Source organism: Ascaphus truei, chromosome 8 (genome assembly GCF_040206685.1).
Source record: "Ascaphus truei isolate aAscTru1 chromosome 8, aAscTru1.hap1, whole genome shotgun sequence".
Lineage (NCBI taxonomy): Eukaryota > Metazoa > Chordata > Amphibia > Anura > Ascaphidae > Ascaphus > Ascaphus truei.
The window spans coordinates 44450207-44505201 of record NC_134490.1 but is presented as its reverse complement, the minus strand read 5'-3'; the positions used below and the strand labels follow the sequence as shown (position 1 = coordinate 44505201).

General features: G+C 44.3%; 1 protein-coding gene across 1 annotated transcript; it reads right to left on the bottom strand.

Moving 5' to 3' along the window:
• Window positions 1-12495: 12495 nt before the first annotated feature.
• On the bottom strand, window positions 12496-45238 carry LOC142500933 (putative DBH-like monooxygenase protein 2). Its single transcript, XM_075610205.1, has 13 exons — window positions 44897-45238; window positions 44370-44516; window positions 43666-43821; window positions 42895-42978; window positions 36884-37051; window positions 36585-36687; window positions 28562-28728; window positions 27136-27227; window positions 22576-22672; window positions 21556-21615; window positions 20263-20396; window positions 14927-15041; window positions 12496-14529 (listed from the first exon to the last, which is right to left on the bottom strand). Exons 1-13 carry the CDS (start codon window positions 45170-45172, stop codon window positions 14446-14448), a joined length of 1683 nt encoding a protein of 560 aa, XP_075466320.1. The 5' UTR covers window positions 45173-45238; the 3' UTR covers window positions 12496-14445.
• Between the last annotated feature and the right edge of the window lie 9757 nt (window positions 45239-54995).

Sequence of the window (54995 nt, the reverse complement as noted above, 5' to 3'; positions counted from 1 at the left end):
CTGGCAATCAATGGCACATGTGCTGCTTCTCATTGCAGCTTCTGCCCTGTGCTACATCATTGGAGGAATACTCACACACCCTCCTCCTGTGATTGGATCTCCGCCCTTTATATCCTGGGCGTTGGCACTGAAACAGTGCCGAGCATAATCTCCTACCTGGGACGTTACTGTCTCTGCCACAAACCGCCCCAGGCCTCTCTCCTAGCGTTCTTACCTTCCAAGTTCCTGAGTATCCAGAGGCCTGTTCTTTCTCCTGTGCTGAAGCGTGTTGCCAGCACCGGTACCTGCTGCATTCCCTCCTAGCAGTGGCTACCCTTCCTTTCCTGCGGCCTGCTGCTATCCCCTTGCAGTGGCCTGCCTTGGACTTCTGCACTGAAGCGTTGGTTCTCCCCGACGCTGCCCTGCGGTGAACTTCGGCCAGCCTGCTGTCTCCTCCTGCTGAGATCGGCATCATGGGCCGAGGCCGCTCCTCGTGCAGAAGCCATTCCCGCGCTCACGCTCCTAAGCTGAAGCGGGGAACTCCTGTCTGCTTGTTGCCGATTCCTTGCTACGACTACGACCACCCGGATGTCTTCTATCCTGACCCTGCTTTGGCCATCGATTGTCCTGTCTTCTCCTACCCCGACTTTGGCTTCAATAACGACGATGCTGCCATCTCCAATCCTGACCCTGCGATGTACGACTATGAACAGCGCACTCCGGATCAGTCTGCGCGGACTAAGGTCGGTGATAATGTAACCCCACCTCAGCCCCGCGGTCCGGTCCCGGTTTGTGGCGAGCATCAGCGTAACAAAAAGGCAGTATCGCACCTTAGTGAATAACCCCAAAGGGAAACACAGCAAGATCCTGGGGCAAAAACTAAATGCAGCAAAAAAACCTCTACATTTCTATTGACAGCACAATTTCCCCCAAACCTACAGCACTGTATCATTGTTTCATAACTGATTGTGCCACATGGAAGACACTACACTTGCACACGTTTTTAACATTGTGCAGATTACTACTATTATTATCCCAAGTCATGTTAATTTGTGTCATATTTCCTCTCCGAATTGCAAGATGGTGATCACAGAGCAAACAAGCTGGTTATGTTGACACAAATAAACAAAAAATGCAAAATGCTCCTATATGTATAGTATAAATACAGTATTGTACCACATATTAATAGCTATAGTTATACATGGAAATAGCAGCATATCGAATACAAACAGAATATTGCAGCTTATTTTCTTGTGGAGCGATGGATGAGGCCATGTAGATTCATCAATACTACAAAATGAAAAGATACCAGAGAAAGGATTCCCTAAATATTTGTACAAATTGTTAGGGTGAGTGTAGCTGTGTTTCATTCCTTTGTGTACTTTAAAAAATAAATTAAAAAAACATAGCATAGAATATGAGTGCACATTCATTAATGTAATAAACAACTTTTAATTAGTCCTCTGTATATTTCTGATGTCTATTATGTCAAGCAAATTATTATTATTAAAATAGTGAATTAAAAAGTAATGATGTATTTAATTATAATTTTAGATAACCTTTAAATTCTCCTGACTGGCTTGCTCAATGATGCTTAAAGGCTTCTGTAACAGGAGAGTTATCCCTGTTCAGGTAATGTGCCTCTAATCCAGCAGTGTGGTGGTTAACTGCTGGTAGTCAATTAACAAACACCACCTGCCTGATTAGATGGCTTAGAAAAGCCTGTCTTTTGAGAGAGGAAGAGAGACTCCTTAGCTCACACCTGAGCTTAACTTGGAGACAGAGCAGAGATTGTCCTTGGCTCTCACCACTTGTCTTGAGCCCTGCCAGAAGAAACAGCAGAGCTACTTTCAAGACACAGGGGAAACTTCTAAACCTGAACGCTGACACACCCTGAGGAAAAGGGAGCTGAACCAGGGACAGAGAAGACTTTCCCTCCAAACCACAAGGAACAGATAAGACTTTCATTTATGAGACTTCTTATATCTGCTTATTTCATGCTATATGTTTGGGGCGGGGAGACATGCTTATCTAAGGGAGTTGTGAACTGCATATCATTTCACTAGAAATACTCCCAAGTGAATAGAAGCTTTGTTTACCCCTTGTTTGGATGGTTTCCTGATGTTAAGGAAACAGGTGCAATAAAAGGCTTATTTAATTTCACTATAATCAGTCTCCCTTGCATACCTCTGTGAGCGTCCGCCTACAGCTTCCATGACTCAAAAAGCGTTTGTTCAAAGCCTTTTTAACCTCTACATTTCTAAGGCTATAAATCAGGGGGTTTAACATGGGGATAAGAATGCTATAAGAGACAGAGGCCTCCCTGTCCTGATGAAGAGCAAATCTGCTAGACGGATGGAAATACATGAAGAGAACTGTCCCATGGAACAGAGTGACCGCTGTTATGTGAGAGACAAAGGTGAAGGTTTTTTGTCCCCCTTCACCAGAACAAATCCTTATAATGGCAAATATAATGTAGGAGACAAGAATTATAATAAGGCAGCTCATTGTGGAAAAGCCTCTCCAAAGGAAAATCACAGCAACGATCACTAATATTTCAGAGCAGGACAGTTTGAAGAGTGGGGGGATGTCACGGAAGATATGATTAATAATGTTGGACCTGCAAAAAGTGGGCCATGGCAGATTTAGGACCTCGGTACTTAACCCACTCCCTCACTTCAGGTGGGCACAGGGTTAAAAATTGCTCATGGACTATGAGATTCAGGAACCCTTCAATGTTTTCAATTTTCAGTCCCCCAACCCACTGCTTGCACAAAGATGTCAGGTGTCCCTCCAGCTCAGTAAAGATGGCGGTAGAATCGCGCTGCAAGGCTGTGAACTTCTGCCGGTAGATTATAGGGGTAATATTAAAATGGTGCAGCAATGCAGCTTTGATCTCATAATTAGAGATGGGCGAACTAGTCCAAATCTTCTTCCTTGAATTTCCTGTGGTTTTTTTAAAGCCCAAATACGCTCCCCCCCACTAAAATCTGTCCGCGGATTGGGCACTAAAAAATGTGTGCGGATGAATCCAAATCTGCCATTGGATACAATGTGTTAAACACACATTCCCAGCTAGCTCAAACTCCCACACCCACCACATGATGAATATATATTTATGTCAACCAGAGAGCTACTGAGCGTGGCAATGGTATACAACAAGAGACAGGGAGTGCCCAATGCTACATCCAATTGACAAAACATATATGATGAAAAGTATAAAGTAAAATACTTCAATAATAATAATATTAAATACTTGGTTATTTAGTTAACACTTTGGCCAAAGGCGTCATAAGCCTGCATACCAACGTCAAGGTATAACCAAATTAATGCAGGTCTTACACTACACTGAACCCCCACTAAAATCTGTCTGCGGATTGGGCACTAAAAAATGTGTGCGGATGAATCCAAATCTGCCATTGGATACAATGTGGACAAATTTTAAAGAATCCTCTCCGCAAATTCCACAATCCGTGGCCAAATTGTTTAAAATTCATCCACTGATTAATCCGTGGGGAGGGAGAGAAAGAGAGATCCCTGCGGATTAATCCATGTCTGGACATTTAACAATCTGGCAGCAGATTTTTGGATTGCTCTCTAAAATAAAATAAAAAATCCAAAATTGATTTTTGAGACTGATCCGTGGAAATCCGTGGACCAAAGGAACCGGCTGATCCAAATCCCCCCCCCCAAAAAAAAATTGCCCATCTATATTTATAATCCTGGTCGAGGTGGGCGGAAAGTTCAGAAAAGACATTCAGGGCTCTTTTGCTCAATCTGGGTATAAGATACTGTACGTTGCCACTGATAACCAAGCGAACTGATGTTACCAGCAGGTTTTGTCAAATCCACTCAGGAAAGTGTCCACGTTGCCATCTTTCTCCAGGTTAGGGAAATGCTCTACACAGGGTCTGGAAGGACTGGACTCTTCTGCTTGGTGCTGGCGATTCCTTGTGGAGCTTGCAAAGTTCCAGTTGGTGCCCTAGTTAATCAGCGGGTCTTCCTCTCTCAGCTTTACGTTCTGCAGCATCTCACAGCCTGTGTCTCCTATTGCTAAAACCACATTGCATAAGCTACGCGTCCTATGTGCTTGAGAGAAGTTTCCATGTGCACATCCAGGGCGCTGGGTGGGTTACAATTGCTGGAGTCCTTTGAATATAACAGTCCTGGGTCCCTTGACCTGTGGGCAATTTCCGCCCTCTCCTCCCTACAGGACAGGCTTAGCTCAGCTCCTCTGTATTTGTTCCCACAGTAGGAATATTTCGTTCCTCACATTGAGCTCTCAGAGTTTCCCATGACTGGTGTGTGGATACAGTCATCAGATTCACTAGACTTGCGTATACATAAAAAGATAGAGAAAGAAAACCAAGAGAACGGAAGGAGATCGAAACCGTTTGCTGGTATGTTTTATAAACATATACTGTACTGAGCCGTGATCTCTCGCAAGGCTCAATAGGTAAGTCACTGTTAGCATTTAGTTTGTTCCGCAGGCATAAACAAAACACTAAGACACGGATAAATGAAACTTCCGTAAACTGTAGTTAATATCGAACCCAGGGAAAAAACAAGTACGCGCATTATTACCGCAATGTGTACTATATTTGGGGTAAATCGCAATGCAGGAATTAACTTGCCCATTAATAAATAAATACTGCATAACGATCACATTTCTATCATAGGCTTCTATAGTAACTATTATTACAAATAATAAATATAAAAAAATTAAAACAACATTTACCCAACAGATGTAATGACCTAAATAATGATAGTACTATACTCTGCCAATACTATGTAAACATAAAATATTATGTGCAAATAAATAAACAATTTAAAAATTAATAAAAATATAAAAAAAACAGTCCCATGTCACAGTCCTCCGGAGTCTTGGCAGCCTGGACACAGGAATCACCAATTCCTTAAAAGATATTTATAGATACAAAAAAGAGAACAGGCTCACTCCTAGTGTATTAAAGTTTAACAATTGAATGGGACTGGACAAATAAAAAGTGCTCACTCACAAGCGACGCAAGAAATCAGGCAGTTTTTGAGACAATCTCAAGCTCCGTCTCGGCAAACAACCCCAATCGGCTGCTGCTGTGCTATCCGGCACTCCCTGCTGACCGCAACCGCATGTGGAATGTGTAAACCGTATCACCTCCAAATCGGCTGCTTTGGCAACAATACTCCACCACAATGTTTCCTGTCCCACGTTGGTACACGCTGGTACTTGCGGCTTCTTGCCTCCGCTTAAACAGCTCTCTGCTCACGTTTAGTAGAGTGGCACTTACACATGAATGGCACCCTACGCGTTTCATCTAAAAATCAGGGAAAAGATTAGGAGTGCTCCTGTTCTCTTTTTTTATTTCTATCTATCTATCTATCTATCTATCTATCTACACACACATTACCTAACCCTGTTTCCCATCTTAGTGCTGCCATGCAATGCTTTACTAAAGACTATGGTAACCAAGGGGATAACCCATGCCGTGACCCCGCTGAGAGGCCTAACCACACTCCCGGGGCAACAATCCCCATCACCCACCCCCACTACCACCGGCCTCCCTACCCCTGCCCCCACTAGACTAATGCCACAAATCTCTATTTAGTTAATAGTGGTTTTGGGCATTAATCATAAAAAAATATTCACATGTACCCAGTAATTTAAAAAACAATCCATTTACAATATAAAAATGCATGAATAATTCCTTTCATTACCTTAGTGGCTAGCTGGCACGGTAATGAAGTGGTTAATTCAACCTACTTCCCCCCCTGGGTTGGCATAACCACCCTCCCTGGGGCAACTACTCCCCCTTTAGACTAATGCCCAATATCCTATGCGCCAAATGTGACTAATAGTGCTGTAGGGTATTAAAAAAAAGACATGTTAAAAAAAAAAATTATAACATGAAAAAACATTTGGTACATAAATTCATTTATTATCACTGTGGATAACTAGGCAAAAGAAAAATCCCCACATCATCTTCTGAGATCACAGACACGTCAATAAGTACTGATTCGCTTACTATTAACCTTTCTCAATATTCACTGAATAGTGATGAAATGTCTGACCCTCATATGTCTCTATGACACACTTTAATAATTTTGGTTTGGAAGTTGACTTATTTAAGTTCTAACGTGTTCTTAATCTTAAATCATTCTTTTCCAGCAGAGCTATGGAGGTGGTACAACCGCTTCAAGACCCAGTCACTGATAATTCGGCCTCTACTCAAGGTATCAAAATGTGTAAGTTGAAATCGACATTCATACACCAATACAAAAATCAATCTGTCAGCACGTACATACGTACATACGGCTAGTTAAGGCGGATATTACACGTTATGCTAAGAAAAAACATAGAATTACGTATAATATGTCAGTCAAAGAGAAAATGCCCTGGACACATTATCTAATACAGCTCAACCCCGTTATACGTTTACCTTTCTATCCTCCAGCTGCCGGCACCACCATGCGCGGCGCCGCGCGAATGATGTCAGCTGTGTTTTTTAAAATATTAATGCAATGCTTTATTGCTAACGGGGACATGGAGACACACAAGGAGACAGAGACACAGGAGGAGATGGAGGCACAAACAAGAACTGAGGTACACACAAGGAGATGGAGGCACACAAGGAGTGGAGGTACACACAAGGAGACGGAGGCACACACAAGGAGACGGAGGCACACATATGGAACAGAGGTACACACAAGGAGACGGATGCACACATAAGGAACAGAGGTACACACATGGAGACGGAGGCAGACACAAGGAGACGGAGGCAGACACAAGGTGACGGAGGCACACCAAGAAACGGAGGTACACACAAAGAGACGGAGGTACACACAAGGAGAGGGAGGTGCACACAAGGAGACAGAGGCGCACACAAGGAACGGAGGTACACACAAGGAGACGGAGGCACACACAAGAAGACGGAGGCACACACAAGGAGACGGAAGCACACACAAGAGACGGAGGCACACACAAGGAACGGAGGTACACACAAGGAGACGGAGGCACACACAAGGAGACGGAGGCACACACAAGGAGACGGAGGCACACACAAGGAGACGGAGGCACACACAAGGAGACGGAGGCACACAAGGAACGGAGGTACACACAAGGAGACGGAGGCACACACAAGGAGACGGAGGCACACACAAAAGACGGAGGCACACACAAGGAACGGAAGTACACACAAGAGACGAAGGCACACACAAGAGACGGAGGCACACACAAGGAGACGGAGGTACACACAAGGAGACGGAGGCACACACAAAAGACGGAGGTACATACAAGGAGACGGAGGCACACACAAGAAGACGGAGGCACACACAAGAAGACGGAGGCACACACAAGGAGACGGAGGCACACACAAGGAGACGGAGGCACACACAAGGAGACGGAGGCACACACAAGAGACGGAGGCACACACAAGGAACGGAGGTACACACAAGGAGATGGAGGTACACACAAGGAGATGGAGGCACACACAAGGAGACGGAGGCACACACAAAAGTCGGAGGCACACACAAGGAGACGGAACACATACAAGGAGACGGAGGCACACACAAGGACACACACACACCAGGTGTGATAACCCAGTTTACAAAGGACACCACCACATACAGTATAATGATGCCCCATGTCATGTGAAAATTATGTGAACCAGAGAGACATTCACCTCGCATGTCTAGGAAGTGGGCTATTCACAACCAGTCATGCCGCCCCTTCCATAGTATAGACAGCCGGTTCCTTTGACCCGAGCGTTCCTGGCCCTTTTTAGCAATGCAGTGCTGGAGTGGTAGCTGACACTAGTGGATATCTCCTGAGGCCCACAACTTAGTTTAACTCGCTAAGTATTGAGGATATTCAAGTAGGAGGATGATAGTAGAGATCACAGCAAATAGGAGACGGAGACACAAACATGAGACGAAGACACAAGGAGACACATGCACACACCCACTCCCCCCGATCGCAGCGGCCATTTTTTTTGTGATCCCAGTTATAACACAGTCGCATTATGTGCACCCCAAGCACCGCGTTATAATAGGGTTCAGCTGTAATAACAACATTATCATTAAGCGTGCTGACAAAAGGGGTGCCCTGGTCATACAGGATTATATCAAATACAAAACTGAGGCTGTTAGACAACTCAGTGATACGGATAGTTATATCAAACTAGATAGCGACCCCTCCATTAACTACACTAAAGAAATAAAATAAATTATTCTTTTAGGATTAAATAACCGTTGGATAACGGAAGCAGAATCTGAATGCCTTACCATTGATCACCCTAAATGCCCGGATTCTATACACTCCCTAAAATCCACATGAACCTACACAACCCTCTAGGATGCCCATTATAGCAGCTATTAACTCATTGAACTAACCGCTCACCATGTTTGTTGATACGTACTTACAACCTATAGCACAGAAAGCCAGATCATATGTCAAAGACACATTTGATTTTATAGAAAAATTCAAATTTATACCACGCGATGGTACTGACCATATACTGGGGAGCCTAGATGTCTCTAGTCTATATACTATTATTCCCCATGATGAATGATTAGATATAGTTAGGACAGCACTCTTGGCCCATTATAGAGACCCCGTCCCCATCGAATATATAATGATCCTTCTACATTTCATATTGTATAAGAATTATTTTAAATTCGTGAAAGAAAGAATATTTCTTGCAGATCAAAGGGACTGCCATGGGCAGTAACATGGCCCCAGCATATGCCAACATTTACATGGCGCACTATGAGGAAGAGTAAATTTATAAATCTGGATACTCGTCTGGATTTCCATCACTGCAAGTGGAGGCTCCAAAACTTCTAACTTACCGTACCAGCTTGCGGAGGAGTAACACGGAGAATCACTGCCATTTGGACTCAGATAAGCATTTTTAGATACTCCTACAGGTGCAATCTTCATTGTTTTTTTAAAAATAACATTTAGTGATTTATGTTATTAAAGTTTGGCCAATTTTTCATGCTATTGTTCTCCCATGCGCTTCTATCACACTATATATGTGCATGCATATAGATACATATACATACATACATACATACAGTACATACGTGTATACATATCGATACATAAACATATACAGGCATACCCCGCATTAACATATGCAATGGGACCGGAGCATGTATGTAAAGCGAAAATGTACTTAAAGTGAAGCACTACCTTTTTCCCACTTATCGATGCAGGTACTGTACTGCAATCGTCATATACGTGCAGAACTGATGTAAATAACGCATTTGTAACAGGATCTATTGTCTCCCCGCTTGCGCACAGCTTCGGTACAGGTAGGGAGCCGGTATTGCTGTTCAGGACGTGCTGACGGGCGCATGCGCAAGCTGCCATTTGCCTATTGGGTGACATGTCCTTACTCTCGAGTGTACTTAAAGTGAGTGTCCTTAAACCGGGGAATGCCTGTATGTATACATAAACATACATATACATGACCAGAGATGAGCACATCCTGCTGAAAACGATGAAATCAAATAAAATTCTACCTAATAAACACAGAAGCTGGTACAGATAAAAATGAGGCCTGCGTATATTCCCTGTATACTGTGATTTAGGTTTGGTCTTAGGGTCTTAATGATGCAGTAAAAAGGGTAGTACAGGCATACCCCGCATTAACGTACGCAATGGGACCGGAGCATATATGTAAAGCGAAAATGTACGTAAAGTGAAGCACTACCTTTTCCCCACATATCGAAGCATGTACTGTACTGCAATCGTTATATACGTGCATAACTGATGTAAATAACACATTTGTAACAGGCTCTATAGTCTCCCCGCTTGCGCACAGCTTCGGTACAAGTAGGGAGCCGGTATTGCTGTTCAGGACGTGCTGACAGGCGCATGCGTGTGCTGCCGTTTGTCTATTGGGCGATATGTCCTTACTCGCGAGTGTACTTAAAGTGAGTGTCCTTAAAGCGGGGTATGCCTGTATTTTGCTGAAAGCTTGGGAAATTGAAACATTATTAACCTATGAGGCTTGGCAAAAATATTGGCAAGGGATCGAATCGGGGGGAAAAAACCACTTAACATACATTATGGACAGTTTTTCCCATCTCTAGCTGAATATCATTGATGATTAAGGGGCCTATGCAGAGAGCAGCGAATTTTAAAATTGGCGAATTTATTAAAAAGTAGCTTTTTTGGAGAGTTTTATTCTCCATATGCAGAAAAGTGCGAATTCTGCTATGTTTAACATGGATGCGTGTGGCGAGTTTAAATTGGCGAGATGCGCGCTTCAGAAACGTGTAAAAACAAATTCGCGCCTTTTTTTCCCATTGCAATGGCCGCGAGCGGCAGCTTCTTGCCAATTTTTTCTGGCGAGGCAAAAAGGAGACAATCGCGCCATTTTATTGGCGCGAACAGCCGCTAGATGCCGTTCGCGCCTCTCTGCATTAGGATATTTTTAAAACTGGCGAGATTGAGGTTCTCGCCAGCCGCGAGGCAAGTTTTAGAAATAGAAAAGAAAAATTGGCGCGTTTTTCGGAACTCGCCATTTTCTGCTGCTTTCTGCGCGATTTTCTCCAAAAAATGGCGAATTTCGAAATAGCGCTGCTCTCTGCATAGGCCCCTATGACATTATAATATTATTTAGTTACTGTATGTGCCAGTATCAACATTAATCCTTTAAAAATGGGTGCAATGTAAAATAATGTATTTCAATTGTATTGGTGTTATGAATATAATCTACAGATGTTATGGCTACAATTGTATAGTGCAGTTATCTATTATATAGAGTATTAATATATTTCGTGATATTTATTGTTGTAAGTTATAAAGGGCAGAAGTACAATAAAGTATAAATATAAAACAGGCTCAGAATGTGTTCTTTCATTTAGCTTAAAATAAACCAATCAATGCAAATAAAAGTCTTTGTTTGCAGACACCAAATCATGAGAGGCCAAATCTCATGGTGATGATTAGGAGGGCATTGGGAGTTTGTTTTGCAGTTCTCTGTAAAGAGCTAATAGTAATTTAAAGGTTACTATCTTAATTTCTTCCAGTAAAAACATTGCTTGTAATTTGAATTGTAATGAGTCCCAGGTGTCTAATTTAAAGGCCATGCCTTAAATTCAAATATTGTCCATGGAGAGATAGTCCTGTGATGTACAGTGAGAAACAGAACAGAAAACATCATTAAGGTTTTAACTTATTCTTTCACTGCAAGATAGGACACCTTGTTTTTCATCTTGTTACAGACCTCACAGAACATACCAGTGTGCAACCTTATTTCATTTACAATAGCAGCTTTACCTAAAAATCTTTTCAAAGTTATTACCATTGACCCAAAGATTAAGCAAATTACACAACACAGCCCAAGTGTCAGACCCAACAGGATCAGAACCCACAACCTGTGGGAATGTGAAATGCATTACCCCTGGAGACTGTGATGGCAGATACAATCGATTTGTTAAAAAAAAAAAAAAGGTTGTACATCTTTTTAGAAAGGAAAGTTATACAGGGATATACCAAAAAAGTAAACATGGGAAGGATATTGATCCAGGGAGAAATCTGATTGCCAATTCTTGGAGTTAGGAAGGAATTTATTTTTCCCCTTAAGAGATATCACTGGATAATGTGTCACTGGAGTTTTGTGTTTGCCTTCCTCTTGATCAATATACTGCAAGTACAGATATAGAATAAAGTATCTGTCTAAATTTAGCATAGGTTGGACTTGATGGACGCATTTCTTTTTTCAACCTCATCAACTATGTAACTATATGTAACTGTGTAACCTGTGCTATTCAGGCCAGCAGCCCTAACAATGAACTAACCCAGATGCGGGGAAATGCTCCTGTCACCGCATACTTTAAAGCAGTACACCAGTAGCCCCCTCCCTCCAACTTCCTTTAAAAGCAGATCCCTTCCACTTCCTGGCTGCCAGTTCAATGTTCCCTATGCACATAAAGGAGCACACCTGAGACACCTGAGCTACCCATTCATCACAAAGGCTTAGACTTGTCAGTTTTGGTGTTATGGAAATATTTTAGGAGGTGGGACTCATTTAAATATACTTTGCACATAAATTAGCATATTTCCCAGGGTATCTCAGTTGTGCTCTTTTTTTTCAGCACAGGCATTTCTCCCTGTGTTATCTGGGGGGAGGTTTGAGGGAACATATATCTAACTGGAGACACTACCAGATTGGAACAAACTCCTCCCTCCCCCCCTCACCCCCCCCCCCGGCCCCCATTCCATCCGAAAAGCAAGCACAATCCTGGAAAATTGCATGTTAAACCACACGGTTTGCCTCTTTTCATAGACATGCATTCCTTTCTGTAATGTCTAAGCTATAAACACAGCAGCCGTCTGCGCATTCACATGCATTCCTTTTCGGTCCTGCGCAAACTAAAAACATTTGCAGCTGACAGAAGACTGAAACACACAACTTTCACTGTTATAAGTCACTGTTCTTTATTATTATAAGTGACAGACACACATAAACGTTTATTACTATTAATAAATGAGTCTGAAAGACAGAACAAGAAATACAAATTTGAATTTTCAATTCTCTCAAAAACTTTTTTTTTCCAGCTACTACTCAAACTAGGGGGTCCCCTTATATTGAGGGTCACTTTATAATTGGGCAAATCCGGTATACATACATTATATCAGTCAGTTAACTTAGGTGGGTACTGTCACTTGGGTATTGGTTCTAAAAAATATATTTAATAATAACTTTATTTCATATAGAGCTTTTCTCCCAATGGGACTCAAAGTGCTGCATAATTAATGTGCAGTATAGCACTCAGTACACAGCACATATGAAATTTTACAGGCACCACCCCTGCCCAGGTGAGCTTACAATTTATGTTTTGGTGACAGAGGCACAGGGAGTTAAAGTGACTTGCCCAAGGTCACAAGAAGCAGACACTGGATTTGAAACAACACTCAGTGTTTTTGTTCTACAGTCAGTGTCTTTACTCACTGAGCCACTCCTTCAGCCAACAACAAGCAAAACAAAGGTCCAAATATGAGTCTTTTTTTGAGTTTTGGCTCGAATTTTGCCGATATTCCAAAATGTGTTCTGAAGTTTGACTCAGAGTTTAAATCGAATGTTGGATCTCAAGCTGCTTGACGCAGGATTCAAATCCAACATCAGATCCACAAGTTAATATTGAACCCACATACACTGCCGTCCGAACCCTTAGTAACTATATAGGTATCAGAGCTATACGGCCACCTGGCATTTGCCCCCTACTCTCTCAGAATATATACTTAATTGTACCAGTAAATCAGTTCTGGTGGCATTAAAAGTTAAGATTATGATCTATTGACGTGTAGAATACCATTTGATGTACTTTTGATATAAAGGACATAGGTACTTAGGCATAGAGAAATATTATATATATATATATATTTATATATATATATATATAAATATATTTAATGTGTTATTTTGTTGTACTCTGTAAAGAGAGACCTCCAATGTGCTTAACATCTTATACTGCTCCGCAAAGCATAGGTTGCCCCTCTCTCCAAACAATTTCAATTGATGTAAAGTCATTCTTGGGCTCATTAAAGTATAATTTTTAAGTTATCCTAGTATTGCTGACCTAACCCAATATTAAGATTCTAGTCCAGTGTTTCCCAACTCCAGTCCTCAGGTCAGGTATTAATGATATCCCTTCTCCAGCACAGGTGGGTCAGTTAAAATGACTGAGCCGCTGATTGACCCACCTGTGCTGGAGCAGGGATATCCTTAAGACCTGACCTGTTGGGGTTCCCTGAGGACTGGAGTTGGGAAACACTGCTCTAGGCCATTCTTGTTCTCCTTGATACATTTTCATTAGAAACGTGGGAGTGTTATTTGCCAGATGCACTGGGGTAAGAGTTAGAAAACTTGGACAGGATTGAAATCTCGTCTGTTATATGGAGTATACAATATTTTATACCCCGGAAGGCAACAAATAACAAACGCAGACTTAGGGAGGGCAAAGCAATAAACTATGGCCAAGTAACAGATACATAAAATGAGAGATGCTTGGAGAGAAACAGCTATACATCTTATGGTGTGAAGATGAGCGTGAGAGATAGCTCTGCCTCTTAAAGATGTGCTTTGTTTGCCAGTTAGCTTCGTATAATTATTCTGTGTAAAAAATCTGTGTCAGACAGCCATAGAGAGTTGTGTATCTAACAGATAAGATATATACACTAATAATGAGGTTCAGAGCGATTTATAGCTGTGAGCAGTATGAGAGTGGCAGATATTACGGTACATATTCCAATGATCACCGACCAATGTGATATTGTGATAAACAGCTGCGTATCCTTTGCTAAAAGATAGCTGAGCATCATCTACTGGGCGATAGCTGTGTTTCTGATCGTAGCAAATACAACAACATCTGTACATCCTAGACTATGAGAGATAGCTATGATTTGTATAGGGAGAAAGAACTGTGACTTTGAGAGTGAGATAGCTGTGCATCTTATGGAAGGGGGTCAGCATCACAGGGATGGGGAGCTGGTGAAGAGATGGGGGGGAGTAAGCTTGTCTGATTCACCCTGGTCTCCTGTGGATGAAGAACAAGAGTCTAGTATGAGACAATCAGAGAAGCAGAAAGAAGAGGCAGACAGGCAAGGAGAAGATAGGAATGATACAGACAGAACTTATATACTGTAGACACATGATCAAGTTATACCATCATCAGTTATATTATGGGTGGAGTCCCACTTAGTATTTTATATTGGAGCTGGTGAATTTTAGCACTCAGAAACTCAACACCTGTATTTCCGTTGTTGACCACTGTAAGATAGCTGTGCATATAACAATGAGTAGTTGTTGTGCATGTATAAATAGTTGTGCATGTAACTGTGATTGACAGCTGTGCATGTCATAGTGAGAATTAGCTGTTCATATAACAGCATGAGATAGCTGTGCATATCCGAGGGATAGTTAGCTAGTCTCACCTTGCGGTTCTGCACTATCGCGGTATAATTGGCTTCCATTAATGCTCTCTGGGCCACCTCTCTGGTCTCATCATCCCAGTCTACAGAATTCATGTTTATAACGGCCTCCATTATGCTGAAGGAGAGATATGGAGAGGCAGGTGAGCAACAAATGGGCATGGAGAGATGTGGATTGTCAAGTAGAGAAAGGAATAAGTGGACAAGGAATTTAAGTGGTGCAAGGCGAGAAAGAAATGGACAGAAGGGGGATAACATGAGATAGAGGAAGAGGTGTAGAACAAAAGAGTGGAAAAGTACAGTTTGGAGAGAGGGGAGACATGAAGAATGAAATAGCACATAAGAAAAAAAAGTGAACAAGAGACAAGACCTGAAGGTTAGAAATGTGAAAAAGCTGGGAAATTCTGTTGTCACCAGACATGAGCGAATTATTCACCGGCATTCGACTTCACTTTGAATGTGATGTTTATTTGTGACTTGGTTGTAAAAAGTGACATTCGCCTTCGTTCGAGTGTATGCAACACCACTGCAGATTCGAGTCGCCCAAAAGAGAAAGCCCTATTTTAGATATAGTCTCAAGTGCTAAATATATATATATTTTCATCTGTGTTTATTTAATTTATTTTTTAATATGCATTCATATGCAAACAAAATCTGTGTTTTTCGGTGATTAAAGAACAAACAACAATAAAAAATAGCAAAACACCAGTATAATTCTGTGTTTAGCTTTTTTTAAAAAATTGGGTTCTGTGTGGTGGGAAATCTGGGGATCTGTGTGCTGGGGGATCTGTGTGCTGAGAGATTTGGGGATCTGTGTGCCGGCGCACAAGACTTTGTGTGCCAGGGATCTGGGGATCTGTGTGCCGGGAGATTTGGGGATCTGTGTGCCGGGAGATTTGGGGATCTGGGGATCTGTGTGCCGGGTTCTGAGGATCTAAAGTATGTGCTGGGCATGGGTTGCATTAGCTAGATGTCTCACATCTTCTCTTTTTGCTCTCATTGATTGCCTGGTGCTGCTGTCCCGCTCCCACACAGCCATAGTCACACGGCGTGGGAAGCTCACCATGTGAAGACACTCCCCCAATGAAAATCATTGGCGGCTAAATTCAATTTTTAATATTCCAGTCTTTATCGGTTTTAACCGAAAAACAAATGATTGGTCGGTGATGTTTTATTGGTTTATACCGGCATCGCGCTACATATCTATCTCTCTCTCTCTCAATAAACTGAAGATAGCTCACTGCTCAGTCTAATATTTAAATAAATGTAAAGCCTAGTGCACCTAAGGCTGCATCCATACACTAGCCCCGCGTGCTGAGGCGCTCTCACGCTGTGCCTCGGTAGCGCCAGCAGGAGCTTTTGCCTGGCCTGGCTGGCGAGGCAGTGAGTGCGCTTGCGAGGTGGGAGGTGGGGCGGGAGGCGGTACCTTAGGCCACTTCTCCCCCCCCCCCCCCGAGCACCATATTATCCTCTTGGGCCACTTTTTCCCCCCCCAGCAACAACTCACCCCGCTGGCAGGCAATATCTCCCCCGTTCACATCTCTCTCCCTGCTCCACTCACCTCGTCTTCATTGGCTGCTTTGGCGTCACGTGAGCGGACTCAGCGCTCACACTAAAATCCGACTGTCGGTGAACGTCAGCATGCTTCCGCACATCTGCGGAAGCGTGTACGAGCCCCTGCTAAAGCCGCTCTCATTGCGACTGCAGGGGCTCATTGAAAAGCGCGAGCGCGGGTCAGCGCGGATCAGCAGCTAAGCGCTGACCATGCCCGCGGCCAAAGGAAGCTCCATGGAGGGGGGGGCGGAGAAGAAAAGCCCCCTTATTCAATGCACAACTACTTGTAGGCTTACTGATCACTAGGATTGGGTTGATTGCATGTCATAATCCCAATAAAGCCAAAAAGGGGCAATATATACAATACAATGCGTGAGATGGTAATAAATCTAACAGAAAGCTGTGAAACTGAATGAATAGATGAGTGATATAAAAATGTACTTTTAATCATAGATGTATATATGGCCCTTTTTTTGGCTTTATTGGGATTATGACACTTAGGGCCTCAAACAGTAAGCGGCACAAAGTCACCTTTCGCCTGTTTTGCGCCAAAAATGAATACCACGTTTCAGTAAGCCCCAAAAATTTGGCGAAAAGTGAAAAAAACGCCAACTTTTTGGCAGGTTTTTTTCCCGCCATCGGCGCGGACAAAAGGCACTTTGCGCCGCAACATGTAATATATATACACATGATTAACCAATATACAAAGAAATGTTTAAGGGTTAACAAAAACATGCACAAATAAAAATACCACTTCTCCATATCAGCCACAGTAAAACAAAATCCTATTTCCTAATAAAATTATTCTCATCTTCCAATCAAAAGCATCAAATGCCAATCAAAACATTGAATTTACATTGTATACATTATGCATAACATCTGTGCACCATGTACACTCTGCCAATCAATGTTAACAATAATATATTCCAAACAAAATACAATGAAATCCAAACAAGCATACTATTTAAACCAAGCAAGGCAACAGAAATAAATTACCATTAATTAATCAAATCCCAAAACATTTAAAATACCATCCAAATCAATTACACAATTAACTATTTTAATCGTTAAACAAAACCATTCTCAAAAAAAGTTACCATCTGACAAAATATAAGTACCAAAAATAATCCACTATATAAAAGCAAGCCTCACCCTGACCTAAAGTACAGCATACAACACCAAAAATTACATCTATCTAATTAAAAATTACATTACACACATTTAAGCATAGCAGCATAGCAAAATACATTTTAAATACAGCAAAACAAGCATTTCCAACAAAAACATTTGGGGGGGGGGGGAGTATTTATTGAAAAGTATTTATGTGTTTAATATTTTTTGGGGGGCACACAATTGAACATCCGAGGGCCACCGCCGTCCTATAGTATCATTGCTGTGCATCCCACAAATGTAATATATGTACTGGGGGTATAGGAGTTGTCGGGGGCACAGGGGTGTATGTTGTTTATTGCAATGTTTATTGGGGCAATTGTCTGCAATAAACATGCTATTATGCCTTAACCCCTTCATTGCCTTAGCGGATATCCGCTATGGTAATGAAGCAGCATAATTGTATTTTAATAATATTGTGCGGGAGCAGGGGTCTCCTGAGCTGAACCGCATTGATTTCTGGCTCAGTGAACCCCTGCTTCCCGAGTTACAAGCCCCGGTTTGGGGCATCGGTGCCAGTGTTGCCGCCATCTTTATAGCGGGCACGTCGTGTATGGGACGCTATAAAGATGGCGGCAACACTGGCACCCGATGACAGATACCGGGGCCTGTAACTCGGGAAGCAGGGGGTAACTGATCCACAAATCAATGTGGTTCAGCTCAGGGGACCCCCTGCTCACAGTACACTATTATTAAAAATACATTCATGCTGCTTCGTTATCATAGCAGATAGCCGCAAAGGTAAGGAATTATTGTTTATTGATATGTGTGTTTTACTCATAGTGTAGATGTGCAGAGAGTCTCCGGAGCTGAACCGCATTGGTTTTAGGTCCGGGGACCCCCTGCTTCCCGAGATACAGGCCCCTTTATGGGGTGCCGGTATCCCTCTGCTTTGTTTACATTCCGCGGTCACGTGATCGGGACATTTAAATGCAGAGGGATACCGGCACCTCATAAAGGGGCCTGTATCTCGGGAAGAAGGGGGTCCCCGGACCTGAAACCAATGCGGTTCAGCTCCGGAGACCCCCTGCACATGTACACTATGAATAATGATTTTTTAATGTTGCCGATGTTTGCGCCGAGAGAGCGGCGGATCTCTCTCTGCTGCAGACACATCTCGGCAGGGGACAGCTTCTCGCCAGGCAGACTGTCTCGCCACCGGCTACTCGCTATGTTTGGTAATGTTGCTCTCGCTGTGATTTCCCAGGGATTCGGCCCTTCCTGCATACAGCGAGGGCAACACGTCAAAAACATGGCGAATTCAAACCCCTTGCGAATGTAATTTTGCGCCGCTTACTGTATGACCTCCTTAATTTCTCCAATCCTAGTGATCATTTAGCCTACAAGTAGTTTTACACTGAATAAGGGGCTTTTCTTCTCCGCTCCCCTCATGGGGCTTCCTTTGATTTGCTATATAAATGTCCAGTTTCAAGAGCATTCGCCCAATTTTTCTGCTGTTAAATCCACATGTGAACATTCCGTCGCAAATTGAATTTTGCTAGAAATCCGATAAAAAAAATGGCCAACTAATTTTTACCCATTCACTCAACTCTAATAGTCGCCGCTCCCTGTGAGCATAGCTCTCTACCAGTCATCACTCTGTGAGCACAGCTCTCTACCAGTCATCACTCCCTGTGAGCCCAGCTCTCTACCAGTCATCACTCCCTGTGAGCATAGCTCTCTACCAGTCACCACTCACTGTGAGTACAGCTCTCTACCAGTCACCACTCCCTGTGAGCCCAGCTCTCTACCAGTCACCACTCCCTGTGAGAACTGCTCTCTATCAGTCACCACTCCCGGTGAGCACTGCTCTCTAAGGCTAAGGCCCCGCTCCCTCAGTCAGCGCGCCCGCACTGCATGCAGGCAGCACGCTGAGAGGCAATTGACCGCTACCTGCGGTCTGTAGGTAGCGGGAGCCGGAGCGGCGGGGGCGTGGTTTGAACAGGGAGGGCTTCGTTTGAACGGAGGGCTCTCGTGCTGTCGTACCCCCCCCCCCCCCTCCCCGTCGGTCCCTCTCACTCCCGGAGCCCCTCGCACTCTGAAGCCACGCACAGAGGGAAGGACACAGAGGCACTCACACACTCACACACAGGCACTCATACACACACAGGCAAATACACACGGGGGAGTGAATCGGAACAGGGGGGATCAGAGCAGGGGGGAATCGAATTGGATTCTGGGATCCAATCCGTGATTGGTTCCCTTGCGTGTCACGTGACGCGACACTCGCCGAAACCACAAGCTCCTTGTAGCTCCGGCTGGCTGACGCGTCACAGCACGCAGTCAGCCACGCCGGAAGGAGCCAGCGGGGACAACCAGAACGGAGGCAAGCTGCTGGTGGCCCGCGGCCGTGCGCGCCGCCGGCCGCAGCGGGACCAAAGCCTAACAGTCACCACTCTCTGTGAGCATGGTTCTCTACCTATAACACTTGTTTACCTGTGTTCATTGCTCTGTGTACTTTCAGAAAGATCGTGGTCTGAGATGCACTTTCATCTCGCTTGTAGTCTATAAATTGCTCAGCTCGTCTTTCACTCTGTTTGCACACCTGGAGCTTTCTGTGTTCTCTGCTGTAAGGGGCTCTCCTCACCCAATAAGTCAGCTGTGCTGGGACTCACCTTTCAGCATGTTCCAACTCCAAGGCATCCGTTACATGCAACAAGTCAATGAAGCTCCAGCAGGCTGCGATTTGCGTGATAGGATAATAGAAAAGAAATCCCAGACACATCTCATTCATGGTGCTTGGACCGCCCTGCAGAGAAGGATTGCAATTGTTGGCCCAAAAATAAGAGACAATTAGGGTTAGGGGCTGAAATCTCCCAAGAGAGGGTTTACTGATCCCATACCCGTTGGGAGATTTTCAGAATGCATATTGTGTTTTTGGTCTGAAACCTGTACTGGTGTATAAGTAGCTGCTGCCCAGTAAACATGGGGGAGTCTGAGGAGGACCATACCCTGCAAACTGTGGGAGATATTAATTGAAGGCAATTACTTGAGGTGCACTGTAAGGGGTTATTCGTTTCAAGTAATAAGGGAGAAAGCAAGGGGTTAATGATTCCAAAGAGTATGGGAAAATATGTCGGGTTATTGCTTTCAAGGACCGTAAAGGTTTGCAAGTCCTGCAGAATTTAGTAAATCATTTAATGCAGCCAGATGTGTCTGCAACAAAGAGATGGATGGGTTATGGCCTCACTTACGCTGTACACTGGCGACACACTTTATTCGAGCTTGGCTAGTCCCACGAATTCGGGTATACCCGGGTGTATTGAGGTTTGTGACTGTTTTCTGCCCGAGTGCATTGAGTTATTTTCCAAGCAGGGATTGAAGCATTTTATTCCCGCTGGCTGCAATACTGCACAGTATATATATATATACTGCATTACAATACATGAATTTATGCCATCTGGTAGACACGCGAAGCATTGCAGCCTATTAAATCCTAATCATTATCATTTAACAGATCAGCCGCCCATCAGCCAGGCATGAACCCAGGCTGGGAAGGCAAAGGCAACGGGGCTTGTCAGAGGTGAGGAGTGGCGCATTCCAGGTATCTGCCAGGTACATACTGGGTATTTGCTCGAATAAAGTGTGTCGGTGCAGTATGAGTCACTGGCCTCACACTGTATGAGTCACTGGCCTCACTCACACTGTATGAGTCACTGGCCTCACTCACACTGTATGAGTCACTGGCCTCACTCACACTGTATGAGTCACTGGCCTCACTCACACTGTATGAGTCACTGGCCTCACTCACACTGTATGAGTCACTGGCCTCATTCACACTGTATGAGTCACTGGCCTCACTCACACTGTATGAGTCACTGGCCTCACTCACACTGAATGAGTCACTGAGCCATCATACTGAATGAGAAAATAGTTACTGGTTTACAAAATAGGTATGTTAGACTTACAAAAGTGACACCGTCTCTGTCCATTGTATTTCCTGTGCATTCAACCACAACCTGATCCCCCTGAGAGAAAACATAGAGAATGTTACTTCGAGGACTGACTAAACCCCCCAAAACAAATAGATATCAAATGTATAATCTTTCTAGTGATTTAATGGATTATTGAATAGAAGAGGCTAGTTGTGCATTAGGCTAGGTCCTCAGTGGCCGCGGCATGCGCGGCGTACACAAGAGACGGCCCTATATGGGGCCGGCCTCAGTAGCTGCCTGAGCGCCCTGTCACAATGCGTGATGCACGACCACATTTTGTAAAGACAGGGATTTTGTCTTTTCTTGTGGCGACGGGCGCTGGCCACGTCACGGCGGAGGTTCAGCCAATGAAGGCAAACCAGCCGCGTGATGTCATTGCCGCGCCCCCGCTGTGTCGCCGCCATGTCTCCCCGTCACCGGTTGCCATGAGTTCAGGTCGCGCTGCTGCCGGGAAGGAGCGCTGCCAGACACCCGTCGCGTGCGCACTAGGGCCTTAGGCTGCGTCCCCCGTGCTGCTGACCGCGCTCATGCTTGAGAGTGGTGATGTCACTAACTCTCCAAGCATGAGCGTTCGGCTGCTTTTTTGGTAAGTGCGAGTGGGGGGGCCATGCCTGGGGCCGAGCTGTGACTGACGCTGATTGGCTGAGGTCATGTGACCCTTCAGCGCACCTCAAACACAATTTTATCTGTCTCGGCAAGCATCTAGCGCCTGCGAGCATACTAGGCGTGCCACGTGAGCATGGCCAGACAGATTAAAATTGATTGTTTTCACCGCGCCAACCACAATCAGTGGCAGCATGGACGCAGCCTTAGAATGGTTACATGAAATGGAAGCATCACGACTAAAAGAGGAGCAGGTGAAATTGAAAACTCTTTATTCCCACTATTTTATGACATTAGGTGACCCAAAATGTCTTTTATAAAACTAGGTTATTTTGCATTAAATATTAAACTGTGTGGAAATGTCTGACACCACCCGGTCTGTGCACTTACCACTTTTAACGTGGTGGTCTCAGGCAAATATCGTATTTGCTGTAGACGGAAGTCATATTTCTTGTCCTCACCCAGACTGCCGATCAAAGTACCGTTCCTAGAGGAAAGGTCAGCGCAGTTACATTACCGTGATTCACACTAATGCGTCCCCGCTGGAGCCAAACTTGACATTTTTTTGTAGAGAATATTTGTATTTGGGTGCAAAACACGGACCTTTTTTTGCCTCCTTTTATATGGCTAATCAATATATATAATATATGTATAATTTTATTTTTTTAATCATTGAACTTGCACTCCAGCCCGGAAGTTGGTTCTGGCAGTGCACCATTATTCGGATACAAAAACTCTCTCATTTGATTGTTATAGCATGGTTGGCATGTGATTTGAGTACCTTGAATCCGACATTGATGAGCAGAAGAAAAAATGTGTATACCGTGATATGCAGAAATAATTAATCGAGTATATTTTATACCGCATTCACATATCGTCAAGACGCTGATTTATCTGAGGCCTGTGAGGGCTCCATTAGCTGAAACCATTGTGACTATCACTGTATGTATGTATGTCTTTATTTATATAGCACTATTAATGTATGTAACGCAATTTTTCCCCCTCATCCCCTGGGAGATGTGTGGCTACGTTATGTGTGATGCAGTGCAATACCTGTGGCTCACAGGAAACCTGAGCTTCCGCTGCTGGAAACCTGGGGTGTACCTGAGTTGATGCTTGGTAGCGCCTCCACCTATAATGGGATTCTACTATGTGGAATGACCCCGTTACAGGACAATAAAGAATACACACGGGTAAAACAATAACAGTTTACTGTACACATCAGAGAACCAATAATAAAGGTGATACCCTCTCGCAGGCCTCGCAGAACCCGTGTCCACACCCCAGTGGAGTTTACTCCAATGAACTAAGGTGCTCCAGGCACTGGACCGTCCCAGTGTCCACCAGGTCAATCACCCATCTGTGTGTTAGACAGCGCAGCCCCGACTAGCCCGTGTATGGTTGGTGCACTTAGTTGGGTACCTGCCGGGTGTGTCTACACCCGGGCGCGCAGTGATGCTGATGGGATCCACAAATCCAGTGACAGCAACCGCGAAGCCTCTGCCTCTACGTGGGGTGGGTCCTGCATGGATTGTACCACCGTATGAGATTGTTCTTTGTTGCAGGTGTTTGTGCCAGATCACCTGAGATCAGAATGCAGCCGCGTCCTGACGGTGTCCCTCACTCTGGTACTACAGGGCAGTGTCCCTATCTATGGGCCTGTCCCTGCAGCAACCACATGCTGAGGGGAGTGTTGACCTAGCTGGGGCCTAAGGGCATCTCTGGCCTAGTGCAGTGGGTCACTTACTCCCTACACATACACACCCTTCCCTTCTGCTGTCCCAGCTACCACTCACTCACTAACTGCCGAACTGCCCAACTGTATAACTACCTTAACTACAAATGAAGCCGGCCTATTGGCTAAGCCGCAGCATGTGACGTCCGTTCCTGAGGCTCATGGGACATGTAGTCCCTGTTTTGATCCTTTCCCCTATTGGCCGCCGCTCTGGGGGTCCTGCTGGCACCAACCCCAACATGGCTGCCATACTAGGGGATTCTCTGAGCATGCGCGACTACACTGCGCATGCTCGAGGATTAACAAAATGGCGGCGCCCTGATATGGGGGTCGCCGGGGACTCGGTCATCGCTCCAACTGCCCACAGACCTCCCCGCAATCTCCCTATCCCCCGCTGCCAGCCGCAGCAGCAGCGGAAGATAAGAGGATGAAGGTGGACCAAGGGGGACCGTGTCACATGTACATGTGCTTCACAGTAGTAATACACGTGACAATCATATAAATAACAAATAATACAAATAACAGGTCATGGGAATAAGTGCTTCAGACATAAAAATAACATTTCGTAAGAGGAGTCCTTGCTCCAAAGAGCTTACAATCTAATTGGTAGGTAGGAAGAACGTACAGAGACAGTAGGAAGGATTCTGGTAAGTGCACAACACTCATCGTGAAAAATGTAATAAACTATGTTTATATATAAGGTGTTTCAAGGTTATGCGTACATCAAGGTAGATTAATCAAGCATAGAGCCACAGAGTGGCAGTTACCAGCGTCTGCAACCAGGAACCACCAGAGCTTCACTCTCCTTTCCACCTACAGGTAGGTGAAATACCGGATAATTGATGATTCTGCCACAGTCTCAATGTCCTGTAAATAGCGTCAATGCGCTTAGTGGATCCTGGGGAGTGGTTGTCCTTTGCTCGCAAGTAGTACACAGGTTCCTCTGCAGACCTCACTGTGTTTCCCGATCAGTCAGGCAGTGTGACGGCGTGGTCCCGCGGGCCCTTCTGTGACGTCAGAGCGCCCACTCTGCTTTGAGTAACAGCGTCTGCCAGTAATGATTCAGACCTCACTTGGCAACCACAGAGGCAGGCAACAGCGCGGCACATGCGCAGAAGAGGAAATCAACTCGGTGTTCAGCAAACCGTTTGACAACAATAAAATACACCTTGGAACATGAATAATAAAAATATATAGGTTGAATGGTATCTCTCCTACGCGGAGTTTCGTAGCTCAACAGGCCACTTCTTCAGGGAATTCCATTCAACCTATATATTTTTATTATTCATGTTCCAAGGTGTATTTTATTGTTGTCAAACGGTTTGCTGAACACCGAGTTGATTTCCTCTTCTGCGCATGTGCCGCGCTGTTGCCTGCCTCTGTGGTTGCCAAGTGAGGTCTGAATCATTACTGGCAGACGCTGTTACTCAAAGCAGAGTGGGCGCTCTGATGTCACAGAAGGGCCCGCGGGACCACGCCGTCACACTGCCTGACTGATCGGGAAACACAGTGAGGTCTGCAGAGGAACCTGTGTACTACTTGCGAGCAAAGGACAACCACTCCCCAGGATCCACTAAGCGCATTGACGCTATTTACAGGACATTGAGACTGTGGCAGAATCATCAATTATCTGGCATTTCACCTACCTGTAGGTGGAAAGGAGAGTGAAGCTCTGGTGGTTCCTGGTTGCAGATGCTGGTAACTGCCACTCTGTGGCTCTATGCTTGATTAATCTACCTTGATGTACGCATAACCTTGAAACACCTTATATATAAACATAGTTTATTAAATTTTTCACGATGAGTGTTGTGCGCTTTGTTTGTTTTTTTGTTACTAGATTCTAGGGTCTTGGGCTACCCTTTACACAGCAGCAGACGCTCATCTACATTGGTATATATTTATTTACCTTTTCCACATGGTGGGGTGTGTTTTTTTTATTTAAATTGACATCACAATTAACACTTTGTATTAAGTATATATTTTAGTGCGCACTTATTTGTTTTTTCTATTCTGGTAAGTGCGCCTGCAGGGGTCTAAGCTTTATGTATCATGTGTATAGTATTAGCCACGGTGCTATTCATATGCTTCTTTAAGCAAGTGTGTCATATGGTGGGTCTTAAAGGTGGATAGAGAAGGTGCTAGTAGGGTATTGAGGGAAGGGCATTCCAGAGGTGTGGGGAAGTCAGTGAGAAAGGTTTAAGGTGGGAGAGGGCTTTAGATACAAAGGAGGTATAGGAAAGACATCCTTGAGCAGAACGCAAGAGTCGGGATAGTGCATAACGAGAAATTAGGGCTGAGATGTAAGGAGGGGCAGAAGAGTGTAAAGCTTTAAAAGTGAGGAGGATAATTGAGTGTGAGATGCGGGATTTGACCGGAAGTCAGGGGAGGGATTTCAGCAGAGGAGATGCTGAGATAGATTTAGGAAAGAGTAGAGGGATTCTGGCAGCAGCATTTAGAATAGATTGTAGGGGAGACAGGCGAGAGACAGGAAGGCCGGACAGCAGGAGGTTACAGTAATCCCACTAACTGAAGCCCTAGTAGGTGTCGCTTATGGAATCATACACAGAGCAATGATGAAGATAATACAATAAGTATTGTTCTCACTGCTATTAAGAAAATGAACTCTATATGCTTGGTTGTGTTTAAATTTCATTGACTATATGTGTCAATATCGTTTTTTTGCCTATGCGTACTTGTGAGCAATAATAAGTGTTTTTTTCTGCAGACATCTTGTTGGACTCTTAAGAAGTCAGATTTGAAGAGATATAAAGAATTTCTAGCAGTAAAATGATAAATTCCAAACTAAAGAGAAGCAAAGGCAGAAATGCATTACAAATAGATGCTGTAACTTTTCACACATTGTCTAACACAGTTGTAAGTTTAGAACAGGGCTACGCGGAATGCAAAAAGGTACGTTTTCACTTCATGTACAGATGTAGCCGGACTTACAGATGTAGCCGGACTGTTTGCATGTCCGTGAACAGTCCCGTGTCTGCAGTCCCGTGTCTGCAGTCCCGTGACCGCGCCAAATACAGCCCGGGAGGATTAATGCTGCCACCTCCACCTCGACCTTTCAGCGGGTGAAATGCGGCCACGCAAGCAGTAAATCTGGCTACATGTGTACAGCATTCCCGAGGATAAACTGTGTGTATTTCCCAGACTCCATACTGTATACATTTGATGTGAATCCTTGAAAATCTAGACTGAATTCTTACCTATAATGCATTATCCGTATTCCTCGTGTTGTGAGATGACCATGCAGAAGAAAAGCAGTGACATTCAAGTCCTCTACTGGATCATCCAGAACCTACAGAAAGAAGGGACTGTGTAACACATACAAGGGCATATGTAGCTAATTTGTGCTCTTTGCTCCCACACACAAGTACATTTATGTATTAGTGTCTTTTTGCTCCGGTGGCATTTGTATGAAGCTTGTAAATCGTACTTACGTTTCGAGCCGAGCTCTTAAGATTAAAGCAGCAGTTCAAGCAATATCCTACATATTTTTTTTTTTTTAATAAATCAGTACTGTACTATGAGAAAATGCTTGTAGCATTTAAAAAAAAAAGAATGCTTTAAAGACATTTTTGTCTTTCCAAAGCATTTCTAAAGTGACAGCTCCCTTCCCCTTCTGATAGGCTCTGGCTCTTGAGCCCCGCCCTCTCTCTAGCAGTGCACCAATTGTATCTAGTAACTGCCCAGTCAATCATATTCCAGGACTACATTGCCCAAAATGCTGTGCAAGAACTGAATTAAATAACCAGGAGCAAGTGATCGATTACAGGAGAACGGATCTGCAGCTTAGCTAATCACTTGTCAGTGTGCAGATTGTATTGATGCACATATTGAATGGGAAAAAAAAAATAGATTTTAAAAACGGAAGCTTGAACTGCAGCTTTAAATATAACCAAAGAAGAGAAATGTTGCCCTCTAAAGAATATGTAAACTGCAGAACTACATATGTAGTTTATGTTTTAAAATTACCATACCACAAGCAATGTGTGCAAAAGGCAAAGAGTACACTTAAAGAAAGTTTCCTAGAACATAGACGGGATATAGAGAAGGGATATTTGCCAAAAGATGATGCACACAATTAAAGTGCTCAGTAGAGATGAGCAAATGTGTCAAAAGTCGACATGCACATTACTCACAGAGGTGTATACAATATTAGATTTGCAGATTAATATTCGTATCCAAAAAAATGTGAGTGAATGCAGGTTTCAGTCTTGCGCATCACCCTAGTGACGTCACGAGGAAGCGCGCACGCATTGCCGGATCAGGTACAATCGTAGCCTAAGGAAGCCATTAGAACAGTGCTCTTGGCCAGGCTCCCCTCTGTCTCCGTCCAGGCACCGTTATCCTGGCCCTCCACTACTATCGGTGTCCCCCATGGGGAGTCCGTAACCATGATGCCCCTAGGCATGTGCCTAATGGGTAATCCGGGCCTGGGGTCCGGAATTTCTGGCCGAATCTCCTGGGAGTGTTCGGATCCCAGGGCTCCTTATAATAAATATCAGGGCTCTTTATAATAAACATCAGGGCTCCTTATAATAAACATACAGACTATTCCATAGCAATATAGTATGAAAGCACAGGCACAGCATCTTGTGTGCAAGTTCCTATGCATTGCAAGGGAGGTACCTCAGGGAACATTTCTGTGTTACACAGTCCATAGTTCTTGAAGTCTTGGGCTCCGGGTGGGATAAACTGAATAGGGAAAGTGAACATCCCGACCATCAGGGTCCCAAAGTCATGTTCACGCAGCTTGGGGCTATAATGTACCCGAATTCCAGAGTTATCCTTCAGTCCTGCAAAACAGAACTGCACGGCTATCTCTCATTGTCATACAGTGTGTTATATGCATGGCTATCTCTCACTGTCATACTGTATGTTATATGCACGGTATCTCTCACTGTCATACAGTATGTTATATGCATGCTATCTCTCACTGTCATACAGTATGTTATATGCACGCTATCTCTCACTGTCATACAGTATGTTATATGCACGCTATCTCTCACTGTCATACAGTATGTTATATGCACGCTATCTCTCACTGTCATACAGTATGTTATATGCACGCTATCTCTCACTGTCATACAGTATGTTATGCACGGCTATCTCACTGTCATATGCAATAAATAAATGGATTACAATGAATTCATTTGTTGTGGCTCAGGTACTCAGATAATATAACTTATTCAAGGTCACAAGGAGCTGATACTGGTATTCAACCTAGGCTAGCAGCTACCAAAAGTATTGGCTTTATTAAAAGGTGAATAATTGTCCCTCTTGTACTCTATCTACAGAACGCACAACTCTCAGACTGCTCACCACACATAATCACTCTCATAAGCCTAAGCCGCTAAGTCAATGAAGAGTTAAACATGAGTACCCTGTTTGTTGGGGGCAGAGGGGTGGATCAAGGGGGTAGTTGCCCCAGGGTGTGTGGTTAGGCCTGCCGGGTAGGTTGTGGGAGGACTTAACCCTTTCACTAACATAGCGGTGGAAACCTCTATGTAATGAAGGGGTTAACCACTCCCACTACCCACCCGAGAGGCCTAACGACCCACCATTGGGGCAACTACCTCTTCAACCAAGCCCTATACCCCCAACAAACATTAAAAAACACAAAAACCCTACTACCCAACTCCTCTACAACCCAACAACATCCCCCCCCCCAATTTATACAGTACAGTAATGAGCAAAATTGCTATTATCCAGATATGGATAATAGCTAATTTGTCCATTCAACATAAAACATTATCCAGGCAGCATAAAGTAAATAAAACTTCTACTTACCCTTGCCAGGATGAAGGCCATCCTCATCACCGTCCTCCCCGTCCATGTCCTCCGTGGGCAGCAACAGTACAATAAAAATACAAACTAATGGCTCCTAACCTCTTCATCACCGTAGCGGTTAGTAACTGCTATAGCAATTAAGGGTTAACCCCACTACCCACCCAGGAGACCTAACCACCCTCCTCCGGGCAACTACGCCCACCCTGTACCCATTGATTGGCACAGTGGTACATCATGGCCATAATATGGGCATGATTAGCCATTATGGCAGTCAATGGGTAACCTAAAAAATAAATACAGCACCAAAAATACACAACAATAAAAAAACAACACAAAAATAAAAAAACAAGCACCTAAACAACACAACAATTAAATAAACCAAGCACCTAAAAAACACAATTAAATAAAAACAAGACCTACAAATATATAACAATGAACTAAAAACAAGAAACAAAAATACAAAACATAACAGTTAAAAACAAACATTTGACAAAACATACATTGCCCGTCGCTTTATTTATTTATAGCCCAAAATGGGCATAGATAAACACATAGGCAGTTAATGGGCAACTTAAAATAAAACAAGCATTAAAAAAACACCATTATAAAAACAAGCATAAAAATTGAGATTTAGATAAAACCAGCATCTAAAAACACAATTAGAAAAAAAAGAATTAAAATAAATAATAATAAAACAAGAACCCAAAAAATAGAATTAATTTTTTTTTACATGCAGCTTCATTACCTTAGCGGTGAACTGCTAAGGTAATGAAGGGGGTTAACTCCTCCCGCAATACCCGCACAAAGCCTAAAAACCCACTGTAGAGGGAGAGGGGGTTGGCCCGGTATTAAAGGGGTTGCACCCCATATGGCCACCCCCAGACCTCACCAGGGAGGCAAGGGGTTAACTGGACTGCGGTCCAGGAATGTGGTTTACACCTTGTCATGTCATGAAAATGTATGGTCCCCTGTTCCCATGTTTCATTATAATCCTGTATTTTAAAGATGTTTTAAAGTGCATTTCTGTATCTCCAGTTCTGGAGGTCGCAAAGAGTTGATATTTGGCCAATATGTGGAGTCCCTGTAGGCATTAAAAACTGGCAAATTTCGACCCACTGAGGCCACCAGAATGGAACTAATTAATATGTGTAGATATTAAAGTGTATATGTATGGTATTTTGGATCTGTTCTGAAAATGCGGACGCCATCTGCTAGGCTAATAGGTCATGAAGGGCAGCCGGCTGATTGAGCCTAAGCACTGTGATCAAAAAGTTAACTGCCCTGATTGTTTACCCAAAGTATAGGAACCAAGTATTGGTCAAACGACTCTGCCATTCTAATTGTTACCTGAGGGCGGAAGAACATCAAACTTGAGTGGTTTGTAAGTGTTATGTCTACACCTACAAACAATGAAGCTCCTGCCAGCCACTTCATTTTGTAGACTGGTCGTCGCCCCTGATTTAATTATGGGGCTACAGAAATAAGACCCTCAAAGTCCCAGTACACATGGGCTAATTTGCTGGGGGGCATGGGTTAATCTGTGTCTCCACGTTAGGGATTGGATACAGATAATTGTTCACCAATAGTCTGTATTCAATGTTAAGAATAGGGTTACACAGGTATATAAACTGTGTCAACCCTACAGTTTTTAGTTGTGCTTCGGATTCCACCTGGAATGTCACTGGATTGCTGGAGAATTGCTAGCTGATACTTCTCCATCCCCCAACCCTAAGTAAGTTTTACCTTCTTGTCTGTTAATTGTACTATATTGCTGTGTTCACCTTTTTTAAGGAATAAATATATTTTATTATAACTAAGCCTCGCTCAGTTCAACCCAGATATTTGGTGTTCATTATATCTTGTCATAAGCTACTGTGACAAGCTCTATAATTAACTGGTGGCAAACAGTCGGCTTGATGGATTCAGGAGCTGCATTGACCCTGGTCCGACCTGATATTGTCCGGCCAGAGGAATTGATCCCAGGCCCTTGGATTCAGATCACTGTGGCTGACGGAGAGCCACGTTTCCTGCAAGTGGCCAGAATCTTTTTGGATTGGGGGAGGGCCAGGGTGTGCGAGAGGTGGGGGTTTTACCTGGTTTGGATGCTGAAGTTCTTCTTGGCAACGATCTGGGTCCGATGACCTGCACCTACGATCGAGTGCCCAAACCCGCTGCAGTGGCGGCGGTTACCCGGAGCCAGACAGTGGCAATGGCGGCGGCGCCAGTCCCCCAGCCTTTGGGACCAACGTTAGCGGAGGGCGCAGAGGAGCCCGGGGAGGTAAGCCAGGATCAGTTGCAACCACAGACTGACTTACTGTTTCCCCTCACCCTTCCCCATTCTCCGGACAATGACATGACTTGGAGGTGGCCAGAATTAGGAGCCCAGTTTATGGAGGCAGTGAAGACAGACCCTACCCTGGCCGGCGTGAGACTTTGGGCGTCCGAATCTCAGGCAGGGGAAGGCACAGAGCACTGCCTATGGTATAAGGGACTCCTGTATAGAGAAGAAGGGAACTCAGGGATAGAGGAGGGATTGACCGGTAAGCGACAGCTAGTAGTGCCCCAGGGGTACCGACAGCAACTGTTAAGGGTAGCTCACTCTATTCCGTTAGCGGAATATCAGGGGGTCAACAGAACGCGAGCCCGGTTATTACAGCGTTACTACTGGCCGGGGGCATCACGAGATGTGGGCAATTTCTGCCGCTCTTGTGATGCCTGCCAGCGAGTGGGTAAGGCGGGCGACCGTGTGAAGGCACCCCTGAAACCCCTACCGATAATAGGGGAACCCTTCCAGAAAGTAGCGATGGATCTTGTAGGACGCCTTATGATTCCAAGCAGGTCAGGGAAGCGCTACATCCTTACGGTGGTGGATTTTGCCACCCGGTACCCTGAGGTGGTAGCGCTTGGCACCATAGATGCCAAGACAGTGGCAGCAGCTTTGCTGAACATTTTTTCTAGGGTAGGTTTCCCTAGTGATGTCCTAACCAATCAGGGGTCGCAGTTCATGAATGAACTGTTACATTGTCTCTGGGATGCATGCGGTGTAGAGCACCGGCGCACTACCCCTTACCATCCCCAGACAAACGGATTATGTGAGAGGTTTAACGGTACCCTGAAGCAGATGCTTTGGACCTTTATAGAGGCGGAGGGGAAAGACTGGGAGACTCATTTACAGCACTTGCTGTTTGCCTACTGAGAGGTACCGCAGGAATCTACAGGCTTCTCCCCTTTCGAGCTACTATATGCCGCAGGGTACAGGGACCTCTGGACCTATTCCGTGAGGGATGGGAAGGGGAGGCTACTGCTACTGATGCTTCAGTGATCCAGTATGTAGTAGATCTCCGAGACCGGTTAGAGATGCTCATGGGGGTGGCCCAGGACCACCTCAGGGCCGCTCAGACCAAGCAAAAGCATTGGTATGACCGGAATGCCCGTAGAATAGAATTCATCCCAGGCCAGCAGGTGCTTGTTCTCAAACCCACTCGGGAAAACAAGTTGATGGCTGCCTGGTCGGGACCGTACCCGGTTTTCCGAAAGGTGAATGAGTACAACTACGTTGTACAGGTAGAGCCTGAGAGGCATAAGACATATCACGTCAATATGCTGAAAGAATACAGAACACCGAGTATGGGAGCAGTAATGGCCATTTGTAGCCCACTGCTGGAGGATCCGGCGAGCAATGCTCTGCCTGATCTCCTAGGGGAGGCTAGGCAGGGAAACACTGTGGAGCAGGTAGAGATAGGGGCACAGTTGAGTGCTAGGCAGCAGGTAGAAGCCAGGGACATGCTAGCTAAGTTTAGGGCCCTCTTCACTGACATGCCAGGGACCACACATCTCACAAAACACCCAGTGCACACAGGGGATCTGCAGCCTCTGCATAAGCACGCTTAAAGAGTGTCAGCAGAGGTCAAGACCAGTATGGAAAGGGATATAGAGGAGATGGTGACCCTAGGGGTAATTACTCCATCCCAGAGTCCTTGGGCAAGCCCGGTAGTTCTAGTCCCTAAGAAGGACAAGACCACCCGGTTTTGTGTGGACTACCGCTTTCTCAACGCTGGGACGGTGTCAGATGCCTACCCCATGCCCCGCATGGATGAGTTACTGGATAAACTCGCGGGGGCAAAGTATCTGACCACTAAGGATTTGAGCAAAGGCTATTGGCAAATCCCACTGACCCTGGAGGCTAGGGAGAAGTCAGCATTCATCACTCCAAGTGGCCTCTATGAGTTTTTGGTGATGCCATTTGGGATGAAGAATGCCCCGGCTACCTTCCAACGCCTGGTCAATAGTTACTGGAAGGGATGCAGAGCTATGCCAGGGCTTACTTAGATGACATTGCTGTTTTTAGTAATTCCTGGGACTCCCATTTAGGACATGTAGCTGCGGTGCTAGATAGGATCAGGGAGGCTGGGCTTACCTTGAAACCCACTAAGTGTATGGTAGGGATGGCAGAGGTCCTGTACTTAGGGCACAGGGTGGGTGGAGGGTATTTCAAACCAGAGCCAGCTAAGGTAGAAGCCATAGTTCAGTGGCCTGTTCCAAAAACCAAGAAACAGGTCATGGCATTTTTGGGCACCGCACTGTACTATAGGAAGTTTGTCCCACAGTACAGCGCCGTGGCCAAACCCCTGACTGATTTGACTAAGAAGCAACAGCCTGTGCTTATCACCTGGACTTCTGCCTGTGAAACTGCTTTTCAGGCACTGAAAACTGTGCTTGCTGGGGCCCCCATACTGGCTGCCCCAAACATTTCCTCATACAGACTGATGCCTCGGACTATGGCATTGGGGCTGTGTTGAGCCAAGTGGGGGACGACGGTAGAGAGCACCCTGTGGTGTACCTCAGCCGAAAACTACTCCCCAGAGAAGTGGCCTATGCCATCATTGAGAAAGAGTGCTTGGCCATTGTGTGGGCACTCCACAACCTCCAGCCCTATGTGTATGGAAGGGCTTTCACGGTCCTCACAGACCACAACCCCCTGAGTTGGCTACAGACGCATCAGGGGAGAATGCCAAGTTGCTAAGGTGGAGCTTGGCCTTCCAAGAGTTTGAATTTACCATTCAGCACAAAAAAGGTAGTGAAAACAGCAATGCTGATGGACTTTCACATCAGGACTATCCCTCTGAGACTGAGTTCATTAATGGTGCCAGCAATGCCCCACTCCCCGTTAGGACCAGGTGTAGAGGGAGAGGGAGTTGGCCCGGTATTAAAGGGGTTGCACCCCATATGGCCACCCCCAGACCTCACCAGGGAGGCAAGGGGTTAACTGGACTGCGGTCTTGGAATGTGGTTTACACCTTGTCATGTCATGAAAATGTATGTTCCCCTGTTCCCATGTTTCATTATAATCCTGTATTTTAAAGATGTTTTAACGTGCATTTCTGTATCTCCAGTTCTGGAAGTCGCAGAGAGTTGATATTTGGCCAATATGTGGAGTCACTGTAGCCATTAAAAACTGGCAAATTTCGACCCACTGAGGCCACCGGAATGGAACTTATTAATATGTGTAGATATTAAAGTGTATATGTATGGTATTTTGGATCTGTTCTGAAAATGCAGACGCCATCTGCTAGGCTAATAGGTCATGAAGGGCAGCCGGCTGATTGAGCCTAAGCACTATGATCAAAAAGTTAACTGCCCTGATTGTTTACTCAAAGTCTAGGAACCAAGTATTGGTCAAATGACTCTGCCACTCTAATTGTTACCTGAGGGCGGAGGAACATCAAACTTGAGTGGTTTGTAAGTGTTATGTCTACACCTACAAACAATGAAGCTCCTGCCAGCCACTTCATTTTGTAGACTGGTCGTCGCCCCTGATTTAATTATGGGGCTACAGAAATAAGACCCTCAAAGTCCCAGTACACATGGGCTAATTTGCTGGGGGGCATGGGTTAATCTGTGTCTCCACGTTAGGGATTGGATACAGATAATTGTTCACCAATAGTCTGTATTCAATGTTAAGAATAGGGTTACATAGGTATATAAACTGTGTCAACCCTACAGTTTTTAGTTGTGCTTCTGATTCCACCTGGAATGTCACCGGATTGCTGGAGAATTGCTAGCTGATACTTCTCCATCCCCCAACCCTAAGTAAGTGTTACCTTCTTGTGTGTTAATTGTACTATATTGCTGTGTTCACCTTTTTTAAGGAATAAATATATTTTATTATATCTAAGCCTCGTTCAGTTCAACCCAGATATTTGGTGTTCATTATATCTTGTCATAAGCTACCGTGACACCCACCATGGACCAAATATCACCTTCAACCAACCCCGCTACCCACCGGGCACTGGTAGTTAACCCATTCATTAGCTTAGTGGTTAGCCGCTACGGTAATGAAGCTGCCTGGAAATTTATTTTTATTGCATGGGATTGAAGCCATTGGGTCTCCTGAGCTGGTATTAATGTGTGTGAGCTCCGGAGACTCCCGGCATGAATCTGATGCAGGAAAAATACATTTTTTTTCTTCTAAATCCTGCTCTCGGATCCCATAGCGCTATCCTTGCGGTGGCGAGATGAGATCTTTGATAAGCTCGCTAGTTCAGAGCCCCGATGAGTTATTGGGGCTACTAGAATAGCGTGATTTGATCGAAATGGAGCTATTTTGCTGTTTGGCAGCTCCCGCTTTGTGAGTTTGGCCAGAGAGAGAATGCTAGGGAAAATGCCATCCCCGTACGACAGAGGCTTTCTGAATAGCAACCTTACCAAATATCGAAGCTACCTGAATAGGCCCCTCAATGTTTGTCTCTGCACTTCATTACAATACGCAGAATTCTCATAATGTATAACACCACAACAATCTCCTCCTTGTGTTTTCCCAGAACTATCAGAGACAGACACACAGCTATTTCTCACTTAGTACCTGTTATGCCATCAAAGTTGCTGTAATGGATTTCGAGTCGGACATACAGAGGGTCGTACGGAGATCCAATTGGTATGCCCGCATTATCTGGAAGGTATAATGCCTGGAGAGACAAAGATTTCAGAGATAGTTGCTTGGTGGAAGAGGGGTAACAGTGCAAACTGCTGTTTGGTGGTAACTATGCTGCTGCTAAATCCATTCATTCTTCACTATAATTAGTGCTCTGTTTTTGTGACCATTCCATTCTCTCACATGAACTTTCTTTTTGGTTTTTACTCCTGAATATTTCCCCCACTCACCTCTCCCCCAACAGCCCACCCAAACATGACGTCCATACATTGATTGAATCTGTTGTCACCGCTGTAACAGTCTCCAATGTCTGACGGGATTATGGTAGAGTTGGGGCAGGCGTATATCAGAATGTGATGCACTATTTCAGTACTTTTGGGGTCGATAAGTGGCTCATACTGCAAAGAGGTAGGAAAAAGGGAGATAATTAGTTGAGCTGTAGAAGAGAAAGCGAAGAGAATAAAAAAGAAAAAATACTTTAGATGGAAGAAAGGCGATAGAGTAAAACATGGAAAAAGCAAGTATTAAGAGTAGAGAGAAAAGTAGATCTAAGGAAGTAAATTGTTATGGGGAGTGCATTGGAAAATGGCATTGAAACAAAGAAAGATCAGGGCTGAGATGTACGTATGTATCTCTTTATTCATGTACATAACGCTTCTCAGCAGTAATACACGTGACATACAGTAATCATCCAAATAACAAATAATTGGTAAGTAGGAGGAACGTACAGAAACAGTAGGAAGGTGTTCTGGTAAGTGCGCCTGCGTCTGTACTCAAGGGTGAGCCATTCCACTGGTGGTTTGGTACAAATAAAATGTTATGTTTTGGACATGGTTTTGGTTCTTAAAACAGTTGTGTTTTCAGTTGGCCAAAACTCAATTTATTTTGGTTTTGGATTTTCAAAAACATGGAAAAAAATCTAATAAACAGCTAAATGCTTAAAAAACAAAGCACGAAAAATTCTTATAATAAGTCTAAAATCTAAAACACTGTTAGGAAACTATGAAATGTTGCTAGACATGTGGTGCATGTTTTCTTAATATCTTGTATCCCTCTTTGGTAAACTAGACAAAAATGATCAGTAAAAGTTAGTACTCTTTGTTTGTAGTGTAGCTTTAAAGATAGTGCAAAGGTTTCTTATATCTCTATCCCTCTTAGGCAAACTAAACAACATCAGTAAATGTAGTACCCTGAATCTTGTTTGTACAAGTATTTCTTAAATTAGGTCACAAACCGCCACATCAGAGCTGGCGGATTTAACTCACAGAAAGAAAAGACACAACACACATATGGATGCACACAGTGATACATCATAATATTGCATCAAGCAATCTCTTTCTTAACTACGCCCACAACCCCCAGCTAAAGCTGCTCCCAAACTATTCCTATCACTAATGCATGTAACTCCATGACTGTTACTTAAGAATCTCTCCAATCCACTCAATAAAGCAAATGAAGAACAATTGCATACAGTGAGGGAAACAGAAGCAATATGACAATAACTCTTTTCATCAACTAAAGTCATGAAAATGACCATATTCTCTCAGGCTTGAAGCTCCTGTGCATGTACATTAAGGAGGCATTTTCAAAGTCTGAGAGGGAACCATTAGAAAATCAGTAGTTGCTACAGAACCCCCCCACCCCTGCGACCCTCACTACTCAGCACGTCCCATGTTATCCTGTTGGCTGGTCTATTACCCTTTCTTAGTTATGTCCACCCTGCTCAGCAGCATCGAGGAGTGTCCAGTCACTGCCTCTACTGCGGTAATCCAGGCCATCTGGCTCTTTGCTGTCCTCTCAAGTTGGGAAACGCAGACTCCCATTGAGGTCCAGAGGAGCCTCCGTGGGAATAATCTCCAACTCCTCAATTACCAAGGAACATTTACCAAACAGAATTTTGATCCCAGTGTCTCTTCAGGCCACGGGTTTTGCGGTTGCTGCCTCAGCTTTCATCGACTCCGGCTCTGTAGGTAACTTCATTGATCAAGACTTTGCTCTGAAGAATAATATCCCATTGGGGAAAAAAAACCCTGGTGGGATTAGAGGCCATTGATGGACGTCCTCTACAACTGGCCTTCATCATCCTACAAACCATTGAACATTCTCTTTTGTGCGAGCAAACCCACAGGGAAGAGATTTCCCTGGATGTTATCCACTCCCGTCTGCTGAGATTATTTTGGGCCTTCCATGGTTTCAACGTCACAACCCGCATATTGATTGGGCTAAACAAAAGCCTATGTCATGGAGTCAGCAGTACCACCTCAAAAGATCTGCAGTATGAAAACGCCTGATGAGGAACGGAGCACTTTACCGGACAGTTATTTTTAATTCAGTGATGTCTTTTATAAAACTAGATCAGAGGCACTTCCTCCCCATTGGCCCTTCGACTGCCCATAGATCTTCTGCCTGGTTCCGTTCTTCCCAGGGGATGTTCTTATCATCATTCTCTTCCGGAGACCAAAGCCATGTCAGACTACATTCAAGGGAACCTTCTGAAGGGCTTTGTCAGAAAATCTTTTTCACCGGCTGGGGCATGGTTTTTTTTTGGTCAAGAAGGATGGCATCCTTCATCCGTGCATCAACTATCGTGGTTTAAACAAGATTACCAAATATTCAGAGATCTCCCCAATAACTTTCTTATTGTTTACCTTGATGACATTTTGATTTTCTCTAAATCTCTTCTCTTCCAGAACACATTGAACAAGTCAAGCAGGTACTACTACGCCTCCGCCAGAACCACCTCTATGCCAAATTGGAAAATTTTCACTTTCATCAAACTTCTACTACGTTCTTAGGATACATCATTTCCGATTCTGGGTTCTCCATAGACCCCTCTAAACTGAAAGCCGTCGTGGATTGGCCACTCCTCACCTCTCTCAAGGGCATTCAAAGGTTTCTGGGTTTTGCCAATTATTATAGAAGATTTATTCACAATTTTTCGTCCTTTGTCGCTCCGATCACTGCCGTCACCAAGAAAGGAGTCGACGTCAAGTCTTGGCCACCTGCAGCTATTCAGGCCTTCGATTTCTTGAAGAGATCCTTTGTTTCCGCACCGGTCCTGATCCATCCCAATCCTAAACTCCTGTTCACATTAGAGGTGGATGCTTTGGACATTGGAGCCGGCGCCATCCTATCACTAAGAAGGTCACCTTCTAAAAAAAAAATCCTCTGCACAACAGAACTACGATGTGAGCAACAGAGAGTTACAAGCTATCAAACTCGCTTTGGAGGAATGGAGGCATCTGTTGGAGGGCACGGAGAGTCCAATTACGATATTAACTGATCATAAAAATCTCATGTACCTGGAGAGTGCTCAAAGTCTGGGAGCACGTCAGGCCGACTGTTCTCTCTTTATTTCACGCTTTAATTAAATTATTTATTTTATACCCGGTTCCAAGAATCTGAAAGCGAACGCTCTCTCTCGTCAATTCATTGTCGAGGACAAGACCGAAGCCAGATCAGAAACCATCCTTCCCTCTAAACTCATCCTATCTGCTAACATGTTTGACGTACTAGATAACATTCTTCTAAATCAGACCAACATTCCGGAGGGGCTAAAGGTCCCGGACGGTTGCCTCTTTGCAGCACCACCTTACCGCAGGAAAATTCTGCAGAGGGGTCACTCTTCCAAGACTGCCAGGCATCTTGGTATCAAGAGAACGTCAGACCTTATCGAACGGATGTTCTGATGGCCCAACATTCAAGGAGATGTTAAAGAGTTTGTCAAGGTATGCACCACATGTGCTCGGAACAAGGTGCCCTGCAATAAACCTCAGGGTCTCTTATGCCCTCTTCCCATCACAGATTGATCCTGGAACCATTTGTCAATGGACTTCATTGTAGCGCTGCCTATTTCCAGGTGCATGAACTATTCTTGTAGTCATCGATCGCTTCTCTAAGCAGGCACATTTAATCCCACTCAAGGGTCTAGCGGATTCTCCCACATTGGCAGATATTTTTAGTAAAGAAATCTTTCGCCTCCACGGAATCCCCTTGACCATCGTCTCTGACAGGGGTTCCCAGTTTATCTCCAAATTCTGGCATGCATTCTCTAAAAGGTTAGGCATATCCCTGCACTTCTCATCCAGGTATCACCCCCAAACTAATGGCCAAAGAGAGAGGACCAACCAGTCTTTGGAGCAGTACCTATGCTGCTTCATCACCGACACCCAAGATGATTGGACGGGTCTCCTTCCCTGGACAGAATTTGCCCATAATTCCTTACAGAATGAATCAACACAAGTTTCCCCCTTCTTCGTGAACTACGGATTTCACCCTGCACGGCTACCCATCACTTCCTCTTCTTCTGAGGTTTCAGCAACAGACAACCAGATGCAAGCCCTACGAACTTCATGGACCAAGATTCAGGAGAATCTAAGAAAAGTTTCAATCAAACAGAAGATCCAAGGAGACCGCCACCGTCGTGAGTTTCCGGAGCTTAGACCAGGAGACAAGGTATGGCTGTCCTCTAGGAACATACACTTAAAGGTTCCCACACTCAAGCTAACACAAGATTCTTGGGTCCTTTTCAAATCCTGGTGAAGATTAACCCTGTGACATACTGACTACCTCCCTTCCTCTATGAGGATCCCATCTGTATTTCATGTTTCTTTGCTGAAACCTGCGTACCGCAGTTCCCATTTTCTGGACCCCTGTCCTGCACCACCGGCCCCTCAACTTGTACAGGGGCAGCAGGAGTACAAGATACTCAGTACTCAGGAACTCAGATCACTCAGTAATCCATGCAGAGGGTGGAGTCGTGGATTACTGAGTGACCTGGCTGGTGACATTCAGAGTGGAGGACTGCATCGTTCAGCTCAGCATATGCTGCATCGGCCGTGGATCAAGCTGTTGCTGTGTGGAGTGCTACCTGTCCATTTGACCAAGGGTGGTCTGAATGCCTACCACAAAGGCACTTATGCAAGTGTAATACTTTGTGTTTTTAACATTAAAAAGCAATATTACACTATTTTTGCTTTTTCCTTTTGTATGTGGATTTCCCTTCCTTCCTATGGAATAATATTGGTGTTGATCCGGAGCATCTGTCCGGTTATTACAAAAGTTGGTTACTTCTAACAACCACAACGCCTGTGTATCACGTTCAACACATGAGTGCAAACTTTATAGAAACTTCACCATTGACTGCATTGTTGTGTTTGACAATATTGCACTATTTTTGGTGTCTTTATTTATCCCCTCTATGTCCTGATGAGAATTGCGCACCTGCTATTCTTCGTCAATTGCTGGTTGGATTTGGTCTGAATCCTGTTCCGGGAGCAGCACTTTATAAGGACAGTATATATATATATATATTTTTTTTTGTTTCCTTTTGTTAAAAGTGGTGTTATATGCGCTTGTTTTCTTTGTATCAATCATTGATTCCAGGATGTCAAGGAGAACCATTAAGTATCTAGTCCATTGGAAGGGATACGGCCCAGAAGAATGTTCTTGGATCCCTCATCATCAAATCCATGCACCCGAGCTCGTCAGGAAGTTCCGTCTGAAATACCCTCAAAACCTCGCAAGGGTCGCCCGGAGGTCTCTCTTGAAGGAGGGGTACTGCGAGGTGGTGAGAACAGCGTAACAGTAGGCTACTGATCAACAACCATTAGATATATGCAGCAAAACGTGGAAGCATGGAGAACACATTAAAAAACAAAAGCAATTACTGCTTAAATATACAATTAAGGTTTTTGTCCCCTGTGTTTTAACGTTTCTGTTTTTGTTAGAACATTTAATACATTTATTGAATTTTTTTCAATCTGACCTAATTCTGCGCACACCAGTAGAACATTTTTCTCCTCCCCATAATATTTGGTGTATTTTTTGTGTGTATTATAATTCTATAAATATCTTCAGTGGAGCACCCACGTATCTTACTATTATTTTTTCTGTTACTGCTATTTTGTTGTTGTTACTAAACAATATGGGTGATCATTTTGATAGATGATTGTTTTCTTGTACTATTAAATAGTAGTTCACCTTATTCTTCTTGCTATTTTTTTTTAAATTTAATCTGAAGTAACTAATTGTTTGCATTGCAGTTTAACGTAAAAAAAAAACAATTTCTCTAACTGCTCGAATCGAAACTTGAAACTGGTGTAATTGGGATTTTGAGCCTGCTGACATGCTAAGCTTAATTATAATTAATGATATTAATTATAATGTGTTGCAGGACTCCAGCAGTAATGGGGATAAATCATACATGTGTCACTTTGAGAGACGAGGAAGAAGGACTTACCATTAAAATGTGATGTTTCTTGGACAGTGTTGGCAGGGGGATGAATTTGCAGACATAAGTAGTGTCTTGGTCTGGAATAGGAAACTGGAACGACAAAGAAACATTCAATAAGAAACTACAGTAGTTGACCATAGGAACCTCACAAAGGCATCAGAGAATCTGCAGTAATACCCACTGTACGTATCCATGATACAGAAGCATAAGTGAAAATTGCTGTCACCCCTGCCCAACAGCCAAAATATCGCTATGAACACTATTTCTAAGGGCTCGTCTTCATAATAATAATATCAAACACAAACATTCAAGTACTTTGAAGCACCAATGGTCCTGTTTCATACAGAAGTAACTTGGTCTCCCTTTAAAGAATTCCAAAATAATAGGCACAATACTGAACCACATGTTGATGTCTGCATATATCCCTTCATATCAACTTAGTCTCCCTATCTGTCCCTCTCTCTTCCTCTCTCCCTGTCTGTCTGTCTCTTTCTCTCTCGGTCTGTCGGTCTCTTTTTCTGTCTGTCTGTTTCTCTCTCTTTCTTTTTCTGTCTCTTCATCCCGCTCTTCTCTCGGTTTTGTACGTCCCCTTGGAAGGCTGTTTGTGCCTTTGCTGTTTTAAGTAAGTGGTCCTATAATTGTATGGTAATTGGTTGTGTGGCATAAACAGTCAAACGTAACCATTATTTTTATTCGAAGGGCCTGATAAGCATTTTATTTAAGATGCAATTAATTTGCTCTTACCCACCTCAATCTACCAGTTCTAGAGGTACTTACATCATTCATTTTGATGTCGAAGGTTAGGATCTTGCTGGGTAAATGATATATTGGAATAATCTCCATGAAATAGATGGACTTGAAGAAAGAACGTTCTTCAGAGTACTGCAGATCATAGTCTTCTCCAAAAACTGCAATCACCCTCAGAGTGTCATTCTAACACAGGGAACAAACATATGTCTTGAAGGGAATAACCAGCTTGTGTAGAGCAGCACACAATCCCTCTTACCTATTTGCGCGTCTGATTCTGTATGTACAGTAAACTACGGAGCTTCTGAGATGCCAGGTTTTTCATGTAGGCTGGGAGATTTCAAAACCAAACAAACAATCTTGAAACCTCCTATCTATTATAAAAGAAGTTTAAATCTGTTAAGGATTTTAATCCTAACCTACAGGCAGTTTAAATACTGTACCATCTTCGTCTTATCATTTTTCAATCTGGGTATTAGTGGAAATAATAATCTCATAGTCTTTAGTAGAGTTACATACTTTGAGATCATAATTATTCCATTGAACGATAATTTATTTGTCATAAATCTCCAACTTTTTTGCATAACTATGTATTGTACATTTCTCCATACATAATTGAATCTGTAAACATAAGACAAATGTAATCTCCCTGCATATAAACTACAGAGCCTCCTATCTAGAGATGTAACTTATTGACAGTACATGCTTTTCATGTATACCATATATATATTTACCTCAATCTCTTGGTCATGGGGATCACACGTAAAAAACTTGCGCCAAACCCTCAAGAAGCTGTGAGTGCCATTGTCCTTCAGCTCAATTAGATCATAATCCTGTGATTTGTCCTCCAGTGGGGGCCATTCCCCTTCTATATGACCATCCTATGGAGGGAGAGAGCCTGTCACAATAACTCACAGATGGGGACAGAATAAAATGGGTAATTCATTTTTGGAGGATGCTGAATGTGCCTTTGGCCACTGGGAAAGGGTTTAGAAGATACTGGCCCTGTAGTGTACCGTGCTTGTAGATTGGAGGATAGGAGTGACTTGCCCTACACATTAATGCTCTAATCATTAGAGCATAGGTTTTAATCCCCTAGAGTTAAATAGTTATTGAGAGAGGCATTGTGTTATCAGTTTCTCTGCATTGTGTCCCTGGGGATCCATTATTAGGGACTTGTCACACAGATTGACTCCGTTTCCAAAGCAATAGTGAACTCTAAAATGTAGAGAAGATTAGAAACAAAATTTTACTGACTCACATAGAAAAAGGTTTCTTTGTCTTCGTTCCAGCCTCCTAGCACAAAATCAGATCCATTCAGAGATTCAACAGAGTTCAGACCAAGTCCTATCCACGATGCTCTGGGTACCTGAACCTCTATAATGATCTCCTGGTTCTCACGGTCATATCCCCATGTCAAAACTGCAGTCTCTTTCCTACCGCGAGCCTCCATCACCCGTGACAGACTCAAATCTATAGGGCTCCAACACCACACAATGGGGACTACCCCAGCTAGAAAGAACCAATAGTGCAACATTGCTCCTTCACAGTAACACCTACCAAACTCAGCTCAGACAAAAGTGGCCTGATGTTGCATTTGTGCTTGGAATGATCTGTTATGGGGAAGGTTATAGAGAAGTAGTGGGTTTTATAACATTATGGGAGATGGGTATGTAAGTTTTATTAATTGCCATTTATCCCTACTTCCTCTCCACCACTCACCTTACACCGGGGTTTACTAATCTCTAATGATGAAATGAGTCAAAGGTGTCTGATTATAAAATAAGATAAAATAAACCTCTAGGGCTCTTGGAGTATGACTAACATGCTGTTTCCTAGTCTGGCTTAATTATACTATACAAATAATACAGATACTAGGACTGTTTGATACAGTAATATGCAGATTCGGCCACCTCTAGGATTTAAATACAAAATTAACCCTTTCTAAGTCCGGTTACTGACACTGCGAGGTAAAAAGAAAGCAACATCTTTAGGGTTGTAAGTTTCATTTAGGTATAAAGCCTCATTGTATCGAATATGGTCATACTTAATGTAGATAAAAACTTTCTTACCTATTATTGCAGGAATATCTGGAGTTTGATAAAGCTAGGACTAAGCAATAAAAAAAAAACTCTTAGCCAGGTCCCCGCTGACTACTTGTGAGGATTCGGGATCCGTGGCGGCCGCTGCGTGGCGTTCCCTCACCTCATGTTTCTCCTGCTGCTGCGGGGCGCTCCCGGCGTCGGCTCCCACCGGTCCCGGCTGTCGGGGGACTCCCTCCTCGTCCTCGGCGGGTGGTTACCAAGCTGCGGGCGGCTCAAGCTGTGGCGGCTGCTGCCGTTCACGAGCGCGCGCCCGTCTCTGTTACAGAGCGCATGCAGGACCCTTTTAATTTATTCACTGCTCCTGCAGTGAGGCTCCGCCCCCAACACACACACAAGGATCAATCAGGCATAAAGACTACTCACCTGTATCCTCCTTTGGACAGCCTATCCAGGACAGCTCCATACATTCCACCAGGCCTGCCTCCTGTACCTATTGGCCAGCCACGCTTTATATTGCCTGTCCTGTCACTCATTCATTGATCGACATAGTTTCCTCTTGGATTACTACTCTGGCATTCTCTCTCTCTCATTCACTCAGGTTACGACTTGGCTTGGCGGACGTCTTACTCTGGCTCTCGACCCCCGCTTGGACCAACGACCTTCCGGAATTCTCCAATCCCTGACCTAGGCTAACGGCAACGACGACGGCACTTCTTCACCGGTACCGGCAAGTATAGCTAGCTAATATCACCTGGCCTGGCAACGCCGCAATCACCACACTCCGGACACGCTCATTTTGCTGCGGGTGCGTGCTCTTATACGTTCCTCACCTCAGTAGAAGGGACGGGTCTGGTCTGCGGGCAGTACCGGCGTAACACTACTGCAGCGCTCGCTGTGGCGAAGCTTCAGGGACAAGAGCTGCCCCACAATGGGGCCGTGCCCACTGCGAGGGAGGGCCGCCACCCTGCCCCGACATGTTCTCCTGCTCTCAAGAGAATTGAGATTAGGAGTCGCGATGGAGCGCTAGGGCACGCCCCCCTGCAGTTCAGCTAATGAGGGCGAACCTGCCGGGTGACGTCATGGCCGCGCCACCGTCATCCCCCCCCCCCCCCCACTGTCTTTCCCCCTGCATCTTTCTGCCGACCGGAGGACTCGGTTGTACGCGCCACCAGCCTCGAAGGTGCGCAGGCAGCGGGGCCGCAGCCTTACACCTCTGGGACTGCATTCCCATGGATGAGTTAATGTGGGAGACATTGACATCAAACCATGATAAATGCCCAAACAATTAATCCTACAGAGGATTAGAACACAGATAGAAAGGATTGTATTGAGGGAACCCGAGCTCTGCCTCTCTGCTTCCTTATCTGTTCTACCTACAGCCCACATTAGTGCTTTAATAACTGCATTCTAAGGATTACAGTATGCACCTGTCAGGCTTATCTCTCTCCTAGTGTGACCCTCACCTCCTCTCTGTTATCCCAATGCACTGAAATGCCAAATGTATGTATAAATCTTTTTGTATGTTCCTTAACTGCAATGTTTGGATTGTAAGCTCTGCAGACAGGCTCTATCTTTACACACTTGTTGCATTCATATTTGGTTGTGTTGTGTGCTTCCTAAAGCAGACTGAGGTAAAACTAGATGATTTTGGCGTAGGTGTTCATTACGGTTACGAATGAAAGAGGATCCACCCTACAGTAGAAATTCTTAAAATATGGAAGAACTGTGGGGTGTTTGGGGGAATGGCATGCAGATGCTCCCATAATCACAGGCAATTTGCTTCTCCCTGTAATAACTGTGTACATTTTTATTAACTAAGACAAAAATTTAGAAAGTGCACTGGTAAACACTACAATAGTTAAGGTTATTCAAGATCCAATTCCAGTAGAGCTCAAGTAATAGATACCCACAACCTGATCAGATGAGTTTGTGTTAAGGTTTCTTCTCCCTGTAATAATTGTATACCTTTTTATTAATTTAAAACCAGAAAGAACATGAAACACAGACAGAGCTCAGTGCACATCCAGTGAAACTTATACATGGTACAGTGCCTAAATATATATGTATAGATATCTATTAAATAAAATGGTCTTTTAGTTTAACATTTTGGCCAAAGTGTTGTAAGCCCTTGAGCCACTACATGACAGACCACATCTCAAGGGTACCTAACACTAATATTAATTCTTAATAACCTGTGGATTACCAGGAAGAATTATTTATAATAAATCTGTCAAAATTAGTTGCATAGTTCTAAGTCTGATTGAAGCTCTTATTAACCTGTACATTACCAGGAAAAGCACTCTGTATTAGATTTGTCATAATCAAACTGCAAGCAAGCAAGTTCCCCTGAGAGTAGGAGATGCAATGGAGTGAGCTTTTAACCATTTAAATGTGGGAGGGGGTGAACTTCAATTACGTAGGAGGAGCCGCCCTACAATCAGCTAAGACCAGCTGAACAAGAATTGTAAAACATACAGGACACCAAAAGCTCATATTGAACCCCCAAAATAACCACAACATATATATAAGCATATACTGTAAGTGTCACAGAGGAGTGCTAATGAGCATGGCAATATATATTTAAAACCAGAGACAGAACATGAAACACAGACAGAGCTCAGTGCACATCCAGTGAAACTTATACACGGTACAGTGCCTAAAAATATATTTATAGATATCTATTAAATAAAATGGTCTTTTAGTTTAACATTTTGGCCAAAGTGTTGTAAGCCCTTGAGCCACTACACGGCAGACCACATCTCAAGGGTACCTAACACTAATATAAATTCTATAAAGCCTCTTTGACTCCCGCTCCAATTACCCCCAAATCCGAGGTATACCTTCAGGCTTTTTTGCATGTGGCCACTATTCCATGTGCTGTTATGCCCATCCAACTAAAAATATTATGTATAATTTTGATAAAAAGAAATATAGTATCAACAGTTTTATAAACTGTAATACCAGTTTCGTTATATACATGCTAAGATGTGGTTGTGATAAAAAAAATATGTGGGTCGAACCACCAGACCCTTAAAGATCAGAATAGCTGAACATGTGTGACTTATTAAAAAACGTGACCAAATACATCCAGTGTCCAGACATTTCAGTCTGTGCCCTAAGGGAGACATAGTACACTTCTCATACTCTGCAATAGAACACATACCCTGCCATCCGAGAGATGGTGACAGGGTTAATAAATTAAATAAACAAGAAATGTTCTGGATCTATACACTGAACACTCTTCACCCTTCAGGAATCAACTTATATTGAGAGCTTAAGCATTTTTTAACTGTTTAGTTCTCCCTATTATGAGGAGTGTTCAGTGTATAGATCCATTACTATATTATGAGATTGCAATATTCTAAAGTAAATGTGTAATTTGTATAATGTTCTGCTATCCTTTATCTATATTTTATATCTTATTTTGCATATATGTTTATATATTTAACCATTGATTATAGTCAGCATCCATTAATAATATTTGTAAACCTTTTTAATGTTATTCCATAGACAGGGATTTATATTGGTACTACTAACCTTTATTTATAGCCTTTTTGCAAGGGTTAATCTGGATCATTCTCTCCTTTCTTTGTATATAAACATATATACATTCTTATGTTTTTAGAGCCAATGTTTCTCCAGACACTATAGAGTCTTTGTTTTTAAACCTTTTTGTTAGTTTGTTTTTTATATGTATTTTCTTATATAATATGTGTTCTTTACCTTGTAATATTGTGTTACTTAGTATCCTATTGTAGCCCCGAGTACTCCCTTTGAAAGCATGCTTTAGGATTCATGCTGTGATTGGCTTCTGCTTTTGCAGCTACTTCACAGGTAAGAGCATATTCACGTGACAATTTTGTCCAATAGATTCACAGCACTGCCTACTTAGGGAGTAGCTGACGGGAAGGTTTGTACTCTTTGATAAAGTTCTTTCCATAGAACGAAACGCGTCAGAGTTTCACAGTCCCATGTGGATGTCTTTTTTCCTTTGATTTAATAAAAGCTTTTAATTTTTTATGCGCTTGGTTGGAGTTCTTCAGAGGAGCAGTGACCGCCGAGTTTTTCCTTACCTGTTTCACCTACCATGAGCAGGAGCACGCCACCGATACTAGCAACATTAGCAGTGCAGTCTCTCTTCAGCAGCACCTGGCAGTTCTTCAGTGACTATGATGTGATGTTTACCGGCTGATTGATCCTACCTTACACCGGATGCAGGTGAAGCTAGCAGTAGCTGGACTTGTGATTTACCTTGGAGCTCTGTCTAGATAGGGCTCCTCTGTACCTCTACCAGCCGTGCTATTAAAGCCCCCCATCCAGGTTATAATGGTTCATAATGGAAGCGGATCTACAGACATACTAATATTTTAACATGTGCCTGCGGTGTTCAACACTTTTCTTTATATACCCACAATACCTGTGCAGTTTGTAGCACCAGTTTTTCAGGGTTCACTCTCTGATATTTCTTGTATTCCTTCATCAGGCCTACAACTATTCTTGTGTATGCCTGAGAGATAGCTGTGCATATTACACTGACAATGGAGCGATAGCTGTGCATATCACACGGAGGGACAATGGATAATTATCTGCACTCATAATGATTAATTGTGCATTTTACACAGAGATTAGAGAATTAGCTGTTACATTGATGAAGAATACTGATATATCTGCACAGATAGCTGTGCACCTCTATGTACTGTATTCCCCCTATGGGACTACTATTGAGTTAAGGGGTAATGGCCCTAATGGGTTAACTGTGTGGATCCACGCAGGGTAACGCCCCTCTCCCGTCACATGTAAAGAGTGACTTCACAGAAAAGAAGCCACGTCCACTTTATGTCTGGTGGCCAGTAACATCACTATTGGGGTATATATAGCCAGTCTGAAGATTCAAGAATGCAGGTCCCTGGGAGTGACAATTGGAGGGACATCACTGTTGGTAATGTAAACATGTTTAAGTATATTGTTAATGTATAGCAATACTGCCCTGTCCCTGTTATATAGTTAGGGAAAGTGTCCCGTCCAGTAAGCGTCTATAGCCATGGTACACTGTGCACAAAGAGGAAGCCTAAGTCCTATCAGGGTTATCCATGTAGTAGCCCTGGGATCTAGTCAGATCGGCCCTACTTAGAGGCCAGCATGTACCTCAGAAACAGAGTGCTTATAAGTGGCACGCAGTCCCCGACACTGAGATAATGATCTCACGGTTTATTACAGTACGGGTAACCCAACATGGGGCTCAATTAATACAGAGAGGTGGCCGTTTAAGATGATAGTAATCTCAGAAACCTTAAATAACTCCCTACAGTTTTGTGAGTGAGTGAGTGCTAACTAGGCAAGATATAAATAGTGCAAAAACTTTGAAGTAGGGCTATGATTATATCAGATGCTGCTGAGCAGCAGTGCATTCTGGTGATATCACCCTCACGCTTCCGCCGAGCGGCATCTTGATCAAGGAGAGAGGAGACAGGAGAGGAGACAAGGAGGCGTGGCCGTGAGCAGTTCACCCTCATTGGCTGAACCGCTCACATGACGCGGCCGTTGCCTCCCACAAACAAATGTGAAAATCTCTTCAGGAGTCTACCGCCCTGTGTCGCTACTGGTATGTAAACCTCGATAGGATTTCTGGAATTTGTTTTTGCGCCATGCGGCATCGCCCTTCAAGCCGACGCCGGCATTTGTTGGTATAATCACAGCCCGAGAAAGCCTTGGACCTGTAGGTGGAGGGGCAGCATGATTTAAAGCCATGGGTTCCCGCCTCCAAGGAGCTGTGAGGTCAGGCTGGGGGATAGGGAAGGGTATTTAAGAGGGGGAGGAATCTTACCCTTTTTCTTGAAGAATATGCTGAAGTGAAGTAGTCTACAGTATCCTGGTATCCTGTTGTGATGGATGTGGAGTGTGAAGAAAGAAGGAGGGCAAACATTAACGCTGGCGGTCGAGGATGGCGGTGGAGATGCATAGATGTGGGAGCTGCAGGAAGAGGTGAGGCGGTGCAGTCCAGAGTGGCTTCTTGCATGAGTATTTGACAGTGAGATGGGGATCTCAGTCAAGGGGGGCACAGAGGTGAGACAGCAGTTTCAGATTGTGCTCCTCATTGGAGGCTTGTAGATACCTGGGCCCAGAACGGTTTGCGGAGCAGGGAGAGGCAACAGCACACGGAGAGGGAGTGGAGGAGCAGTAGGAAATGGCTCGGGCAGTGGCACTTCCAGCCTCCACTGAGGTTGATCCGATCAGGGCAAGAGATGAGGGCTGTGGACATAGCAAGGGGGTCCAGGACAGTACAGAAAAGGACCAGGCTGGCCCTGGAGTGATGGGCGGTGGGTAAGTCACCCAAGGGGAGGGGGGATGGTAGGGGCAGATAGAGTTTGCCCCAGGGGACTGTTTCAATAGCAACAGGTAGGGATGGAGCATGAGAGTGGGTGATCAGATGAATGGGAAGAGGGTGGCAGTGGGGGAAGGGCATGAAAAGTACAAGGGAAGAGTGGTTACCTCTCTGCCCAGGCAGGAATAGACATTGGGAGATGAGGGGGTTGGATCCAGTACAAACTTATCACAGCGAAGGGTGGGCTAGAGGAGGCATGAAGGGGCTGGAGGAATTATTAGGGTTACTGGGGGGGTTTGAAGAGGAGAAGGCGTGAGGACAGGGGTGCTCACTTGAGAGAGACAGAGAGTCAGATTTTTTCTGGCCTTGGGTAAGTTCTTTCTGCAGTAGGGACGGGGGAGAGCAGAGGCAAGGTGCGTTAGGTACAGGGTAGGGGGGGCGGTTAATCGATGGCAGGAGCATGGAGAGCAGTAGGACTTGGGGTGGTAGGCACTACCAGGCAAGGGAAAGTGACAGGGGTGGTACCTTCACTGGTGGATGTTCCCCCGGCTATGGTGCCCCTGGTGGTATTAGGGGCAGTGGGAGCTTTTTGCAATATTGCACTGTGGCAGGACGGCCTGTAGCCGAGGTCAGGGAACAGTCCACAAGTGTAGTTTCAGGATAAAGAAAACGTTCAGTAGCTTTATTTCTCCACAACATAACATAACATGCGGGTACACTGTCCCTTCAAACCAAAACAAAACCTGCTCCACATTGGGAGAACTGACTAACACACCAGGCCTATCTAGCAGGCTGGTGGAAGTATGAAGACGGTCAGCGCAAACCTCATGGACCTCACGATGTTGATGGATCAAGATGAAGTTGAATAAAAATGGAATAAAAAATGGATTAAAACACAGTATTAATGTATATCATCCACGTGTGCGGAGGATAGGGAGGGGGGGGGGGGGAAGGGGGGTGTGGGTGGAGGATAAGGTGGGAGGGATGAGAGTGGAATTCCACTAAATATAATCAATGAAACATAGACATATAGTTTCAGTGACTCACACGGGCTTGTGTGAGACTTCGCCCTCAACGCAGACTGTAGTTTGGTAAGTGCAGACTCCTAAAATGGAGTCACAGTAAACATAAAACTCACACGGCCTAATGTGAGTTCTTGCCCTCAGAGGGTGATGTCAGCCTGTATAGGTGATGTGGGATCGTCACAGCAAACAGTCTCCCAAATAGGTGTGGTGTGTGAGTAGCTCCTCTCCCCGTTGCCCAAAGACCAAAAATGTGTGCAAAACCAGGGTTAGCAATATAACAAGTCTTTATTGGTAACAGGTAAGATATGGACATGAACAAACATGGCCATTAAAAAACATATACACGTTATAAAGCAAGGTGAACAGAATGAATAAAAAAAAAAGCACACTCACACTTAAAAGCAACTCTTGTTGCCCAGCATCAGCCGCGCGGCTTGATCCTGCAAGATCACCTCCTCCGTTGGTTTTCTCACTGGCGCGTCCGGCAGTGGAACAGGAAGAGAGGATCTAACCGGATGTCCTGCGGTGGCTGGGTCCCTCTCTCAATGAGCTCCGGCAGGGAACAACGCGTTTCGCAGTAAGCTTCGTCAGGTTCTATCTAGCAGGCTGGCTGGCTAAACCATTACCAAACCGTAAGTGCATTTTAAGCAGTCAGGAAAAACAAATGAACAATTCTTACTTTGGTTGAAGTAGTTACTTTGGTGAATCCGTCTGGCTAGCAGCTCACATAGCAGTGTGCTGTGGTCTAAGGTAGGCAGCTACTGCCAGTAACAAGATCCTTTTCTACCTTGCTGGTTATCAGGTGTCAGCTTACCTCCTGATTACCTAGCTTCCTCCTGAGTTAACCTTCTGAGTGCTGGATGAAGCACTCAGACATATGTTTCCCAGGCATAACTGATAGGGGTTGACTTCACCCTGTTTGTGTGTGGCTAGGGTCCCACACGGCTGAAGCCCGGCCCTCCACTCCTTCTCTTGACAAAAAATCAGCATTTCCATGGTCCTTTCCAGGTCTATGCTGTATATCAAAAGAGAAGGGATAGAGGGCCATATACCACCTGGTCAACCTTAAGTTTCTGTCCTTCATGGTGTTTAATCATTTCAAGGGTGCATGGTCAGTGACCAGGGTGAAGTGTACTCCGGCGACATAATGTCTCAAGGCCTCAATTGCCCATTTAACAGCGAGGCACTCCTTCTCAATGACGCAATACCTAATTTCCCTTGGGAACAGCTTCCGGCTGATGAACAGTATGGGGTGTTCAACACCATCAAATAGCTGGGACAGCACTGCTCCCAGTCCTACCTCTGAGGCATCCGTCTGGATGATGAAGGGCTCTTTAAAATCTGGGCTCCGAAGAGCGGGCCCTCTGACAGGCACTTTTTTAGCATGTCAAAGGCGTCTTGGCACTCCCAAGACCATTTAACTTGGGTCGGGCACTCTTTTTTGTCAGATCTGTTAGGGGTGCAGAAATTTCTGAAAAATTGGGGATAAACCACCTGTAATACCTACTAACCCCAAAAGGGACCTGTGTCTTTGTCTGTGGGGTGGGGACTTCCTTTATGGTGGCCACCTTGCTAGCTAGTGGCCTAACTATCCCTCCCCCAATGGCATAGCCCAAGTATTTTGTAGTGGATTTACCCAGGGCACATTTTTTTGGATTTGCAGTGTGCCCTGCTTCTCTTAAGGACGTTAGGACTGCCCTTAACCTTTTTATATGAGACTGGCTGTGTCTGCTATAGATGCCAATGTCATCCAAGTAGGCCGCGGCATAGTCCTATGGGGTCGTAGTACCTTGTCCATTAACCTTTGGAACGTGGCTGGAGCCCCATGTAACCCAAATGGCATAGTGACGAATTGGTATAAACCGAGAGGGGTGGCAAAGGCAGTTTTGCATTTGTATTCTTCCGCTAGAGGTATCTGCCAATATCCTTTTGTGAGATCTAGAGTGGAGATATACTCTGCTTTACCAA

Coding starts and splice junctions, on each gene's coding strand:
- LOC142500933 (XM_075610205.1), bottom strand. CDS start 45,172: ATGTTGCACTATTGGTTCTTTCTAGCTGGGGTAGTCCCCATTGTGTGG. Junction 28,729..36,584: donor CAACTTTGATGGCATAACAG/GTACTAAGTGAG, acceptor TCTGTTTTGCAG/GACTGAAGGATAACTCTGGA. Junction 22,673..27,135: donor ATACGGATAATGCATTATAG/GTAAGAATTCAG, acceptor CCTTTCCTCTAG/GAACGGTACTTTGATCGGCA.